We start from the raw sequence: 72,089 nt of genomic DNA, 5'->3' as shown, positions 1-72,089 counted from the left end.
CATCACACGCAACAAGTGTCAAGCGAGCCGTTACTACTTTTGGACACGTGTCGTATGCTATGTAATCCCTCCTCTCGATGCAATACTGTCTGCATGTACAGTAGAGCGGAGAGTAGCGACACGCTTTGGTCTCGCCGCAAAGCGGCCAAACATTGCTCCTATGGCTGTAGCCGCAATTTGCAACTCTAGATTTTTTTACAATGGGATGAATCTAGAGTTGCAATACCCTCCATTGACTCCCCACTCATCATTTTGCGTCTGCGATCTGCTGGTCTCAAACGACGTTAAACTCACCAACATTGCAGCTGTAGTCCAAGCTTGAATTTTTCTCTTTCGATCTGCAAAGCTTGTTTTTCATAAAAATCCCCCGTAGACATGTTATGAGCTACTTTCTGTCCAAAATATTCCACAAGCGATATTCCTTCCGTATTATTCAACCTGCCGTAAAACAAGACGTGTGGGAGAGCGCTTGTTTAATAGAATCTTACCTGCGCAGGTAAGACACCCAAAGAAGAGGCCGACGCAGCGCGACGTCCCGTCACGCATGGCCTTCTATTAAACAAGCGCTCTCCCACACGTCTTGTTTTACGGCAGGTTGAATAATACGGAAGGAATATCGCTTGTGGAATATTTTGGACAGAAAGTAGCTCATAACATGTCTACGGGGGATTTTTATGAAAAACAAGCTTTGCAGATCGAAAGAGAAAAATTCAAGCTTGGACTACAGCTGCAATGTTGGTGAGTTTAACGTCGTTTGAGACCAGCAGATCGCAGACGCAAAATGATGAGTGGGGAGTCAATGGAGGGTATTGCAACTCTAGATTCATCCCATTGTAAAAAAATCTAGAGTTGCAAATTGCGGCTACTATGGCTGGAACTATCCCATTGAGATAGAATGAGCACTTCCGCATTCCATTGTTAACGCTATATAATATAATATAATAGTGTCGCCAGACTCGCCACTCTCTTACTATATTACTCTGTGCAAGTAGGCTACTACCCAGAGTACTACCAAGAGGAAAATAGAGGGTCCAGCTAGAACTTTGCTTCCAGTATCGGGTGACGTGTTGTGATCTATGGTTGTGATGTCAGTCCAGGTATTTCACACAGACACAGATTAATGTCACTAAGCTGGTTTATTTGGCAGCCAACTAATAGAGCATTGATTGGCAGACAGCACTAGTATAATAAACAAGTGCAAGTGACGTCAGATCTTCTACACACAGCAAAACAAAAGGGAGCAGTGCACCACCCGGTGGCACCAACTGGCACTGCATACTGACTGTTACAGTGTGCACACGCCTTTTTAGGAGACTGGAAGCAGGTTGGAGTCTAATTAATTTCCAAATAATGTGAGAATGAACGTGAACTCAGCAGCTTAATATGAACCATTCCTTAGCTCCATGGTCACTGGACTAAATACTGGACAATATTTCCAAGATATTAATACTAAAATGGCTTCTTTTAGCGTCTTAGCGAGACAAATCAGGAGAAACTCTACTAACTTTGTTATCGCCCTTTCTTTATCCCAGCAACAAACTCTCGCGATATTTGAGAGGAGTAGGAAAGAGTCTCTCTGTCCATCTACAATTTAACGGACGACACATAGGGGGCTCTGGGCTCTGGGCCTCTGGCCCTAAGCTCTGGCCCCATATTTAAAATGAGAATATGTGATTATAACGGGAAATTAACGGACATATTAAAAGTGAAATAAAATGTGTGTTCCAATGCTTAATAATATAATTTTCCATAACTGTCTTAGACTCTTGGTTGATGGGGGCTGATTCGGGAAATGTGAATCATGACATTTAATTGCCATATAATGCTCTCAATGCTCATCCACATGACGTTTAGTTGTTGTCAGCCTGGGAGAGGGGACTCAGGGGAGGGGGAGGGTGGTGGGGAGGTCGGGGAGGAGGAAACCATTTGTAGGATTTGTAGTCCATTATTGCGCCTCTAGTGGCTCCAGTGAAGTTCCTGCATCTTCATATATAGACCAGAGACATAGAGTATAGGCAGAGTTATGCAAACTCTGTTCACTTCACGGGGCCAGTCCAATACATAGGCTTCTATTGGTTTGTCCCTATTTGAAGGCTTCAATTAGGGACAACCGGAAGTTTACGGAATGCATTGGAGTCTATGGGCTCGCGCCGCCGCACGAGTACATGAACCACGTGACCGGGCTGTTTTCTGCCCCCTCAATATCGCAACTTCTATTAGATGGATCTGATATAGACAATATTTGGTAGGCCTACTACCAATGAGGAGTTGAGGACCCCCCTGGCCGGTCATGATGTCAAAGAACCCCTCAGAAGTAGAGCCATAAAGTATAGACAGAGTTGCGACATTGAGGGGGCAGAAAACTGAAATTGTCGGCAGGTCACCACCTGCCGACATTTGTGACCATTTTGTGGACTTCACATAACTTACATATTTGGAGGTCTTTAAATACGTGGCCTAAATACAGCTAGGTTGAACTCTGCTAATAAAAAACTGCAACAATTTACATTCGGACACTGACATTATGTGATTGTCTACACGATTGTCACATATTTCAGCGTGACCAATTTCACCGTAACACCACCATGCTGGAGTGACCGAGTGTGAGTGAGCGAGTGGCCGAGGTAGCCAAGTTCCAATATAGACGAGTGCATATATGAAAAAAAGGCACCTTACCCTAAAAAAATTGCAACAGAAGGTTTCTCAACTGTTTTTTGTAGTAGTAGGTGTCCTTAATAACATACTAAAAGTTTACCAAAGTTTGACCATGCGAAAGGTGTTATTTTCAAGGTGGCGTCCAAGATGGCGTCCGGAATCATTAAAATAGCCTAACTCCTTCATTATTCACCCTAGACAAGTAATTTCCATTGAACTTGTCCAAATTGCAGAGATACATTTAGATAATTAGTGTTCTGTACCATACTGTACTGTACTATACCGTACTGTACTGTATTGTTCCATACTGTACTGTATTGTTCCATACAGTACTGTATTGTTCCATACTGTACTGTACTGTATTGTTCCATACTGTACTGTATTGTTCCATACTGTACTGTACTGTACTGTATTGTTCCATACTGTACTGTACTGTATTGTTCCATACTGTACTGTACTGTATTGTTCCATATTGTACTGTACTGTTGCAGACTGTACTGTTGCAGACTGTACTGTACTGTACTGTACTGTACTGTACTGTACCGTAATGTCCTGTCGCAGACTGTACTGTACTGTACTGTACTGTACTGTTCCATACTGTACTGTACTGTACCACTGTACCGTACTGTACCGTAATGTACTGTACTGCTGCAAACTGTACTGTACTGTACTGTACTGTACTGTACTGTACTGTACTGTACTGTACTGTACTGTACTGTTGCATACTGTACTGTACCGTAATGTCCTGTCAGACTACTGTACTGTACTGTACTGTACTGTACTGTACTGTACTGTACTGTACTGCAACACACTGTATTGGACCATACGGTACTGTACCGTGCAATACTGTACCTGTACTGTACCATACTGTGCTGTACTGTAGCAGACTGTACTGTACTGTACCATACTATACCGTTCTGTACTGTACCGTACAATACTATACCATACTGTACTGTGCAATACTATACTGCTGCGGTGTGTGTGTGTGTGTGTGTGTGCGCGCGCACAGTGGAATGTGATGTGATTTGCATCACTGTGAAATGTTGCGCAATAACATGGTTTTTCATGCAAATGCAAACTGTACAGTAATTATGACAGTTGCATGGATGCAAAGTAGTGCGTTATGTCTGGACACGCATGCCGGTGGTGTTATGCATGGTGAGATGTGGGCACACGGTGTGGTTTGGTAGGAGAAGGCGGACAAAGGCAGCCGGATAAACGGGGTGCGTGTGTTTTAATTAGGGTGGCAGGATTTTTTGGACAACTTTTTAATACATTAGGAAGGCAATCAGTAGGAGTGTGCAAAGAGGGTGATTATGGAGGTTGGTGCAGAGCTGTCAGAACCTAAGTCTCTCAATAACCACATTATCAAAACACTCCTTTGAAACAGGTTGATGACTATTATTTGGGTTCATATCTTCTTCCCAAAAGGACTTTCAAACTAAAATGGTAAATGGTGCATTTATATAGCGCCTTTATCCAAGGCGCTTTACATAGACCCATTCACATGTACATTCATACACCGATGGCGGCGGAAACCATGCAAGGCACCAACCAGCACATCAGGAGCAATTAGGGGTTCAGAGTCTTACTCAAGGACACTTTGACAGAAACTCTGGGGGAGCCCGGGTTCGAGCTGGTATCCTTGTGGTTACCAGTGAAATACATTTTGCACTTAAACCCCAAACTAGTACAGTTTCGGGAATAAGAAGATGCCTGTGACAAGTACATCTGAACCCTATCCTGCGCCTATACACCAACTACATACATTATGATAGCTCTGTACTGACTTGAACACCCTCTCTGGGCCCATAAGGGGGCTTTTCTCTCCACTGTATCCCCACTGAGGAGTCCCATCTTCCCCATAGACCAGACAAGTGGCCATTTGTTCCTACTAAGTGTGTTTGCTGCAAAGACTGAGCTTGTAGATCGCCTATTTTCACAATGTTTGTCCCGACCCCCAGTTTGGGAACAACTGCCCTAGGGGACTTGGATTATTATTATTTTGCCAGACACCTTTACAAACAATAGTGAAGACATTTCTTGTTAAGAAATTTCTTCCAAGATGTGTGTAATATTCCCAGTCTATCACTTGGCAGCCATGCTTTTACAAATGTCACAGTACCAACCATTAATAATGAATGCACTCCTTATTGGTATGGAATCAAATCAAAATAAATCTCCTGAAAGCTTCAACAGAATGTGTATAGGTCATGAATTCACCAATCCTGGGCATTACGGCATATAGAAAAGGGAGAAATGTCCTATTACACTGTTATAACCTTATAACCAATTGCTTTATTATATAATTGTACTTGTAATTGCTTGACTATAATTTAAATATACTAATTGGATTCCTAGATCACCAAAACATGGGGTTAGGCACCAAAATGACTTGTCTACCGTGAATAATGAAGGAGTAATGGCCTTTTATGGAACTGGGGGCGGCCATCTTGAAAATCTGACCTTTCGCATGGTCAAACTTTGGTAAACTTTTAGTATGTTATTAAGGACACCTAATACTACAAAAAACAGTTGAGAAACCTTCTGTTGCAATTGTTTTAGGGTCAAACCATAATTGCACCCGACTAATACCCCAAATCTCTGCAACTCACTCACTCACACTCGGTCACTTCAGCATGGTGGTGTTAGTTACGGTGAAATTGGTCACCTGCTGAAATGTGTGACAATTGTATAGACACCGGCATAGGGTGACACTATAGGGTGAGGGCGTGAGGGCGTGAGGGGGACACCGCCAGAAACATTTTAACAGAGTAGATATCATTTCATTTGTTCTGGTGAATTTTGGGAGTTTCAGTTTTTATCAGGCTTGCTAAGAATGCTAGCATTAGAAAATGATGGGTAGGCCTACAGTTTCAGCCATTAAAACGCAAAACGGTGGCTCTGGTACGGTCGCCCCTTTTCCATCTTGCCCCCAAACGCGAACAACGGTCGCCCCTACCGTCCGGTGCGGTTGCCCCAAAGCCCTGTGAAGTCGCCCAAAAAATCTCCAGCGAAGTCGCCCCAAATAATCTGGACAAGTCACCTGGTAAAACCATTGTATTTGCGAGGTAACAGAGAGAGAGAGCAGAGAGAGAGAGAGAGAGAGAGAGAGATTTTTTTTAGATATGATCTAGTGTTGCTATCTCCAACCAAAGGACTACAACAGCAACTTGATCTCCTACACACTTTCTCCCAGACATGGGCCTTGACCATTAACCTAAAGAAAACTAAAGTTATGATATTCCAAAATAGATCTAGTCCCCAACACCAACAATTTGTACTAAATACAACTAGGCCTACACTAGAACATGCAAAGAACTATGTACCTATCTCGGCCTAAACATCAGTAGCACAGGTAACCTCCCCCTCTCACCTGTATTCACCAACTTGGGTGTAAAAATGGACCCCCACCTGACCTTTGACCCCCACATCAAACACCTTTGCAAAACCTCATTATTTCACCTCCGAAACATAGCCAGACTCCGTCCCACACTCACCCTGCCAGATGCAGAAAAACTTGTTCACGCCTTTATCTCCTCAAGGCTTGACTACTGCAACGCACTTCTCACCGGGATCCCTAGCAAGAGCATCCAGAGGCTCCAGTACATCCAGAACAGTGCTGCTAGGATCCTGGTGAGAGTGCGGAAATACGATCATATCACACCCATACTCCATTCCCTTCACTGGCTTCCCGTCTCCTCCAGGATAGAATACAAGGTCTGCCTCCTCACCCATCAGTGCATCCACAGCAACGCCCCTTCCTATCTGAAGGAACTCATTGAACCCCCAGCCTCCACCCGCTCCCTCCGCACTCAAAACCACTCAAAACCACCAAAACAAAACTCTGCACCATGGGGGACCGGGCCTTCTGTTCAGCTGCTCCTCGGCTGTGGAATGCCCTCCCCGACCACCTGAGAGTACCACAATCCGTGGACGCTTTTAAAAGGGGACTTAAGACATTTCTTTTTAACAAGGCATTTGGCCAGTTGGACCATTAGATGCCCGGTTTACTTTTAATCCTTTTAGCAGTATACCACGAAATGCATGAATTGTGCTAATTTTAGTCCTTTTATTTACTCATGCATTATTTTATTTTTTCTTCTCTTGTTGTAGCACTTTGAGATTTGCTTCAAATGTAAAGTGCGTTATAAATAAAATGTATTATTAAAATGTATTATTAACTTCAAACAAGCTGTAAACGACCTGAGGGACAAGGCAAGAAGAGCTTTCTATGCCATCAAAAGAAACATTAAGTTAAACATCCCAATACAAATCTGTCTGGATACTAGACTCTGTTATAGAACCCATTTCCCTCTATGGTTGTGAAGTCTGGGGCCCACTTGCTGATCAATAACCGGAAAAATGGGATAAACACCAAATTGAGACTCCATTGAGAATCCATTCTCTGCATCCAACGGAAAACACCAAATAACGCATGCAGAGCAGAATTAGGACGATACCCACTAATTATCAAAACCCAAAAGAGAGCATTGAAATTCTATAACCACCTAAAGCAGGGTTAACCAACCAGGGGGTTCGAGAGCTACCAGTAGCTCGCACAAGCCATTCAAGTAGATCCCGGAGTGAGCGGGTGTCAGACTGACAGGCAGCCAGCCATCACTACCAATACACAGAATGTGGATTTTGAATAGCTCGCAGTGATGGCCCCAGACATGTGTATCAGTGATGGTAGGATTTGGATGGAGCCCGCACACCATGGGTATAAGAAAGACGTTCTTTATTGAAAAATCTGACAACGTTTCGATCTATCCGATCTTCATCAGGTCATGTGAACATACACAAAAGTTTGTACTTTTATATTCAGGGAGTGCCCCCATCAACCAATCAAAACACCACATTTTGGTGCCCCTCCCATCACTACAGGTGTGACTCGTCACCCCTGAGTGAGTGGGTGGGGACCCAGACAATGATGTGAAAATAAACTGTTGTGCAACAATTAAAAACAATTTAAAAACAATTTAAAAAACATACATATATATATATATATATATATTTATACTCATTTCACCAATACATCAAAATAAAGATCTCACAAATCCTACTAGGTCTGTGGGCTTTTACATTTACAATGTTTTTCCTTTTGTGTGAAACAAGAAAAAGATGAAGAACAATCATGAAAAACAACAAAGGAAACTACGGCTAAGAAATGCATGCACCAACATATGTACCAGGTTGGATTTGTTCAACGCAGGAGGCCACCTTTTAAAGCTTAGAAAAATATATTTTAGAAAAATATATTTTAGAACCATATTTTTACTTTTTAAATTTTTTAAATAAAGTCAGTTGGAGAAGTAGAGCTTCACTCCAAGCAAACCAAAAATAGTTTTCTACAGAAAATGTCTAATTTCATCTTCCTGGTTTAAGCCCCTCGGCATCATGGTTTGAAGAGTATGAATGTGGTAACTTTCTCTTCTTAGTAAGAGGTTATCAATGTTGCCTCCCCTTCTTGGAGTTTTAACATGTTCTATGCCAATGTATCTCAGGGAGGAGACACTATGTTGTGCTTCAGCAAAATGTAAGGCCACTGGACTGCGTTGATCCCTGGTACGTATGTTGCTCCGGTGTTCAGCAATCCTGGTTTTGAGAGCTCTGGTGGTCTTTCCTACATAGGCGAGACCACAGGGACATGATATTAGATACACAACATTGTTTTGATTTCAGGTAATGAGCCCTCTAATTTTTATTTTCTTCCCTGTGTGAGGATGGTTATAGGTGGTGCACTTAGTGGTGAAATTACACTGTGTGCAGGCTCCACATCTATAATTCCCATCTGGGACATCTAGAAAAGTACCTTTTCTTAGGGGAGGTAGATCTGATTTCACCAATACATTTCTCAAATTTGGAGGACGTTTGTATACCACCCTAGGGGAATCTTTAAACACCTTCCCTACTTGTGGGTCTGTGCTTACTATATGCCAATGTTTTTTAATTATGCTCTCAAGTTCCTTACCCACAGGAGAGTACTGCAGGAAACAACATGCACTAGTGTCAGTTGGTTTTGCCTGTCTTTTTGTGAGACACTCTTCCTGCGTGATATCCATATACTTGTCTCTGGCTGATTTTATCCACTGTTCTGGGTAACCCTTTTGCCTAAATCTCAAATCTAGTTCGTCTGCTTGTTTTTTGAAAACCGCCTCATCGCTGCAGATTCTGCGGATCCGACTATACTGGCTGATTGGTAGACTTCTCTTTAGATGAGTAGGGTGGAAGGAATCGGCCTGTAGATAGGAACACTTGTCTGTTTTCTTTCTGTAGAGGTCAGTGGCAAACCCATTACCCTTTCTCTTTATGAGTATATCCAGAAAATTGATTTCCTGCAGGTCATGACAGATAGTAAATTTTAGGTGTTCATGACAACTGTTCAAATAGGTAAAGAACTCCATAAGAGTGTTCTCAGGACCTTGCCATATCAAGAATACATCATCTACATAGCGTTTCCATAGTTTAATGTGTTTTTGAAAAGGATTTTCTGTGTTAGACACAAACTTTTCCTCAAACAGTGCAACATAGAGGGAACTGAATTGGGGGCTCATTTTGCTTCCCATGGAGGTCCCCTTACGCTGAACATAGTGAGTATCTTGAAACATGAAGACATTTTTCTTCAAAACTATTTCAGCCAGCTCCCTAATACACTTGGTACTGGGTAGAACATCAGGGTCTCTTTGACTAAGGAAATGTGTGAGGGCTTCTAACCCCCCCTGGTGGTCAACATTGGTAAACAAACTTTCTATGTCCATTGTTACAAGGATATAGTTGTTTTGATCTAGATCATGGATGGATTTCAAGATATTAATCATATCCATAGAGTCACGTACATATGACGGTAAAGCAGTGGCATATGGTTTTAGAAAATAATCAACAAAGCTCGAAATCTTTTCAGTAAGAGAATCTATGGCTGAGACTATAGGTCTCCCCGGTGGGTTATCCAATCTTTTATGGATTTTGGGCAGAGTATAGAAAACAGGCATAACAGGATGATCTACTTTCATGTACTCATACTCTTTCTTCGTGGTCTCCCCACTTTCAAATAAAGTTTTTAATGTTTCGTCAATTTCTTTTTTGAAGACAGGGGTGGGGTCTTTTTCATAAAAGATAGTATTAGCCAGTTGATTATGTATTTCCTTTTCATAATCAGTGCGATTTAGAATACATATCGCGCCCCCTTTGTCTGCTGGTTTAATCACTACTGTGGTATCACATTTAAGTTCTGATAAAGCTTCTCTCTGGGATTTTGGGAGGTTGTTGTACACCTTATATTCCCTGCTTTTACTCATAATGTTGGTGACATCTCTTTCTACAAGTCTGCAATACGTATCTAAAGACTGGTTTCTATATCTCGGAGGACAAAAAGTAGACTTAGGCCTAAAGGGCGTGAGATGTTCTCTTTCCTGTGTTGGGGCCCCTGCCGGTCTATCTGTCGTTATCTCTGGAGGTTTAAAATGCCCCCTGTCATTGGAACTAAAAAATTCTCTGAGTCTTAGGCTGCGAAAGAACTTTTCAAAATCAATTTTGGTTTCAAAGGAGTTACATTGGGTGGTGGGTACAAAATGTAGCCCTTTTGATAAAGCCAACTCACATTCTGTACTGATGGTACGTTGAGATAGGTTGATCACGCTCACGTCCGGTTGCGGGTGTAGTTGCGGGTCCAGTATTGTCTTGGCTCCTGATTTCTTCCCTCATTTCTTGCTCCTCTTCTCTGTGTGTTGTGTCTGTGAGGGGCGCCTCTGCCCCTTCCCCCTCTTTGTCCTAAAAAAGAGGAAGAGGATGCTGTCGCTGCTGAGGAAGACATGCTCCCCCCGGAATCCCGATCTGGGCCGTCACCTCCTTCGCTGTCCAACGATGACATACTGGAGGCTGTGGGAAGGTCGTTCTGTCTGGGATGTCCTCTGACGTCTTGGTACCGGTTCTGTGGGTTGGGAGGGTCTGTTTGCTGGTTCTCCTGCCTCCACGGGTAAACAATGGAGAGTTTATAGTCCTCCACGACTTTTTGAAACTTCTTGATTTTTATGGCTTTGGTTTCCTTCTCAAAGCTAGTTCTGAACTGCGTGAGCTTGTTCTCCAGGTCAACAAATACAGGGTTGTCTCGGCCCGGGTATTGCTTTTCCACTTCTGTCTGAATATTTGTAATTTCATCTCGAGTTGATTTCAATTGTTCAGATGCTTCTTGAATGACCAGGGCCATTAAGTCGAATGAACACTTGTTCAGAATCTGGCACCACTGGTCACAGAAGGCTGGGTTTTCTCTGCCAATTGTAGGCACTAGTTTTATTCTGAGGGATTTTGGAATGTATTTCTTCCGTAAATGATCACTGAGGGACACTGTGTGAAGATGTGATCGAATCTCTTTGTTGTATACTTTTTTCAGTTTTCTAAAGAGTTCGTCACTCACATCAGTCCCATTATCAAATAAAGAGTCTTTCAGTGATGGTCCCAGACATGTGTATCAGTGATATTAATTATATAGCCTACCGTATGCAGTCAATTATTATTATTTTCTCTCATGTGCGCTGTCATGTCACATGTCATCCTGACCGTGCCGTTTGCTTTCATGGACAGATCAACAGCCGAGACAGATGTAGGCCTACATCTTTATTTAATTTAATACAATGGTCGGATTAATGACAGATTAATATGGCACACACACACACACACACACACACACACACACACACACACACACACACACACACACACACACACACACACACACACACACACACACACACACACACACAGCATTATGTGCGCCTTTGCGTTGAATGGCGGTGTTTAAATTTCGGAGGGGGGGGGTTGATTGTGTAGCCTACGTTTCGGAGGGTGTCTGTGGGCCACTGTGGGGTGCTTGGTGGGGGCTGGGGGAGGCGGGGTTGTGTGTTGGGTCGGAATGGGGGTGCGTCGGAATGGGGATTGATTGATTGATTGAAAATTGTATTAACAGTTTGCAGAATTACAGTACATTTCAAGCACAAACTCAATACAAAGGCTGTTAACTGTGAGTGGACGACCCAATTAAGCATTACACTTGTTTACAACAGGGTCCACCATGTTCAATTCATCAAAACATTTAGAGACATACAAATAGACACTTCTATATAGACAAAGAACAGTACAGGAATTCATCATAATGGAGGTAAAAAGGGAAAAGAAACATATACAGTGAGGGGGAAAGGATTCAGATTTTACGGGGGCCAGTTTCGAATTGCAGCCATCCGTAGGTGCCCTTTGAGAGCGGTTTTTAAGGAGTCAAGGGATTCGCATGTCTTAATGACTGTTGGTAGGGCGTTACACATTTTGGTGGCATAGGAGCGAAAATAATTTAGTCCCTTGTTTGTGCCGAATCTGGGTTGTACATGGTTCGTTGCACTCCCTCTGGTGTTGTGGGTGTGGACGTTGTGGGTGTGGACTTCGTTAACATTAAGGAAGTATCTAGACAGGTACATGGGTATCTTGGTGGAGTATCGAATATTGTGGACCAGACCCATTGCAAGATGCTGTACTCTGTCGCCGACCCTAAGCCATGCCAGTCTGTCAAAGTGGGCAGGGGTGAGGTGGGTTCGGGGGGTGAGGCCAAGTAGTCTGAATGATTCGGAATGGGGGTGTGTAACCCTTAGAGTATGAGGTGTAACCCCTCACAGCCGCCGTCAGGAGCACTTCACACACTGTACAGAGGAATAGAATAGACAGTGAGTTAAGTAGAGTAATGTAAGAGTAATGTAGAGTAATGTGTGTGAGTATATTGTCATAGGCACAATTTAGCAGTCACTGAATTAATTCAGGAGAAAACGGGATATCCAGTATAATGCTTTTAAAGTTAGTTAACTATGCAAGTATGTATAAGCAAATATGCAAAACGAATGAATACCAAACTAAACTAACTTCTATCTGAAAATGCTACACCAAAGAAACAAATAGCTAGGCATATCACAATGATTATTTTTCTCTCTGCCAGGAATGTCTTGGCATTGGAAATCCCAACTTGGAAAGCCTTGTTGGCAAGCAACATGCATGCATGTGTGAGGCAGGGGGTACCTGACCAGCGTGGCCACCGTGTGCCCGTGTGCTCCTCGCAGAGAAACCTGTGGCAGGCCTGGGACTCCAACACACCCAGAGACGCAGTCACCTCCAGAAGGTAGGAGGGCCTCATATGAGCCAGGCGGATATGCTCCATCACCTTAAAGAACAAATAGAAGACAGTCTATAACTAGTCCAACTGCATATTGACTGAACAACAACAACGTCATCATCTAACATGGATTTCACCTGCTGAAAGACAAGGTTAGGAATAGGAACTTGTTCACGAATATGCAACATGCATTCATACCCAAAGCAAGGGTTAGTTTTAACCTGCCACAGGTTAGTTGTAACCTGCCACGCATGTCGGGAGCCACAGGTTGTTTTTTCTTTTAACCTGCCGTGCATGTCAGGAGCGAGCGGTGGTGTCGAACTAATGCCTGTCGGACTGTTAGTATGTCTAACACAATTTAAACGTATGTGCCCGAGTAAAAGCCCCCCCCTCTCTATTTTCTATACTGTACACGTTTTCAAAGCTCTGCCTGTTGGTAGGACACTGCTCTAGCCACAACATGGCAGCCTCAAACACCATCTCCTCATCAGTCACATTGATGTCGTCACTGGCAATAATCTCTGTCAGTTTGTCCACACCGAGAGAGAGGAATTCTTTCTAAGAATATAAAATAAAATAAAATACAGTAAGTAATAAAACACCTTTTAATGAGAGGAAAAAGCCAACAACTGACAAGTTAGAAACTCAATGTCTGACCTGCTGATAGACGAGGCTGAAGTGTTCCAGAATGTAATCCATGCTGTGTTTCTCCAACATTTTACAGGAGTGGGCCTCAGCAAAGCAGTGAATCCCTACACCAGGGTTCCCCAATAGGCGGCCCGCGGGCCATTTGCGGCCCGCGGAGCGCCCCCTGGCGGCCCGCGGAAGAATAAAAAAAAAAAAAAAGGGGGGGGGGTCCCAGATATAAATGGCATTAAATGGGGGTCAGTAGCCTATGCATGTCAAACTGGGCATCCTTTTCAAATGGGGTCCTGCCCTGAAAATGAATTTTCAGGGCAAGACCTCGACCTCACGCGTGCGGACTCGGCCCCCAGCCTGGTACCCTAGTCAAAATATGGCCCTCGAGGAAAATTAATTGGGGAACCCTGCCCTACACAGTTCTTTTCATCCATGTGATGCTCCAAGTATTTACAGCAGGCCTCTTGAACAACAGTGACCCCCAGCAGGTTTGCTGCTGCTAGAAGGGCCTATAGACCAAATAAACAAAATAGCACTATGGTTTAAAAGCCCCGATATAGGCCATACATGGACGCAATAAATGAAAAAAATAAAAATGATAATACGCTACCTGGACGTTTTCCGTGGAGATGACCACCTTTGAAGTGTAGGCAAAGCTCACCAACACGTCGAAGATCTGAGGTTCTACACCGAATATGTTGACCTTATCTTGCCTGGACTCCACCATGCCAGTTGTAAACATTGCCTGTGCGGGTTAAAAAGGTGCAAATTCAATTCTGGTCAAACAGAGTCAGGGTGCTGCTATTGTCAATGTTGGCTCACTGTAAACACCAATGGGTCTCAAAGTGTTCTTGAGTGATGACTCGGCACTGCTGGTCTCAGACAGGAACCAGCCGATTCGACCGTTATCTCTGCATTGGAACGGCGAAATCAGCACGTTTGAATGGTGCCAAAATGTTGATACTGGCATCCTCACCACATAGCCTGGTCAAGGTTTCCCCCTGGTGGACGTGTCATTTTGGTGCATGGAACTAGGAGCTACTAATATATACTATTCTCTGCCTATCAGGATGTAACTCGGACGGCGCTGAGTCGGGTCTGGTGGCCTTCAGGGCCACCAGACACGGCGCACCTCCGTCAGGACATCAGTGATAATGACAATGCTACAATCGCAGATAATGACATACTGAACAGTGAGGATGCCAGTATCAACATTTTGGCACCATTCAAACATGCTGATAACGGATGATTTCGCCGATTATATACATGATACCAGTCGAATGGGTGCCCAGCAACAAACTGCAGGTTGAAAAGGCCCTCAGCTCTAAACTCGGTAGAATCTGCACCTGGCTCGCTGATTATAACAAACTATCTTTACACCTGCCGTACCAACAGCCATTATAAGACATGTGAATCCCTTGACTCCTTCAAACTGGCCCCCGTAAAGTCTGAGTTCCCCCCCATCCCCTTTTACTGTTTTTCCCTATTTACTCCCTTTTATATGATGATTTCCTGTTGTTTTGTATAGAAATGCTACGGATTGAATGCCATCCCTTTAACAACACCAGGTCAATAAAAGTTCACATTGAAAGTTGAAGATCTGCATTTACCTCAAAGTAAGAGCTAAAGGATGCTAGCACAATACGATGACAGGGGAACGCCTCTCCTCCACAGCAGAGAATCACATCACAGAAAGTGTTGTTTAGCCGAAGCCTGTCCAGGCCCTCCAACAACCTGTTGGGGTGTTTCTTCTCCATGAACTCCCAGTTATCACCCTCCAATGAGGACGGCGGTACACTGGTGTCTTCCTGCTGATGTTCAGCATCAACATCCATAGGGCAGGAGGGGGGTACTCTAGCACCGACCTGAATCATTTCAGCCATGTCTCCTTTGCCAGACCAGCCCTATGGGGCAGTAGGAGAGGATGGAATATAAATTGTCAGTGATTGTTCGTGTTTGTTGTAAAGATAAATGACGATTACATTTCAAATTAAGATTTATAATTGGACAAATTAAACAATGATTAATCTGTGACTATATATGGTTGTTAAGTGCACAAAGTTTGAATTCTGAAAATACACAAAAACAGTTCACTCTTCCTTACCTGTAAACGTGGGATAGAGACTAGTGTTTTTCCAGAAGGTCACTTGGAAGAACTGAAGCTGGTGGTGTGAAAGCTAAACTGAATTAATAATAGTTGCTTGCTTGACTTGTTCTTGGTCAGACTGCAGGTCACTATGCTGTCCTTTGACTCCACCACTGTCTTCTGTCCTGATCAGTACCAACACCTCCCTTTGTCTTGCAGACTTGCAGTTGACAAACACAGAGTCCTCCCACCCCCTCACAGCTCTCTTTCAGTAAACTGCAGTCAGGGTCATTTCAATGTGAAAGGCTCATAACAAAAGCCAGCGTGGTGATGGGTAGTCTCTCGAGACAGAGTGTTGTGTTGACTCACATTTTTAACTGTTTTATTATATTTTTGACACTTGGTTTGGCAATGTAAACGTATGATTTCTCATGCCAATAAAGCTGCTTTGAATTGAATTGACTCACATCAAGGGCGCTGTTTTTCTTTTGTTTTGCCAATGGGTTCCCATATTGTCCTCAAAGAAACATTTTAGATTTTCTGTGTGTTCAGTGGCTGTGGTTTTTCTTTCCAAAGAAAGCAATCGGACACCTGGAGTCTGGAGTCTGGACCACCCCCTCACCAATACCACAGGGGGTCCTTGAGAAAGACAGTGCAACGCCTTTTTTGTGGATTAGAGTGAATTGTGCAAACAAGGATTTCTCCCGGGCCCAACTCCCAACAGACCCGTCCCTCACCCCCAACACTCACTTGTTTACTAATGAATGGCACAGTTTCAGTACTTTTTAAATGGTGATGTGTACATTTTTTGACATACCAAACAGAGATCCACCAAACAGGATTTTATTAACAAAAACAATATTCAGCTCCAGCTATAGTGTAACATGTGCAGTCAATGCAGATTATTGTTAATCTGCATACAATACTTCTGCCACTATATAATATATATACTAAAATATAGCATATGTGATATAGATCATGTATAGTATCTCCATATTTGGTGTCTGTCTTGTTCTTACAGACGGTGTCATATCGTATATTGGTGTATGTATTTCAGTGGTTCTCAAGGACCAGGGGTCGTTGATGTTGTTACATGGGGTCTCCAGAAAAAACATCTGAGAACACACAGGAATTTTAAATCAGGAGGTTTAAATCAGAATTTCACTTTTATTTCTATACCTATACACAGTACATAGACCACAGAATTCACATCCGACCATATCGGGCCGAATCATGCATGCAGCCTAATAATGGGCTATCAACAGGAGTTATGTGGCCTGATGCATAATTCTCAAATTGGGTGTCCTTGAAATTAAAGATTTTGAGAATCACTAGTAGCTCGACAGACCTAGGTAGGCTACTTCAATGTGCAAATGTGCTGTGCTGCTGCATTTAAAATGTAAATAAGACACTGGCAAGCCGGCTCCGACAGTCTCTCACCTGCTGCTCTCGCTCTCTCTCTCTCTGTGTGTGTGTGTGTGTGTGTGTGTGTGTGGGTGTGTGTGTGTGTGTGTGTGTGTGTGTGTGAGAGAGAGAGAGAGACTGATCTGTTGTTTTTATTTAAAATGTAAATAAGACACTGGCAAGCCGGCTCCGACAGTCTCTCACCTGCTGCTCTCGCTCTCTCTCTCTGTGTGTGTGTGTGTGTGTGTGTGTGTGTGTGTGTGTGGGTGTGTGTGTGTGTGTGTGTGTGAGAGAGAGAGAGAGACTGATCTGTTGTTTTTATTTAAAATGTAAATAAGACACTGGCAAGCCGGCTCCGACAGTCTCTCACCTGCTGCTCTCGCTCTCTCTCTCTCTGTGTGTGTGTGTGTGTGTGGGTGTGTGTGAGAGAGAGAGAGAGACTGATCTGTTGTTTTTATGGTTAAAAACGTTTTCAGATACCATCTGTCATTGTGTATGGTACACCAAATAGCCTCCACACATCAAGAATTATCATTGTGTTACCACAATGACAGATGTCACTGTGTTACCAGTTACCACAATGACAATTCTTGCTAGATTTGCCAAACAATCAGAGGCTTGGCCCCAGACATGTGTATCAGTGATGGCCCCAGACATGTGTATCGAGTCATCAACTGCAGAGTTTGTTTGTTCTCGCTATCCGTTGTGAACTTGTGATGCACAACTTGTGCATAATAGTCATGCATATCAGAACAGAACTACGGTATAAAAACCCACAGAGCTAAACAGCCTCTCACTCACTATACCTACACAGGCAAGCAGTCCCAAATCAGATTGGAAAGACATTCTGATTCTGTGCAACTATAGATTGTGCTGTCCAAGTTGATATGAATAACAATTTTGTTTTAGTGTACAGTACATATAGTTGATGTTGAGCTGCACAGGACCTAATCCATGATACAGAATACAGACAGTACAACTAGTTGTACCTGACAAATGGTTTGCATCATTTGCACGCGCACACACACACACACACACACCTGGACCCCACATCAAATCCCCTTAACACCTGGGTGCATGTAGTATACTGTATATTAGAATAATATACCTACAGCCCCATGTCTGCAACTGTTTGAAAATAATAAGCAAAGAGAAGCACAATGGAAAGAAACGAGTTAGGGAGACATGACACACTAGGGTGGGGTGGGGTTTGTAAATGTCTTTACAACACTGGACAGGCACCAGGACCACACAACACACAAAGACACATTCAATATTAGGGGAAATGGTTTAATTTGGAGACAGAGGCAAAGAAACACACCACACATGAACAAACATTGACCAAATAAACATTGAGTCTTTCTTCTACACACTCCGCTATGGGAAAACAGAAAACTCTACACAGGTAAAAGCAAAGCCCAAAGAAAAAAAGTTAACTTCTACCAAACTAAGACAATTATCCACACAAGTTGTCTAAATCCTGATGACCACACAGAACCATGTGGACAGCACAATACTAAACATGAAACTTACCACGTTTTAGAGGATCCCAATCCCCCCACCCCCACAAAGGAAACTGAGTAAGTGATCGAGAAACACTTAAGAGACCCAAGTAAATAAAATCAAGCATATTTTAGACAAAAACTAATGACCAAAATTGCTTGACACCACCAAGAGGCCAAACTCCAGACCCAGTCAAGGCCAGGCCACATTGAGAGGCCAGACAATTGTTTTCCAATATAGATTTCTTTCTTTAATTTCCAATATAAAAAGCTCCACTGGTACAAAATACATATGAACAACCAGTTGTAGAAATTGGAAAGCCTGTGTTTCGTCATGTATTTTTTTTAAATCCCACCCAGTTCAAAAAGTTGAACAGAAAACTAGCGTATGTTTACAGATCACATCAAGATGTACCACTTTGGCTTTTCTCAAGACAACACAAACATCAATCAAATGAATTGTAGAACATGAATTAATTCATAACTATTATCAGACAAGAAAATCATACAGGGCAAGATTATTTTTTTTCCTTTTTTTTCCTCTTTTCTTTTTGACCAAGACAATATCTATAGATGCAAAGCTACCACAGTCAAGATAGCACTTTAAAAGTAGGAAAGAACACAAGAAAGTGATCAGAAAGTGTCTAAGATTGAAGTGTTGGTGTGATGGAAGCCCCTGAAAGGAGTCTCAACCGCCCACGCTGACCAGTGTGTACTTTACATTGTGCTTTTACATTTACCATAACACTTTACTATACACCAGAGACCAGACACAGCTACAATAGTCTGTAGTCAGTAGAGTGTAAATCAATGGTCAATTTAATTTTTTGTTCATTAACCCATGTTTTAGAACCCCAACTACACGCTTGTCGGACCAAGGCATGTTGGGAGCAACGATGCGATTTGCTCAAGCCAGACTTTGTGTGTCGGATAAGTGTGTGCACCCCGACTAATATCACTGCGTAGATATTAGTCTGGATCTTCGGTTTGGAAGATTTATTTCCAAGGGGCTGAAAAAAACAGATTCCAACATCACAGCAAAAAAAAAGTCTCACTATGAATAGTGGGCTGATTGGTCACACACAACTCTGGGGTGAGCAGAATGTGAGTCAAACTGAGTGCCAGACCAATAGCTGACCAATAACTGACCAATAACTGCTCAGGGCATTTCTTTTCCCCCTGTGGTAGAAGTTCTTTGAAATATATATTTAAATAACTTTAGACAAATGATCAATTGCTTGCTTTGTCTGTGGTTTGTATCATAAAGTGTTATGGTAACTTCCAATATTTCCCACTCACTGACAAGAGGATTAACCATTAAAACGGTCTTGGGGAGTTGAATGTAGCTCTATATAAACTTGACTAATTCGTTCAAATCCAGTATATTACAACACATATTTAGCAATAACTGAACACACAAGTGGGGGACAGAGCATTCATGACACTGGAATAAATATACAAAAAGGCCAACTGCAGCAATCTCTAACCAAGGCCTAATATGTGTAGGCAGTTTCTAGACGTATATGGCACTTTGAATATTGTATTGCATTTGGATATAAAAACACTGAAAAAAGCACATGCCCATATTAAAAGTGAATTAGTGGTACCATGGTAATTTGGGTATATACAATCACCTATACAACAGTACACGAAAGTGACCATTCCCCATAATTGTGCTTAACTCTGGCATTGCTCTAACCAAGGAAAACTATACAACACCCTTGAGTGCCATTTGCAATTTGGTACCATTTTTGGAATTTTATTAAGTGGAGAAAAAAAATCCAAACCATGAAAGTATCAGATGAGAACTGTGCATCTTGTGTCTTAAATCCCTCGTGTGATAGAACACACAAAAATACCCTGAGTAGACAACTTTTTAGCGCCATCAGGTACGCAGTTTTTGGGAACCCTTTTTCTTTTTAGGGGAGGGGTGGGGGGGGTGTAATGTAATATAGTTAGTTATCAGGGTTACATCACCTTACAGAATAGCAGGCAGCGAGTTCCACCCCCATAAAGACAGTGTAAACCTTGTGTTGAAAAATGGAATGCATTTGTAAACCAACACCGTTTTGGTGGATTTGATAGTACAGGCTTAACATGTACTGTGCCAGGTGTATGCCCAATACATACCACTACTAAGTCAATCTATAAACTTATCCAGCAAAGAAAAAGTATGTATGTATGTCTATGTACTTGGTGTATATGTATTTATACAGTATACATTATGAAATGTATAGAGACCCAGATTGTGTCTTGTGTCCCAAGTGATCTCTTCTTCAGGGGCTCCCACATTTGGTGTCAAAAAAAAAAAAAGTTAGTCTTTGAGAGAAAAATTCGATACTATCACAAGAAAAATAATAGTTGTGAACTTAAGCGAGTTTGACACATGGGCACTTACAACATTGTAATTAATTATCTTCAATATGTGGCATCCATACTAAACCAAAGTGAAACATCCATTAATCAAGTTAACAAGAAATTCACCAAAATCTAACAAGACGTACCATAAGAATTAACACCAAATTGATCTTTTTTCTTAAAGGAAGAAAAAAAATAGCCTATATATACTCAAGATGTGATGCTTCAAAACAAAAAGGACATTTCTTTCCAGAAGTTAAAATCACAACTAACGCAGAGAGCAAGAATGCATTTATTTGACTATAAATTACACTTAAAGGCTGTGTTGATCAAGCAAACTTATTTTAGTCCTCTTTAAAAATGTGATAGGCTTAAGACCCCTCCCCTTCCCCTCAACATAGATGACATTACAACATAATCTACAAAAAACCCAAAGTTTGCCTGGGTTTCTGTTAGTTAAACCTCTATAGATTCAATGGTATAAAATATAGGTAATCTAAGTGTGCATTTTAAACCACAGATTGTCTATTTGTGAATCAGTTCTACAAAAGTTGACTCATGTAGGTAGTCATTTCTCTAGACAGAGCAAATGTACCTTTTATTGTGCCGTCAATATTTTCAAAAAGGAAAAAATAGGTAAATACACTTAATATTTTCATAATGACCAAAAAAAAACAACAACAAGGAAACAAAAACAAAACAGAATACACTTTTTCTTTTAATTTTTTTTTTCTTTTCTTTTTTATAACAGCCTTGGTGAAAAACTTTACACTGCCCGCAAAATGTAGAAACCATTACAGATCACTGAGGGGTTTTCTGGTCAGACTTTTAAAAGTGTTGGAAAGTGGTCTGTAGTATTTATTTTCGAAGCCAACATATTGCTAATGGCACCAAATAGCACAGCTGTGTGCGCCAATCCCTGTATTCAACTTTCAAGTGAACTTTTTACTGAGAGAGGTAAAAAGCAAAGCAACATAAAAAAACGAGCAAACTTAAAAATAAAAAAGAAATCCCACAGGCTTTAAAAATATTTTTGCTTTAAAAAAAAAATAGGGAAAAAAAAAAGTCTCAAATTAATTGAGCGTAGGTAAGTTTTCACATTGATTGGCTTGACCTCCCCTCCATCACATTTTGTATACAGGAAACCAAGACAAAGGAATATGCATGCAGAAATCAGGTTGAGCTAAGGTCAAGGGTCAGTGGATGGCCAGATATTGGTCAGGCGAGCTTAGAGAGACATCACAGACAATGGTGGGATGATGAGGCCAGGAGTTTGGCTTGGCTTTCAACACCATGAAGACATGCTAGGCTAATGATGAGCAAACAGGCATGGAGATTTGTTCTAAAAGGAAGAAAAACACAGAAGAAAGGGGGAGAGAGAAAATAGAGAGAGAGAGAGAGAGAGAGAGAGAGAGAGAGAGGAGAGAGAGAGTTAGGGCCACAGCACAAGAACCTTTCAAACATGAGGCAAGACCAACAAAAACAATGCCAATCACCACATAAGGACAGTGGTGATGCTTCACCCACATACACACAAAAACAATACAAAGATTTAAGGAAGTGACACCACCAGATGTATGGTAGAGACTCTCCAGCATGCACGAATAGTATACTTGGCACCTAAAAAAAGATCCATCTGGGACCAGTCCCTTGTGAGACTTGATGGATGGAATGATTGGAAGAAGACATTACTGGAGAAGCAGAGAAAGAGGTAGCCTAGCTTCAGGTGGCTTAGGGGAGGGGGGAGAAGATAAAGTTGGTAGTAAAGATTGAGGGTAGAGTGCAAAAGATTCACATATTAAGGATGACAAACAAATGATCAAGACAGACTAAGGCCAAAACAACAAGGACTGAAGCTCTGGTTTTGGACACCAATTGGACTGGCTTCAATCAAGTAAAATATATATATATAGAAAAACAGATCCTTAGTCAACCTGTATAGCATGACTGGAAGGCAATGAAATGGTATGGAAAATAAACCTGATGCTCACCCCTCAACACATTACACAAAACCTCCCATCAAACACTGGCTCCAGTGATAGTCATAAATAATTATAAATTAAAACATTTAACATGAACCAAATTACATGTTGAAACTGAAAAATGGGCTTACAGTTAAAAAAAAAAAAAAAGGGGGAAGGAACATCTTGTTTTTTCCTTAAAGAACAGATCAAGAGTCTCCCTCCAGTGGTTGGTGTGGGCTCAGACAAGACCCTGTATGCCACCCCCCCTCCCCCCAGGGAGTCTCTAACCTTGGCTGGAGGGCGAACTTACCCTAGCAGGGCTAACATGAGAGCTGGGGAGGGGGAAGAGGCCCTGAGGCCAGGATCAGTAGGGCTTGCTGTCATTCTTGGAGCGTTTGAGTTGCACTTTGAGCCTCTTCATGCCGATCTGGAAGCCGTTCATGGCCTGGATGGCAGCCTGCGCCGACACTGGATTGTCATAGCTGATAAACCCTGTGGGACAGAGAGGGACAGAAGAGGGGTAAAGATGTGTCCCTGGCCATAGCTGATAAACCCTGTTTGGCCATAGCTGATAAACCCTGTTTGGCCATAGCTGATAAACCCTGTTTGGCCATAGCTGATAAACCCTGTTTGGCCATAGCTGATAAACCCCGTTCGGTCATAGCTGATAAACCCTGTGGGACAGAGAGGGACAGAAGAGGGGTAAAGATGTGTCCCTGGCCAGATTGTACCGTGTACATAAATCATGACGATGACACACTGCAATTTGGCTTGCTAAGCTCCTCGGATCTCGGCTGCTCTGCTGGGAGCCCCTTTAAATCTAGTTAAGAGCCGGTACAAATAAAAGCACATATTGATCTTGAAATTCTATTAACCCATTTTGGGCGGGTAGTGGCGCGCTATGAGCTTGTAGGTCTGCTATTTTTGAAAAATCGAAGAAACAGCTTTTTCAGAAAACTGTCAGGATGTAGAAGACATTTTTAGAATCTGATCTCAGGTCAGAATGGGTTAAGGGAGTACATTATTTAAAAAAAACCAAGGACCAACTAAGGACCAATTAACCACTTAAACTTAACTAGTTGATGGGAATACCCTAGGGCTGTTTAATACTACATTCTCTAGTATTTCCCAAAGCAGTGTCACATTTGTACTTAGGGTGCGTTCGGAAATGCGCACCGGGAGCGCACTCGCCTATTAGTTTGCATTGCACAGTGCGCTATTTCCGAACTAGCCCTTAGAAGCCGTCTGGGCACCTAGGCTGGTAATCCTGTCTGACAGCATGTGGCAGGTTTGCATCTAGATGACCTTTGCTGTGTGTCAACTGTCAACCACCTCATCTCTATCCCCTTTTCCTGTTCGTCTACTGTAAATCTATCAATAAAGGCAGAAAAGGCCCACAAATATTGTAGGAAATATGTATGACTGTAAGCAATGCATCTACAAATTGTGCAATGAGCAATGTGATTGTGATGTCCATATCAAATAAACAAACAAACATAAATGGGACTGCAATGAATTCATGTGTAGTACTTTGAAATTAAATTAGATTGAAATTAATTAGATTGGACAAGTGCTTCTGTTAAGCTAATAATGTAGGCTACTTAAGTTCAGCCATGTACCATGTCAATATCCACATTACATACCAAAGCACTTGCTCAAATTGGTCTGTTTATCGATGAAGACTTTGGCAGAGACCACATTTCCAAAAGGCATGAACATCTGCAGGACGTCCTGGTCCCCAAATTCCTGGGGGAGGTGGTAGATGAACAGATTTGCCCCTTCTGGCCCTGAAATAATAAAGAAGATGGATACGTGAGTACTTTAGACATCATTTAGTTAAATTAATACCACATTTAAATTATCATACAAAATATACAATCCCAAAAGGTTAATCATACAAGTGTTTTAGATAATGGACAATAAAAATGAATACAGATTTTTAACCCATTTTGGGCGGGAACCCCTTTTGGTGTTTTAAACATTATGTTATAATTTAGCTATTGAAAAATAGCAGATCTACAAACTCATCAACTCACGAGCATGTAGGTCTGCTATTTTTGAAAAATCGTGAAAATATTTATTTCAGAAAACTGGAGGATTTAGAATCATTTTTTTTATTTTCGAGGTCAGGCCTAAATGGGTTAAGGCTGACCTTCTTTCTGGCTGCCAGCAGCAGCCTGCTGCAGCAGAGTCTGGCTGTAGAGGTTGGGCAGGGCGGAGGCTGTGTACTGCTGCATCCCTGAGTAGGCCTGGGTCAGGGCGTCCATGGAGCTGGCTCCTGAACCGTTGGCCATCGAGGCCCCAAGGCCGTTCATGCCCATACCTGCCCAAGAAAAGAAACCAGAAGAAAATGGACCCATTACATATGTGTAATGGATAATAACTAAGCAAGACATGTTAAAATGTCTATTTAAGCAATTATCAGATGCCATGCAAAGCATAGTTTTGTTAAAAAAAAAAAGAGGGGAGTTATGTTTATTTGTAGTAGTTAGTATTGTTAACAGCAATGTTTGGTTTTTTTAAACGCTAGCAGCTACTGGACGTGATCCTTTACCACTGAGACTGTTGAGGTTGTTGAGGCCCATAGACGTCCCTGTGAGACCCTGCAGGCTGCCAAGAGATGCAAGGGTATTCATGGCAGAACCCGCACTGGACATCGTACCAGCTGATGGGGACAGCACAGTACAGGTTACCACAGGGTATGTTCCCAACTCTCTGCAGTATTCCAAAATGTAGGCGCTTTACCATGAACAAGATTGAAGTCATTTTCAGCCAGTGACGCTATTGTATTAGGACGTATACATTTGGCTTTAAGGTTATGACTGGATGACATAGCAGCAGTCAGGCGAGGCAGAGACCAATCTGTCTCTTAATGAAGAGGGGGTCATTACCGCAGCAGCCAATATGCTGAACTCAGACAGAGGGAGCCAATGTGTATTTACGGACGAACCGGGAATTGGATCTCTCGTCAAAAAAATCTTTATGAGGGTGATTAACTCCCATAAAAATAAATGAGGGATGGCCAAGGGCTGTTAGGCAGCAGACACTGATAGGAGGGTTGGAGTGTGTTTGGGACTGAGTGTAATGAAAATGTTGTGAGAAGTAAATGCAGCTTTGAACAGTTCAGAGAGAGCAGTATTTATTTAGGTCTTAAGTTGTTTTATTTGCACATGCTTATTATGATACAAAGCAGAGAAGAGAAAGCACAAACCGGGAGAATGTTACCACAGTAGTAGTGAGGGAACAACAAGAAATACATGAGCACAGACAGTTGACAATAAAAGTAAAGGCATGAATGATTAAAAACGTCTGCTTTCCACTGTGGGTCACCAATAATAATTAAAAAAAAAAAATGTATAGCTCTATAAGGTGCTTTGGGTAAAAGTGCCTGCTAAATGACAAACACTTAAATTACCTGAACTAGTCAGAGCTCCCAGGCCATTGGCAGACATTGAGGAGCCACCAGAGGTCTGAGCTGCAGCCATGGTAGCAGCTATCGTGGCCAGGTTCTGCAGCTGCATAGTGTTCACACCTGATGGGGAAGGAATGAGAGGTCAGCCCACAATATCTATGGCGACTGTGGTTCAAGAGGTAGAGCAGGTCGTCCAATGATCCATGGGTCGGCGGTTCGAATCCCGGCTCCTCCTGTCTACATGTCAAAGTGTCCTTGGGCAAGACACTGAACCCCAAATTGCTCCCGATGTGCTGGTTGGTACCTTGCATGGCTTCCGCCGCAATCTGTGTGTATGACTTTGTGTGTGAATGGGTGAATGTAATGCACAATCTATGTAAAGCGCCTTGGATAAAGGCGCTATATAAATGCACCATTTACCATTTTTATTTATTTGATGATCAAACTTTATTCCAGCACATGTAGTCCAGTAGTTTCACACTAGTTAACCACTTTCAACCTGACTCCTATATTTTAAGCATGTCAAAATAGGTGAAGATTTTCAACATTTTAAAAAGAATAGAGAAAGCTTTTGCGATGCAACCCTGTGTGGTCTCGTGACATCATCAGGGATGGAGATGTGGAGACCCTGTTGTCCTAGTAAATGCGACCTGCTGTCGCAGTTAAGCCTATATATGGAGATCAATATTGGCCAACAACTCTACATCTGATCTCAAACCCTTATCTCCATATATGGATATATGTCAGAAGCTCAAAACCTGTTCTGACATTCCATATGTTGATCCTTCCCTATCCATCCTTCCTCTTCGATGTCTCCCTTTTGACTTGTATACCTGTCCATTCAAATTTCAAACTCTAGACGGGCCTGCCCCAAAGTTATTAGTGCAGCTGCGCCCGGCAGCCGGCGAAAGCTAGAGTTCTCAACAGGCCCGAAAATGAAGGCCCGGCCCTACCTGGGCCCTACCTGGGCACTCATGGCCCTACCTGGGCCCTCATCAAACCCTGTACACTCCCTACCTGGGCCTATCTTTTTGACGAAATGCTTATTAGTTTTTGTCACTTTTAGTCATTTGGACGAAACGCTTCATTAGTTTGACACATTTTAGTAATTTCCATCCTTGATAGTTTGTCTAGTTTTAGTCGAGGGAAACTGAAAAGGTCCGTCCGTATTACAATCACATCTTAAATTATATATTTTATGATGACTGTATTTTATGATGACTGAACAGTAGGCTATTATCAGTATATCTCAGTTTGAAGATTCAAATTATAGAAAATTGCATGCATGCACAGTTTGCACACACACAAGGACAGGATGCAGCCGTAATTCTGATATTTTTGCACGCACAATTGGCGGAACATTTCCATGCATTCTGAAACTGTTAGTCAAACCACTAAAATGTTCGTCTAGTCTCATCAACGAAAACTCACACGTCTTCGTCATATTTTAGTCAACCAAGAGAGCTGTTTAGCTCGTCAGCCTCGCCCTGAATCTTTTGTGTTTATTCCGTCAACATCAGATAAAGGGCGAGGTCGCTTCTCGCCCTCAGGTGTCTTACTGGTCATAGTATAGTATAAAGTATAAAATAGGCCTTAAGTGGTTAGGCAGTGATATGTTTGAACAAGTTACATTAAATTCAATACTCGTTAAATCGGTGTGCACTTAATTCAAACTCCATTACGTATAAGCCTAGGCAAATTGCCTCAATTCACCATGCTGAACATGCCTGCTAAATGTCAGTAATGTGATACAATCTTGTTGATGCATTGAGTGATTTGTTCTAAAGATACCAAAAAGACCTAGAACAATAACTAAAGGTGCACGATATAATCTGCGCCGATTTTTTATCGGCCGATATCTGCCTATTTATGCCGTATCGGTAGCAATCCGATCTCAAAATAACTCAAGATTATTTTCACTGATATTGTTGACGCAATAACATGGCCGTCAATAGCTTTGTACTCAGAGCGGCCAGCCTGCCTGTCTCGTTAAGAGCATCAGCTGTTAGTCGTTACTGGAGTGGAGTGCAACCGTAACAGGAACAGGATAGCCTGTCGCCTCTGTATTTAACCACAGAGATTGAGCACAGAATTAACCTCTCAGCTCTTAATGTTTCTGTTTTTAATGTCTGTCCTGGAATGTTCTGTTCTTCTGTAGTGTAGGAAGCCGTAACCTAGAGCCAGCTGTTGTTTCCATGCATACTGGCTTTGTTTCAGCCTCAACTCACTCACTGAATGTAAGACGGTGATAAACTAAACAATGTATTATTATGGTAAGCCTAGTTTTTATATCGCACAAAAGAAAACAATAAGCTAAAAAGAAATTATAAAAAACAAAACAATGAGCTTAACCCATTTTGGGCAGGAACCCCTTTTGGTGTTAAACATTGTTATAATTTAGCGATTGAAAAATAGCAGATCTACAAACTCATAGCGCGCCACCGAGTGGCGCGCTATGAGCTTGTAGGTCTGCTATTTTTGAAAAATCGTGAAAATATTTATTTCAGAAAACTGGAGGATTTAGAAGATTTTTTTTAAATGTTGAGGTCAGGCCTAAATGGTTTTAACAAAACACTTTTGTCTCTCTAATGTGAAGTTTGTGAACCCCTGTGCAAAACATGTGCAGTTGAGAAGGGGTCAGTCACTTATTAAAGTTTATATTTTATTTTGCATTTTTCTACATTTAATTTGTTTACTCATCTCGTTCAGTAGCCATTCAGTAGTGAAAATAGTATATTTATTGATTGAATACTTTTCTCAAATACATTTTTTGTACCCATGGGGCCTAGGCAAGGTCTGCTATTTTTGAAAAATCGAAGGACTGACACAGAAACATAGCTTTTTCAGAAAACTGTCAGGATGTAGAAGACATTTTTAGAATCTGATCTCAGGTCAAAATGGGATAATCGGAATCAGTATCGGCAGATATAAATAAATAAAAATGACCCACCTCCTAGCCTCTGCATGCCACTGAAACCAGACTGCTGGCTAGAAGATGTAGCCTGTTGGAGCAACTGTAAAGGCAAGAAAGAAGACCGTCAACACCGTGTTCAGGAATCAGAGAGAAAAAGGCACTTGGAGGAGGAGTGAGCATGTTCCACTTACCGCCAGGTACTGTGGAGTGAGAGAGCCCAAGCCTGCCAGGTTTCCCCAGGTGGAGGCGCTGTTGAGCTGCTGCATCTGCTGTGCTAGCTGCTGCTGCAGTCGCCTCTGTTCCTTATCCCTCTGTGTGTCTGCAAACTTCGCCACCATGGGGGAGGTGCAACCCTGTGCCAGGGATGAGGGAAGGAGGCATGGGAGAATAGTTTAGGTTAGGCCCGCTCAATAGAAATACATTTATGCTTTACTCTCATTATATATATAGCCAATTACAATACAAGAATGCATTCATTTTAGAGGTAAAAAATAAATAGATAGAGGTATGATCCTAAGCCTTATGATTAGGTTTATGTTTTAACGTTTGTATTGCATTCCTATCCAAGCCAACACATGCAGGACAACTGCCATGCATCGCCAAGCCACATCACATTCCAAAAGAGGAGCATGGGACAATGCTGCAGAACTTTACGCATTGGGAGGATCTGAATCCAGTCCCCACACACGCACACGCACACACACGCACACACAGACACACACACACACACACACACACACACACACACACAAACACACACACACAGGAGATGGAGACATGACTTTAAACAGACAATTAAACAAAGACATGTCAAATCAGCAGACATAAAGAAAGACATTTGTAAGGGAAAAATACAACAAATTGCACCATAACTCACAAACACATTGATCAGACAGACTCACGGAACGGACGAACATGCGGTGTAGTCTCTTGTGAGTTGAGTGCTAGACAGGGGGGGGACAGGCTTGACAGGGAAAATGGCGTTTTGCAACACTAGCACCTCCCATGGCATCAGGGATCTAATGGTATAGGGACAGGAAAGGTGCCAGCACCGCTGGGGCCCCTTTTAATCTAGGAAGCTCCATGTTATGTTTGGTTGGGCTCCTAATTAGACTTGGTCCAATGCTTCACTGGGGAGCCTCTGACCCGCTAGCAGTCAAGTTACTCATGCTCCACTTGCTGAAAGACTACCGAATAACTTGAGGACGCGGACCCAGTTTCAGGAGGAATCAAATAGGACAGTTGTTGCTGTCTCGGGTAATGTCTTTGTTAACCTATATTCAATGGGAGCGGTCTCTTTTCCCTGTGGTCCTAAATATGGATTTAATATGGGAGGGAGGCTAAGATGGCTATAAAGCCCCAGAGGTGTTTTCTCTGAATCAATACACAGCTCAAAATAAAGGAATGAAGGCAATTCTTGCCCCGTCTTGTTAGCACTGAATTCACTGCTATGCAAATGGGCGATTTCTCTAGTTTTGTACACTCATTGTCCATAAACCATGTGATTTTATAATCGTCAAGCTAGCTTTTGGAAATGAGTCATGCTCTATGAGAATGAATGTCTTCTGTGTTGAGTGTCATCTTTCCAACACAGGGGGGGGGGGCAGCAGCATGTTCAGGAGAAGAGGGGGGAGGGGGTGAGAAGTAGGTGCTAAGGGGTACAGTACCTCCATAGTCTGAGAGTGATGCATGGTTTTCATTGCATTCTGTGCCATTGCCCTGGTAGCAAAAGTGACAAACGCACAGCCTGTAGGGGAGGGGGGGGAACAATAGGAGAGGGGAGGGGGAGGGGGGGGACAAGAAGAAACAAAAACAAGACAAAAAGGTTTGGACAACTCGTTATGAACCCCAAAAAACAACACAATTGTACAAAGAATGGCAACAACTCCCAAGACAAGCACACAGACCGCCCTCACTGGTTAGCACACGGAGAAAGAACACAGAGAATAACAGTAACGACAGTCACATGAGCACAGTAACAGTGATCGACGGATAAAAAACACCAACCCAGAAAGAGAGCTTTGTACATAATGGTGACACGATGAGACAATAAATGTGATTATGTACACATGAAACACACACACACAAATACACACCGAACGGCTTCAGGTGACAGCATATATATATATATATATATATATATATATATATATATAGATTAAGTATATAGATACTTAACATATTAATGTCAAAGGGTGTCTGATAAAGTTCAAATTACAGCTTCATCACATGGTCGTTAACCAGAATATAGGGGGCTCATTATTGAAGCTGTAACAGACTCTCTGGAGGAGGATTATATTATATCGTTTGTGCACATCCCAAAAAACGAGCTCGCAGCACTCTGGCGCTTTCATGGCGTCTTATGCGGCACCGTTAGCTAGCTCATGGGATGCTGCAGCAGGCAGGCTAATTCCAGGTTTTGTGTGGAGTGTGATGGAGGGGGCAGAGAATGAGGAGCTGCCAGCTGAGCCCACGGAACACCAGCAACCAGGGGTTGCCAAGGTGACGGCTCATTGTTCGGGGCATGGAGTGCCGCGGCCCTCGCCCCAGTACCGCTGGAGGTAAAGCACTAGGACTATGAGAGTGGAATGGTAAAGTGGTGGCTGCCAGGCGAGGTGAATAGCACTCCAATAGAATATGGGTGATAGGTGGGGAGGAAGCAGGGTGAGGAATAAAATAGGGGAATGAAGGCAGGCCCTGTATTATTAAAGCTGCTATAAGCAATAATGTCTTTTTTGTATTTATTTTATTACATTATATACAGCCAGCAATGGGTAGAAACGCTCCCAAAAAAAAGGTAGTCTCTCCCCCTTTTTGAAACTAGCTCCTCGCCACTCGCCCTACACACTTCCACTTGGTTTGAGCATAGATATATAAATAATAGAGACGGCACCGGAATCCCCCTCCCATCCACTTGCATTGCATTGCGTCTCGGTTATTTATATATCTATGCTCAAACCGAGTGGAAGTGTGTAGGGCGAGTGGCGAGGAGCTAGTTTCAAAAATGGCCTCTGTGACACATCTAGAGGCCGCAATCTGCATTCAAACATTTTCCTAGAAGCTTTGTCATTTGTCGATTTGCCTATCTTACTTCCTGATTGGTTAGTCATTGCCACCGGGTTCTCTTTTTCGACCAATGACAAAGCTTCTAGGAACATATTTGAATGCAGATTGCGGCCCCTAGATGTGTCACAGAGACTACTATTTTTGAGTGGTGTAAACCACTCCTACAACTGGCTTTGTTAGTTTTTTTACGTGTCTGTCCGTACCAAAAAAAAATGAGCATGGTTGCCATGGTCACCCAGTTCACACGGGTGTGATTTCATTACGTCAGACATTACGTCAAACCACAGCTGATCAGTCTATATAAGACCTTACACCACTCAGTTCACACGGGTGTGATTTTTTTAGAGCGTTCTACCCATTGCTGGCTGCTTTAACCCAGTCTGAGCGGGAACCCCTTTTAGTGTTTTAAACATGTTATAATTTAGCTATTGAAAAATAGCAGATCTACAAGCTCATAGCGCGCCACCGAGTGGCGTGCCGAGTGGCCACCGAGTGGCGCGCTACGAGCTTGTAGGTCTGCTATTTTTGAAAAATTGTGAAAATATTTATTTCAGAAAACTGGAGGATTTAGAAGATTTTTTTTTTTTTTTTTCGAGGTCAGGCCTAAATGGCTAATGAAATGTGCGACTGGTGCGCTACGCAGATGGCGGTGCTGGTCAGGTGCTCTGAGCACCCCGGCAACGTTTAAGGGAGCACGTACCTCTGCTCAGTCCGTCTGGTCCCCGTAGGATTCGGCACTCCTCGATCTGTCCGAAAGATCCGAACATCATTCGGACCTCGTTCTCGCCATATTTCTTCGACACCATTCCGATGAAGAGTTTTCTGTCTTCCACCGCTGGAAGAAAAGACACGTTTATAGTGCTATATGAAAATGCTAACTATATAGGATGCTAAACAAATTTGTAACCCCTCGTCACAATGTCACATGTTCTACTTAGAAAATGCCAGCTTGTTGTACATGCCATTCCCTTTGGTACATTGGAGTGGAAACTGGCTAGATGGGACAACCATTTGAACACATTGAGTGCCACCTGGTGGACAAAAGTGGTGGTGCTTGGGTGCCACCGGATCAGAATCTGTTTTAGTATGACACGCGTCCGGTTTTGGGTTCCATCTTGGATGCTAAATTATTAGCGTTAATGCCAGCAAGCTAAAATAGGTCAATCCTTGCTCTAGAAAACTCCAATGTTCCAATCGCGATCACCGGATAATCACAAAGAACCTCCAAACATCGGCGATTTGTTCACAATCATGGACAGCACAGTAGTTTCCGAGAAAAGAGTGTGCAAAGGCAGCGGCTAATACAGAAGTTAATGGCTATGGAAAAACAGAAACAGTGCAGGGCCCTAGCAACCGTGCATAGCAACCGGAGCGGTTCCAAAAATGAAACACAGCAAGGCTTTCTTATAGCGATATCACACCTTAAAACGAGCCTGCTCGTCATGAGCGCCCCGCGTAATTAATTTATAGGACGAGTATACCCGTACTTAGGATCGGCTAGTGCCATTCCTTGATTCCGATTGGCTGATTTCCGTTTAGTAGACATGATTAAGAGACTAATCTACTCCTTAGATCAGTTTATATCAATTACAGGTGCGTTGTTTGCTTATAAAGTGATCCAGCATATCTGACAGCGAAGGGGATCGCATGTTTTCCTTACAAGGCCCGGCCGTGCGGGGCTTCGAAGCACCTCCCGTGTGGGACATCAAGAGACCAAGGGGTTTCGATCGGGGCTTGTAAAGAAAACAAGCGCTCCCCAACCCTGCAAACCATCTGTGCTGAAAGGCTACATAGCTAGGCTAGCAGCTCAGAGTATTAGCTAAATCCGGAATATTTTGTCATTTTTCTATTGAACATCTTAGATACAATGCGATTGAGCTAACAATTACGTTCTATTTCTCTATGTGTTTGTTTGGGAAATGTTGAAGTCTAATACAGCCCGTCTTGACTGGCTGAGTAAACGAACACTCGTCTCTGAGACGGGAACTACTTTCTTGTAGAAGCTGTGCGTGTAGTGAATTATTAATTGGGACGTATCTAATCTATTATTTTCATGTTGCCATAATGTGTAAGCGTTTTAGTAAAGCAATAAGCCATGGGAGGTCTCAGTTTACCTCCATTGTATAATGGGTGAGAATATTGGAGACACTCTGTTAGTGCCTTGTGTCTACCTATGCCTCTCAGCCATTACAAAATAATGCAACTGCAACCTCTAGTGGCTTATTGAGTAGGGGTAATGATTGAGTAGCATCCTTTTAAGGAGAGGGAGAGAGAGAGAGAGAGAGAGAGAGAGAGCGAGAGAGAGAGAGAGATTTTATTTATTAAGTGATTGAGTACAAGGTACAACATAGTTCTTGACAGTTCAAAACCATACACACACACATAGTCAAACAAACAAAAATCAATCGAGGCATTGGTTTCTCAATACATTACACATGCAGAGACATCGTAACTACTCCCACGCAAAGTTTAATCATTTTTCCATCACACCATCCTCATACATGCATTTGTGCTCAGACTCTCTCCTTCACTCATACACCTACACACACCCACAGTAGCTACCATAAAGATAGAACGAGGGCAACCCCCCCCCTGACACACACACACACACACACACACACACACACACACACACACACACACACACACACACACACACACACACACACACACACACACACACACACACACACACACACACACACACACACACACACACACACACACACACACACACACACACACACACACACACACACACACACACACACACACACACACACACACACACACACACACACACACACACACACAAGGTTTGAAGTGCCGGGTGACACTGCAGCTCCAATCCACCTACAGCGCCTCAACAGTTCATTAAATAGTTTTTTTGTACTGTCCTCTGCCATTGTTCTCTCAATATTTCATAGGTGATTTCCAATTTTGAAGGGAAGGTGCTTCTTTATATTTCAGTTTTGCAACAGTTTACTTTACTATACTAAAGATGAAAAAAAGAATGTTCCTACCTGTTGGATGTCTTTCCTCTATATTTTGAAAAAGACAAATCATAGGTGTTGTAAACAAAACTGTGCATTTACAATTTATATGTTAAAAATAAATCAATCAATATTCTTATTCTCTTAAAGGGGAAAACCACCCATTTTCAACATTTTACAATGTCATTAATATACCTTAGAGCTGTTGTGTGGAGATAATAAAAAGTCCCCCCATTCTGTGTTTCCTAGAACTTTTAAGTATGAAAAAATCATTAATTAATGTTAATGATTTTTTCAGACCTCTTGGAAACACAGAATGGGGGGACTTTTTTTTATTATTTCCACACAACAGCAGTTTAATATTAATGACGTTGAAAATGAGTGGAATGCCCTTTTAAGTCTAACTTTCTCACAATACCAGAAGACATGTATGTGTGCAACATTTTAAACATCTGTCAGAGTTCATGAAATCAAATTTATTAAGCTTATCTCTAAGACTAATCAAGTATAAACTGATGACTATAATGTATTACACCAGATTTTCATTAGCGGTCAATATGCGTTGTAAATATAGTTTAGCATTATTCCATTCATTATACATGTTTTGAATGAATTGTTCATTAGCATTGATATGGATATTATATACAACACCTATAAGTGGTCTCTTTTTATCCCCTCCTTTTTTTTAACCATGTCACATAATTTAGTTGAAACCCCCCCCCCCCCCACCCCCCCCTCCAATATCCAAATTGAAGATGGGTTTGTCTTGTGGTTTATGCAATTTTAAAGGGGGGAATCCTGCTCAGTATACCTCTAAGCTAAAATGGAAAAACTAAAAACCACATCACAAAACCACAATGTTACTGAAAAATACTCATGATGAAGTGGCATCGGCACCTTCCTTCCGTCTTCATCCACTTCCTTCCCCTCAAGTCTCTAGTCTATGACAAATGACTGCTTTATCATCCACTTACTCTCTCCGTTAGCTCCTCTGTCTGTACCTGCTCTCCTCTGTTCCCTCCCAACCGCATGTGCAAAGCCCTTAATCCCATCTACACCATACAGAAACTGTGTACTGCAGGCGGAGCATTCCCCAACCTTAGTGTTGCTATCTTGTTTCGAATAGTGACTCATCACAACAGCATTATCTCCCTTTGAAAAGACGCCCTTTCGTCGCAAAATTTAATCTCGCTGAGGAAGTTCACGTTGGACATTAGCCCAAGCCCCCCAGCACCCACCCACCCACCCACCTCCACTCTGACACCCATTGGCTGGGTGTCACAATACGTCTCCAATGATGTCACTCACCGGTTGTTTTCTCGCTGTCGGCAGGTTTCATCTGGATGGGATGATGCATCTGGTGGACAAGGAGGCAAAGGAATGAATGGTCAATAAAAAAAAAATCAATCAATGAGTGCAATATAAATCAAAAGTGTCCTAGTACCTCTGACCCATTTTGACCTGAGATCAGATTCTAAAAATGTCTTCTACATCCTGACAGTTTTCTGAAAAAGCTATGTTTCTATGTCAGTCGTTCTTCGATTTTTCAAAAATAGCAGAGATACAAGCTCGTAGCGCGCCACTCGGTGGCGCGCTATGAGCTTGTCGTCAAATTGCAGACTGACAGAAAGTTCCTGACTCCTCAAATATCGCGAGAGTTTGTTGCTGGGATAAAGAAAGGTCGATAAAGCAGATTTTCTCCTGATTTGTCTCGCTAAAAGAAGCCATTTTAGTATGAATATCTTGTAAATATTGTAATTTTCCTCTTGGTCTATAATCAAGGCTCCCCTTCCCATTGCCTTTAAAAGAAAATGTGCAAAAATAGCAAATCTACAAGCTCGCATCACAGAAATATTTGAAATTATATATTTTTGAGGGCCCCCTCCTATATACAGCTTTCGTCCTAACAAAATGTCCACAACAAACATTAAATGCTATTGACAATGAAGGGAAAATGTACGTCATCTTGTCCCCACACGTCTCATATTTACCATCGACAATGAAAGGAGAAATTAGGTCAAATGTTCTGCAAATATGACGTAGATTTGTGGCAACAGGCATTCTGATTGGCCAGTATGACATGATGCATGATGACGTACGATGATAAAAGCTCCCCTCACGTCACATGGGTATGATTTTTTTGAGTGGTGTAAACCACTCCTACAACTGGCTTTGTTAGTTTACGTGTCTGTTCGTACCAAACTATAAACCACTCCTACAACTGGCTTTGTTAGTTTACGTGTCAAAAAATTAGCATGGTTGCTATGGTCACCCAGGTGTGATTTCATTACATCAGACATTACGTCAGACCACAGCTGATCAGTCTATATAAGACCTTACACCACTCAGTTCACATGGGTATGATTTTTTTATATGGATATATTTTGTTTAAGTCTGTGGTTTTCACAGAATCCCAATACAAGGCACATCTGGAATTATCTTGGGAACCAGTGGGTCAATAATATCATGTTCGTCAGTGCTGGCTAGTCCAGACACTACACGGTGCAATCAACACTCAGGGTTTTACAGTACCAACATCACCACAGATGCAGAGCTCTTTTATCTTAAGTTCTTAACCCATTCAGACCTGAGGACGATTCTACAAAAGTCTTCTAAATCATTGACAGTTTTCAGAAAAAAATCTGTTTCTGTCAGTGATTCTCAAACTATTTCATGTCAAACACCCCAAAAATTATATGTAAACGGCCACAGACACCCATCTGAAAATATGTTGTTCCAGAGACCCCCCCCAGAAGCAAAGATTTGAGTTAAAAACGTTCTCTGTAAAAGCATGTAGTCAAAACTTTATGCCACATTTTCATGATTTTTCAAAAATAGCAGATCTACAAGCTCGGTGCCGCGCTATGACCTTGTAGATCTGCTATTTATCAATAGCTAAAGCATAACATAATGCTCAAAACACCAAAAAGGGGTTCCCGTCCAAAATGCTATAAAGTATTTTGTTGCGCCCTCCCCACCACCGCTAGACACACACCTCCACATCTCCCCCCTGAACGTTTATCCTCTCCTCAGACTATCCCTGCTCATTTTTAAGCCACCTTTGACCGAGGCCGTCTACTAGGGGATGAATTAAATCCTATAGTATCCAGTTTCACTTCTTTCTGTAGTGTAGGCTGGGCTTGTGACTGCATGTATCGATTAGCCCTACTCCTGTCAACATCCCTCATGCACATGCGATCCCTTTAACAGAAACAGTTTGCACACAAGCTGCCTTCATCCCTCTTCTAAAAGTATTACGCAGATACTCACTGTTGGGACTGGGAGTTTGTTGGCAGTGTACAATGTCCTTACACACCAGGGGATCATTAAATCACGCTAAACAATTGTTTGTGTGAATGCATCCATCCACACAGAATGTGAATTTTATGCACAATGAAGCGACAATGTTTGGAGTAAGGTATCCACAAATAGAGGCATCAACTATATAAATAGATTTTATGATAAATTACTCGCTACAGATTTAGGCTTCATTTATTCGTCATATTGACTGCAGTCACATCATCTGCTTTGGTTACCAACAACAATCCGACATTGCAGATAGGACCGTGTGTAGCCATTCTCTACCATACCATCCTCATAAACGGCCTTGTTTCTGTACATTTCGAGAAGTTTAGTTTGTATGGAGGCATCCCCCAAAGTGACAGGAGCACCAAAGTCTGACGTAATTTCGTTTGCATTTAAACCCTCCCCCTTTCTAAATTCCAATAACTTTTTCATTCAATTATTAACATTTTCACTAGAAACATACTATCAAATATGAATGACTGACTGTTCTAACAATACAGAGAATCCTCCCTGACAATACCGCTGTCAGAGTTTGTTTATTTTTGGACCACAATTCTTATATGAGACGATTTAAGATGAAACTTCTGCGACCCTGGACCAGGGGATGAGCAAGTGACGTCAGGACTTGGTACAGATTTCACTGTCTGTCCGGCGTCCACTGTAGTGCGGACATAATGAAGTGACATTATTCCTATAAAACAAACATATGTTGCACTAATGTTCTCTCTTTTGTCCTCTCTCTTGTTTACTTAAATGAAAATACTCCTCACTCTCTGTAATGACATCACGTCAGTAGCGCTCGGGTCGCGCTACAAGTGACGTTTTGGATAGGTGCATATGTGACTTGGGTCACTTCATCTGGTCGTCGCAATCAGACTGAGACAGATCTCCTCATATCGGATTTGAAACCACCTCTGAATGTGACTCAAGTCAAATTTGAAAGAAATTGGATTCCATGTGACCTATCTGCATTTAGACTTATTTAACCCCTTTGTGTTTTAAGCATTGTTATACTTTAGCTATTGAAAAATAGCAGATCTACAAACTCATAGCGCAGCACCGAGTGCCGCGCTACGAGCTTGTAGGTCTGCTATTTTTTTTTAAATCGTGAAAATGTGGCGCAAATTTGGAATATATATTTTTTCAGAGCGAACGTTTTTAACTCAAATCTTTGCTTCTGAGGGGTCCCTGGAACAACATATTTTCAGATGGGGGTCAGAGACGAATTACATATAATTTCTGGGGTCCTTGATAAGAAATATCTTGAAGTGACAGATTCGGCTAGATTTGGCTGCCAGTGTAAATCAGGCCTTAGATTTATTGACAGACTTTACATTCAAACTGCTATAAGCAATAATATGTCAAGTTTTTTTGTTTTCAGACAGCCAGCAATGGGTAGAACTCTCCCAAAAAAATGTAGTCTCTCTGTTCAAAGATGTTCCTAGAAGCTCTGTCATTGGTCGAAAAAAACCTGGTCGCAATGACTAACCAATCAGGAAGTAGACAGGCAAATCGACCAATGACAAAGCTTCTAGGAAGATCTTTGAATGCAGATTGCTGCCCCTAGATATGTCAGAGACTAACATTTTGGGAGCATTCTACCCATTGCTGGCAGTCTGAAAAAGGGAAAAAAAGTCAGTAAAATATTGACATATTGCATATAGCAAGTTAATCCTTTCATTCAGAGACCCAGTGCAGATGTCTTGTCAGAACCTAAGGATAGCTATTTTATTTGCCATTGGCTCTTTAGCCATTCCTGTGTTTCACACTTGCTGCTATGAAACCTGAATTTCCCCCCGGAAGATCATTAAATGTTTATATCTTATAATAAAAGGGAGACAAGGATAATTTTATTTCACCCCATCTAAACCCACCCCACACAACCAGACAGAAGGAGGCGGGGCTAATATGCGCTATAGCCTGGAAAACCACAACATCTTCCAGCCTAAAGATATATTCTCCCTGATTGCATACATGGAACTGAATCTAACAGCTTTTGCATCAGCTGTGCTCACCAGCCGTGGGAGAAGAAAAAAAAAATACATGACAGAAAGCAAAAAGGAGAAATATATCTAAGCGCTGTGAAGTGAAGAGGCTTGGGAGACAGTTAGGAAATGTGGGTTGCTGGGTCTTTTGATTCACCTTCCTCTTTTCCCCCCCATGTTTTTGACAAAGACTAAGAGAAAAAGACAGATGGCTTGCTCGGTATGGGTACTTTTGAGCATCACTGGCCAAGGAGAGAGCGAGAGAGAGAGGGAGGGAAAGAGAGAGAAACACCAACGAGGAGCGAGAGGGAGCGACAGAGACAAGCTTTTCCACTGACGTGCAGGCCGAACCCACTCAACTGCAGTCAATGCCAGTAACAGCATGACTAGGGACCGGGGGGGGCATCAAGCTAGACTTTATTTGAAATGCCTGGCTGATTGATGCTGCTCCAGTGAGAAGTGGTTCTGCATGTGCAGCCCGCTGAACTCATTTATCAACCTGGTTGAACATGTTGGTACATGTTGTTACTGATGCTGGTGGTACCTCATTGACAGTGGCTCTTTTTCCCAATAGACTTGGATATTGATTTCATTGAGAGCTGGGGTTGTTTGGTATTTATTTAACCGGTTGGGAGTAGAGTAATTTTCAATCAGCAACAGGCAGGACAGACTTGTAGAGGTTTAACAAGCAATTGCACCTATTCCAGTCGACTGGGCTTTAAGAAATTGAGGCCTCAATGCTCTTTTTTTGCCATACTCCAGTCTCCATTGTTAGCTGACCTAAATTCTCGTTCAGTTAACAGGGAATAAAAATGTAGTTGTGCATATATGATTCATAAGGACAGGCATTCAGAATTTGTTCCCATTTTGTGGCATCGGAATCTTGGAGCAGCTGCAGTAACCTGCATTTTGGCCCAACACACTGACATGGGTTTGTGTTAGGTCTGCTGGCTCATCACTGTCCTTGTGCTGAGCCTCACGTTAAGCCTAATTTACTGTACGATGGCGCTGCGTGCCGAAAACACATTTCAGTTTGGGAAAAAAAAACGGACAGGGGCTCACAAGTAGAGTTAACCCATTTTGGGCGGGAACCCCTTTTGGTGTTAGCATTATGTTATGCTATGTTATGCATTATGTTTTTGATGAATTGAACATGGTGGACCCTCTTGTAAACAATTGTAATGCTTAATTGGGTCGTCCACTCACAGTTAACAGTCTTTGTATTGAGTTTGTGCTTGAAATGTACTGTAATTCTGCAAACTGTTAATAAATATTTCAATCAATCAATCAATGCTTTAGCTATTGAAAAATATCAGATCTACAAGCTCATAGCGCGCCACCGAGTGGCGCGCTACGAGCTTGTAGGTCTGCTATTTTTGAAAAATCGAAGAACGACTGACAGAAACATAACGTAGAAACATAGCTTTTTCAATTCAGGATGTAGAAGACATTTTTAGAATCTGATCTCAGGTCAAAATGGGTTAATTCTTGGCCAGCAAACAGCTCTGGATGTGAGGGGGACTCAAACAGCTCTGGGTGTGAGGGGGACTCAAACAGCTCTGGGTGTGAGGGGGACTCAAACAGCTCTGGATGTGAGGGGGACTCAAACAGCTCTGGATGTGAGGGGGACTCAAACAGCTCTGGATGTGAGGGGGACTCAAGCAGCTCTGGATGTGAGGGGGACTCAAGCAGCTCTGGATGTGAGGGGGACTCAAGCAGCTCTTACTCACCCCAGTTAAGGTCTTTATGTTGTGCAGGGCATTCTGGGCGTCCAGTGCAGCTTTTCTTGTATAAAATGTAACAAAACAGCATCCTGCAGACAGACAAAGACACATTGACAAAACAGGGGAGAAGGAAAAACAGCATTGAAATAAAATTGCATATCTTCCATATAAGGCATTTACAATTTAGGCATTTAGCAGACGCTCTTAATCCAGAGCGACTTACATTAAGCAATAACAAAAGCATGGCATACATCACATATATAAAAAGTAGTTATCATGAATCATGCGTAAACTAAGAACATAACAGTGGAGTATCTATGTAAACTATACATACTATATTATACATGTGTACTATAAAGTGCTATGACTACATAAAATGCAATTCTAGAGCTGTCTACGTAACAAGCTATAAGTCCGTTTAAAATACTATCTAAGTCTACATAATGTGCCATCTAAGGGGCTAGGCTAGGGCTAAGGAGAAATGAACAGTCAAAGTTAACACTGCTCAAGAAAAGGAGAAGAATGTATAAATGGCTAAAAGCATGTTGCTGTTGTCACATGATAGGAGCATGTGACACGGTATTCTTAGCACCAACTGTTAGACGGTGGTTGTGTGCAACACATGCAGGAAGCCTGCAGAGAGCGTAGGGGAAGATAACGAGACGGGTGAGGGTCTACTCTGCGGTGACCAGAAGCTTAGATGGCTGTCCATGGGACTACTGAGGCGTGCTGGACAGGTCAGCATGGCGCGGGGGAAAGTCAGGGCACGAGGATCCACAGACACAGAGTGAGAGTTGCTACCATTACATAATAAAATGTCCGTCTATCTCCTCCCTTCGTTCACCCCATACTCCAATAGCTCTCACTCTCTCTCTCCCTACTCTCGAGAGCACGCACGCGCACACAGAACATGGAAGTAGTACAATGAGATATAGGAGACAAGCGGGTGGGAGCGATGGGAGGAGGAGGGGAGGGAGGATTGTGGGGTGCACAGGGAGAAGGGAAGGGGGAAGAAGGGGGGAGATTGGGGTGCACAGGGAGAAGGAGGGGGAGGGAGATTGGGGGGTGCACAGGGAGAAGGAGGAGGGAGATTGGGTGGTGCACAGGGAGAAGGGAAGGAGGAGGGGGAGGGAGATTGGGGGGTGCACAGGGAGAAGGAGAGGAGGGGGAGGGAGATTGGGGGGTGCACAGGGAGAAGGAGGGGGAGGGAGATTGGGGTGCACAGGGAGAAGGGAGGAAGGAGGGGGAGGGAGATTGGGGGGTGCACAGGGAGAAGGAGGGAGATTGGGGGGTGCACAGGGAGAAGGAGGGAGATTGGGGGGGTGCACAGGGAGAAGGAGAGAGGGAGATTGGGGGGGTGCACAGGGAGAAGGAGAGAGGGAGATTGGGGGGGTGCACAGGGAGAAGGAGAGAGGGAGAGGGAGAGAGGGAGGAGGAGGGGGAGGGAGATTGGGGGGTGCACAGGGAGAGGGAGAGAGGGAGAGGGAGAGTGGGAGGAGGAGGGGGGAGAGAGATTGGGGGTGCACAGGGAGAAGGAGAGAGGGAGAGGGAGAGAGGGAGGAGGGGGGGGGGAGATTGGGGGGTGCACAGGGAGAAGGAGAGAGGGAGAGGGAGAGAGGGAGGAGGGGGAGATTGGGGGGTGCACAGGGAGAAGGAGAGAGGGAGAGGGAGAGAGGGAGGGGGGAGATTGGGGGGTGCACAGGGAGAATAAAAAAATAAAAAGCAGCCTCTCATCCTTCCGTCCCAGTAGACCGCCAGTGGCGTTCCAGCCTGTCAGTTTCCACTGGGCTGAGGGGGAAGTAGAGCACTGCAGCGTCTCTGACCTACATAGTGTGTATTATGCTGTTGTACTGGAGCTTGCAGGCCGTGGGGGGGGGAGGGGGGGGGGGGGGCACTCTAATATGCATCGAGCTCTTCTCTCTCCGAGCCACAGCTGAGCTCTGCGCTCTTTCCCTGTGACTTAGTCCTGCCTCTGCTTTTTGCGTGAGCTAAATAAACCATTCCAGAGAGGCACACAATGGTTAGTAGATGGGTTTTTTTTTTCATAGCCTGCAGTAGATGTGACCTAAAACATAAAAACAACACGCAAATCACAAGGCTCTCCGCAATAGATTTGCGGCAAAACAAACCCACCGACATGGAAACGGGGATTAGTGGATCCAACGGATGAGTCAAACAAAAGCAAGATGGATGATATAAGAGGGTGTGGAGGGGGGGTATTATCGGGTGTACAAACAACGTGTCAGCCAGGGGCGCTAGCCCTGACTCCTCAGTAAGCAGTCCCCAGTGGGGGCATGGCTACTGGTCAATGGCCCATGCCATGGCAGGGAGAAGGAAAGCAAGTGGATAAAAGGGGAAAGCAAGGCCTGCTCAAACAAATTCACCTCACATGGGCCAGGGTGAGGCCAAAAGGGCTGCTGTGATCAGGCCAGATTATCTATTAGAATACATTAACATGGCATTAACATGTCAATGGACCATCACAGCTGACACTCCGCCTAGGAACAGGGGAGGGCTCTCTACTAAGACGAGCAGACTTTGAACCATTCAGCCTCCCAATGAACCACACAATGCCGGCAGTATATACCACCTAATCAGCATCCAAGATAATTCAGATGGGTCTACCTTTCAAAGCACACACACATGCAGCCCTTTCCCCCTGGTGATGTTAAATTAGTGCAAGACCTTCACGTGTAGGAAGCACAGAATGCCAGTCCTCTGGTGGCGGGCTGTTGCTTAAAACAGGACTAGGTTATGTTATCAGAGTACAGAGGTATGACACGCATTGCTGCATACCTGACCAAATCCCAGTGACAAATTTCATGCCTGCAACTCAAAGATTAGGCTTGCTTGGCTCTGTTTTTTTTTTTTAACTTCTTCCAGCCCTGTGCACTGGAGATAGACACTAAGTCCTTAACTTCAAAGAGGGTTTCACATCAAAAAACCCAGAGTGGATTATTGCTTGAAATGCCGTAGAGAGGCATCCAACCATCGAGGGAATTGAAATTTGGGAGACGCCGTAAAATTTGGCTGTACCACATCAGTAGGGCTGGTATTGCTTTTTAGTCACCAGTAGATAGTTCCATGAGGCTGGTCACTTTCAGCGATACCATTTGTAGAATCTAGGGCCCTTTTTGAAACTAGCTCCTCGCCACTCGCCCTACACACTTCCACTCGGTTTGAGCATAGATATATAAATAACCGAGACGCAATGCAATGCAAGTGGATGGGAGGGGGATTCCGGTGCCGTCTCTATTATTTATATATCTATGCTCAAACCGAGTGGAAGTGTGTAGGGCGAGTGGCGAGGAGCTAGTTTCAAAAAGGGGGCAAGGCTTCTCCTCTAATTGCAACCTGAACCAAATTGCTCGACTTGAGCACTCATTCCAAGGTGAGTGCATTGATGGATGACTCATTGAAAAATTGCAGATGAGTAACACTCATCACCACAGCTCTCCTTTCTGCAGCACTGCTTTTAAAACCAGCATGAAAGGTATTTTTTGGGGTAATAATGGGTAATAAATGTAACCCTGAAATTCAACAGATAATTGTATCATCTCAGTGGTAGTATTATGGCCAAAGACAGCCATACAAAAGTATTCTAATGCCTTTCCTGGGTGTCATTCTGAAGTGTGACCATGGGTGATGGAGTATACGTGTTAGCTCTTACACCTGTACCATGGGGGGGAGAGAACACCAGGTGCCAGCCAAATACTGGTTAACCCATTTTGGGCGGGAACCTCTTTTGGTGTAAAAAAAGAAAAATAGCAGATCTACAAGCTCATAGCGCGGCACCGAGTGCCGCACTACGAGCTTGTAGGTCTGCTATTTGTGAAAAATCGAAGAACAACTGACATAGAAACATTGCTTTTTCAGAAAACTGTCAGGATGTAGAAGACATTTTTAGAATCTGATCTCAGGTAAAAATGGGTTAAAATACCACAGTGTAGCTTGTAAATTACACTACTAGCTATTTAGAAGAGTAAGCAACCATGCTTTGTAAGTAATGACAAAGGAGGAGAGAGAGAAAAAGAAAGAAAGTCAGTAAGTGTCTGGTATACTCTGGACTATACCAAATACTGTAGTGTATAGAGATTAAAGCATGAATATGATTATACCTTTGCTCTGAGGGGGATTCTGGGTGCGATCACGGAGAATGTTGATCTGGTGCACGGCTCCAAAGGGCTCAAACAACTCCTTCAACTCCGTTTCTGTCCAGGAACGTGGGACCTGGCCCACAAACATCTTGATGGTGTCATGGTCTGGCTGGTCCAAGTGCTCCATCGACCCGTTCATGGTGTTGCCATTGCCGTTACCATTGCTGAGAGAAGTGAGAGAGAGCAAAGGAATGTGTGAAAATGACTGACAGGAAATGTTTTTTTTGTTTTTTTAAAGATATTTTGGTTTTTTTTTGGTTGCCTATATTGACAGTAGACTGACAGGAAATGGGGAGAGACATGGGGAATGACATGCAGCAAAGGTCATCGAGATTGGCAGTCGAAACTCGAAACCAGAAACACGAGGTGCCCGGACCTTAGTTAGATTTTGTTTCGTCACCACATCAATTAAATGGCAATAGAATGACACATCAATCATAATGTGATTGATTCTTGGACTGTAATGACAAATCATGATGACAAAATGGGCCTATACTATACTTGTCTGCCAGATGTATTTTAGTACATGATGCTGGACACCCAAAGCAAATAATACACATGAACACACACCTTGGCTTTAAGTGTAAAGTACATGTACAATAAAGTTACACAGAAAGAAACCAACTTCATCTTTGGTAGATTTTACTGTAAATCCAAAAATCTGTGTATCATGTAAGATAATTATGCAAGATCTTAAAGTGGCTGGTTATCATTTGAAAGATGTATTATTCAAGGAAACTCCTTGACATGTACATGAATGGTTCAGACAGTTACAGTAAGAGTGCAGCATGCTCCAGTATAGATTCTTGATCACATCTCAATTTTGTTAATATAATAGATAACCATTGGTTGCCATGGCACCATCTAACGGGGATCCTTAATTAAAAAAAATAATCAAATACATACATAAATATTGTTGTGGCTATAACTGGGAGGGAAGTCGCTCCAATCATATACTAGAAGTAGGGTATAAGCAAATTATAATATATATATATATATATATATATATATATATATATATATATATATATATAAAATCTAATATAATAATAATCATGAACTGTGCATCATACCATATTGGCCTGAATATAAGAATATGTTTTTTTTCCCCAATGGAAATATCCTAAAAAAACAGGGTCATATTATAATCTGGGACTAGGCTATTTGACATTCATTGTTAAATATGTGTGACTCTAATAGTAAATTCTTATATTCGGGACAATGTATCAATTGCATCGATAGACAATTCATGTTGACACAAAGCCAACACAAAAATATATTATACATTTGTTTTACAGGAGCACATAGTGAAAAGCTACCCTCTCGTTAAAGCCATTTCGCCCAGGAAACAAACATTAAACAAGCCCATCATTTAGAACATGTCAAAATAAGGTTCTCAAACAGTTTGTTTTACAATAACCTAACCATAAACTTGTAAACCTAAATATTTGATGCCACTAGTAGTGGAATTAGCCCAGGCCAATGATCCCAGGAAAGGCATACAGAAGCCAGTGACTCATGGTACTCAAGCTGAGAGAACATTCTGGCACAATACACACCATTACTTCCATTATACAGTAACCGTAAGCAGAAAGACAGACAGAAAGACATTGATGAGAAAACTAATAAACCAATGGGAATTTTGCATACAAACCTCTGGACCCGAGCCATCCATCTCTTACAAATTGTGCCAGCAGACATGCCAAACTCCCTGAAGGACTTAAACGACATAACTACGTTCCAGCTCGACCTCTATCCTTAAAGAAAAGTCACACTTCCCACCCGTTTACAAATAGTTATTTACCAGTGCTATTGAACCCAGCCCCTGCCAATACAGGCCATCATTTCATCCAAACAATGATGGTGATAGAGGCGATGAATAAGGACCAGCAAAACTAGTTTCTTTTCCAAAATAAATAATGGGGAAAACTGCCCCCACCACAATCACTGCCAACGAGAGAAAACAACCACCACAGAGCTCTAAACATCCAAGTTTTTCAGGTTAGCAGACAGGGTATCGTGGCGCATCTCCTCCTCAGGCGTTCAGGCGATGGTACAGGCAGTAACCTACAGCTTCTCCACCACAGCATGGGGAACAATCACATATTGTTCCCCCAAGCTGGAGAGCACTATTCACCGTTGACTCTGCAGCACAATAGGCCGAGTCAGAGAGACGCTTTGGAATACATTGAAGCCTTCGTCCACTAAGGCCACGGTGCTGTGGTGTGTGACACCATTTATCCAGTTTTTTCCTGTGGCGCTATGACGCCATTTGCTGAGGACCTTTTGATGCAACCTCACACTGGGAGTGTCAACACTCGATTGAAGAAATGCATCAGCTGTATCCTGTTAAAAACCTTAACTACCTTGGAGGGCTGGCCCAGAAGCCATTTATTAGGGTTTGGACGTTCGGTGAGGATTTTTAATGAACCATAATTTTACTTATTTATTTGGGGGCAACGGGGGTTGGGTACGGTGCCAGCACAGTACCTACTCGACAAGGTGTATATTTTGTTTTTGTACTGGTATTGGAGGAGGAGGACCCACAGGGAATTATTGTTCATCCTTATTCGTGTGGAGTTACATCAAAGTTTAAGCAGGGCCAAGACGAGCCACGGTGGTGAATTGTAACACTGCTGACTACAGATTATTCCAAGACATCACAAGGCACACATTACGAGGCGACCCGTTCTCTCTCTCTCTCACACACACGCACCCTTTTTTTTTTTTTTACATAAGCTTGAGGGTTGTCTAACCCGTTAGCTTGGAGTTCTGTTATTTTTGACGAAGAACACAAATTAAGGTACAGAACTGGAACTCAAAGAATGTGCACTCACTTTATCACGATCCCTCACTGCATCACAATCTATGTGATCTCTGCAGATCATGGGGATCCCCCTTATGGCTATTGACGTAATGAATCAAAAAAGCCATCTTAACCGTTGACGTAAATGTTTTATTCACTATAATCGGGAGATTAATGTAGCAAAATGTAGCAACCCACGGAAAAATAGCTTCCAATAGCTTGTTATTTTGCGTCAAGTAGCGCTGTGTGCAGGCTACATACGTACATGATTGATTCGGCCAAACAAAAGACATCACCCACGTGAAACCTGGTATATTCTGCGTCATACGACGTGTTGAATGCTGAAAATAGCAGATTTACAAGCTCACAACGTGTCGCGTCCACCACACGTTGTGAGCTTGTAGATCAGCTATTTTCAGCACTTGGAAATATGCAGAGTTCAGAAACTTTTCCCTTCACAATAAAAGCACATCAGCTTTCACATTTTGGGGCTTTAAGGTAGGCCTAACTACCCATCTTGCACACTGAAAAGCACATCTGCAACAATCATATAGACAATGCAAGACATAGCTCTGCTTAGTGGGTAAAGTATACCCCTCACAGTTGACCCCAACAGGTCGGAATGGCCAAGGAGAGATTATGTTTTTGCGTCTGTCCGTCTCTCGGCCACCACTGGGCCAATCGCGTGAAAACTTTGCACACATACTCCCAGGAGGGCAAGGAATATTCTCCACCCCTAATTAGGGGCACAAATTAGGGGCAATCAGGCACTCGGGTGGCGTAGTGGTAAAGTGCCTGCTAATTACCAGAGGTTGTGGGTTCTAATCCACCGTGGTGCATCCGGCTTTGTCGAGCATCTACAATTTGAGACACTGTACTCTTACTGTCTGGGCAGCACCTGTCAGCAGGGGGTGTTTGGTGGGAGGAGTAGGCCGAGGCTCTACATCCTCCAAGTGGGGACTCCTCACTGGCAGTAAGGAGTAGGACGAAGGCTCTACATCCTCCAAGTGGGGACTCCTCACTGGCAGTAAGGAGTAGGACGAAGGCTCTACATCCTCCAAGTGGGGACTCCTCACTGGCAGTAAGGAGTAGGACGAAGGCTCTACATCCTCCAAGTGGGGACTCCTCACTGGCAGTAAGGAGTAGGACGAAGGCTCTACATCCTCCAAGTGGGGACTCCTCACTGGCAGTAAGGAGTAGGACGAAGGCTCTACATCCTCCAAGTGGGGACTCCTCACTGGCAGTAAGGAGTAGGACGAAGGCTCTACATCCTCCAAGTGGGGACTCCTCACTGGCAGTAAGGAGTAGGACGAAGGCTCTACATCCTCCAAGTGGGGACTCCTCACTGGCAGTAAGGAGTAGGACGAAGGCTCTACATCCTCCAAGTGGGGACTCCTCACTGGCAGTAAGGAGTAGGACGAAGGCTCTACATCCTCCAAGTGGGGACTCCTCACTGGCAGTAAGGAGTAGGACGAAGGCTCTACATCCTCCAAGTGGGGACTCCTCACTGGCAGTAAGGAGTAGGACGAAGGCTCTACATCCTCCAAGTGGGGACTCCTCACTGGCCGTAAGGAGCAAGTAGGAGACAAAAGCAGTGACATGGGAGGGGGAAATGGGGTAAAAAGACGGTTCGGCCTCTGTGGCCTTCGTCAGGTATATCAATATACCTGACGAAGGCCACGGTTGCCGAAACGTATTCTCTCTTTTACTTTGTGCGTGCACGCGCCAGGGAGGAGAGCTTGTGCAGTATAGTAAGTACAGCACCGCTCAGTTCAGACTTCAGACGGGTCTGATTTTTACTAACTTCAGACGGGTCTGATTTTTACTAACTCACTCAAAAATAATTTGGCACACTTTGTAGACATGTGATCAAGACTCATCTGTCAAATTGAGCAGATATCATTCAGATTGGCCAAGATTGGTTTCCAAAGTTCGCAGGAGGAGTTTTGCACAAACTGCCACAAATCAACGCAGTGTCTGCATGCACTCTCTCAGTAAGTTATGGAAGATTTGACAGCCCTAATGTTTCAAACCGGTTTATGGTGAAGCTATAACAGGTCGCAACACAGCCCTGGGTAGGCAACCCGCCGAGCAAACTTTTCTAGTTAGCCATGCTGACATTTCTACTTTCTAGGTGTCCTCTTTAAGTTATGCGATTATTACATAGTAATAGTACACACAAATTCAACAGGTAAATAGAGACCAGTACCACTTAAATATGGTAATACTGTGATATATCCAGCCTTTTCCTGGTTTGAAAGGCTGCATTACGGTAATGTGAAAACATTTCTTTGCTTCAGTTTGAGACCGACAGGAGTTCGGACAGACAATTTGTGCCAATTAGTCGGTTTTCCACCCGTTGAGAACTCTTAAGAGATGCAATTTTCTGAGCTTTAAATATTTGGTCAAAAATATCTTGATATTTGATATTGCCTATCCCTACTGGTAGTAAGTTGGCTGCACCCAACAAGTACCTATTGGAATGTTCGTAGACGATCAGTAATCAAGTCTTTTGCTGAGTCTCCAGAAGCAGCCTTGTGATGTGGCAGATGATCCCACTCCAAGACGCCTCAGAGCAGCTGACGAGTCACTCTACACAGCGACAGTTGCATACCTGCTGTTCGACTTCCCATAAAAAGTGTGATTTATCTGGACCATGTGTCTTGCTCCACCAGAGCGCCGGGCTGACCGCATTAGCATGCCAGCTACACCTTTGCTGCTCTTGTTTTAGAACGTTGCCAGTGTTGCCTGTCGAGCACTAGATTCAAGTCAGGCAACGTTTCAAAGGTCCAGTGAGAAACACATGTACAGCAGAGCAGACACCCTCGACTCTGGGTTGGATTTAAAGCCAGAGGCACACTGCTCATGCTTCATGGGGCAGGGCGGGGGGGGGGGGTTAAATGGTTAAGTGGAACAGCTGTTTTGTAGTGATACCCTGAATAAAATGACTTTTTTCTGACAGCCAATGGCCTTAAAAAAAGCTGTGTCAATCAGACAGCAGAAATTGGCATGCCTCTAATTGTTTGATAATAATATCTGTCAAGTAAAGGCTCTCTCACTTGCTTTCAACCTACTCTACTCCTCTCCAACTAGTATGAAGCCCAAAGCAAGGACAGAATATTTGGTTGGATGACTGGTCACAAACTCACAATCATTGAATAGCCAGTCTGACTGGCCTGAAGAAAGTAGACCACAATCTGGCCTCTAGGACTCAAACACGTCCACCCACCCCCTAGTGTTGCCCTTTTGAGGGATCCAAAACAGCAAGGAGACCACAAGCGCCTCAGAGCACCTCCGATATGTGCCCCTGTAAACTTGGATATTAAAAGACAAAATGACCAATAATGGTCGCTTCTTCAACCAGGAAAGCACACGTGATTGAATTAAAATCCAGGTGTCCTAGCAGCAGCAGAGAGAATAAAACACAGGAGTGGTACAGGGAAGAGGGAAGAGTCGAGAACCAAACCAATCTAAATAATAGAGAATACAAATGGTGGCCCTAGATAGCTAGACTGCCCTCGATTGTCATACAAAAATGTTGGGCTGTAATCAGGACATCAGAATCTTGATTGACTCTTCATTAAGACATTTACTCTTTGTATTAACCTCAATTGGGCTCAATGTGGCCTGATTTCATCATTACAATTCCCCTGATGAAGACAGACATGTGCAATCAGCCTCTGAAAAGGCTTCATGTTAACAGGCAGCCAGCATTTGATGACAAGGCCCGCCCCATTAGCTCTGTTAATTACAACAAGCATCCCTAGTGGATATGGATGAGGTTTCCCCAAGTAAAGAGTGTGTGGACAAATAGTCAAATCTCTAGAATCAGAACGCAAACAAAACAACGCTGGTCACACTTCTCAAAGATGGATCATGAATGCAAATCCTCAGGCGGAACTCACTGGCGGCGGCAGCAGCAGCAGCAGCCATAGCTGGGCACCTCCAAGGGAGATACAAGCAGCCTACTAAAGAGACCAAATAGAGCTGCTTACATAGAGAGTGGGCTCATTGTGCCATCATCCATTACATGAACAGACCTAAATATGTTAATGTGTTAAGATTCTTCAATTAAAATAGCACATCGCCCACTAAAAGTTCCGCTATTTTTGTTCTCGGCCTACATTCGCAAACTGCATCTATCCAGCGAGTCTCATAAATGTAAATTATGGACCGGTTTCTGTTCCACTTTGACCTCAGGCCAAAACAAAACTTTAGCCAGAGGACACGCTCCAGTGCCACCATATCCTGTGCAGCTATTCAGACTGGACACCTGAGTTCTGCTCACATTAACACAGCCATTCGATTTAATTTCACAACGGACATTGTCAACTCTTGTCATGTTGACTTATCTCCAACCAATAGTGGGCAATACTAAAAAAATCTAACTCATGTTGATTAGATGTAAAACAAATGGTGCAAACAAACATTAAAAGCCATTAACAATGAAGAGACAATATGACATAAATGACACATTTTCCCTATATTGTCAATGCGTTTACAAAACAAACATTGAACTAAAGACAAACATTAAACCTGTGTATAGGAGGGGCTAGCGCCCATCAAAGATATTTAAAATATTGCTTTGATGTTCATATTAACCTTAGAATGCATATGCATTCTATAGGGCTAGACCCCACATGGACATATGACATCATCAACTTGCGACAGGAGCAGTCCATATTGAGTGAAAGATTCTCTATTTATGAAATAAAATGTTGATGGTGTTTTACTTTTGTAATTTTAGTTATGGGTATAATGTTTTAAGGCATATTTGTCTTATTAGCCAGGGATCATTTTAAGAAACTTCCCCAGTTGGTTACTTGCATGAAGAGTAGACAATGATTTATTGAATTGCAAGTTTTCTGAAATCGTACATTTAAATATGCAAATTAGGCATTATATAGGAAAATATGCCTGAATTTGCACAACTTTCCAAATCAAAAGTCAAAGTCAACCATCTTATTTTGTTTACATGTTAAGAGTCAAAGGTTTTCAATTAGGGCGCTTAATGAGATTTCTCCCACGTTTCCGTTGTCTCCTATAGCCGCTTTATGCATCTTTGAAACATCTCACCAGCTCAGTGGCCTTGTGGTTAGAGTGTCCGCCCTGAGACTGGGAGGTCGGGGTTCAATCCCTGGCCGGGTCATACCAAAGACTCTAAAAAAAAAATGGGACCCAGTGCCTCCTTGCTTGACACTCAGCATCAAGGGTTGGATTGGGGGTAAGTCCCTGCGACATACTAGCGTCATGTCCAGGGGGTGTACTTGTACATCAAGCTGCCTCACGCTACAGAAACAGGAGATAGGCTCCTGCCCTATGGGCAAGGCTACTTACTTTACCAACACTCAAGCGGAGCGCAGTACGGCGTGAACGGAGGGTATGTACATCTGTCTCCCATGGAGAGTGGAATAAGTACTGAGGGACCCTGGGGTAACGACGTCCAAAATTCATTAACGGTAACCGAGGGTCCCAAAAGGGGCTAGGCCGCTAGGGTGTGCCATACTCTCAGCAGGGGCAGTGAAAGAGGTCACAGGACAGATCAGAGACCTCCTGCCACTGGCCTTCAACATCTGTCTGTGTGGCAATCTCTCACAACCAGTGTCACTGGGAGGAGAGGGGACAGCTAGCACAGCTGGCCTGTGTAGACCCCGGACCTGGTGCCAAGAGGCCACAATTTGGACAGATCAACAGCTTCATGTCCACAACAAAGGGATCACTATGATGTTAAGCTTGCATAGCGCTGTGTCAGTGTTTGCTGCCAAGGGATCACACTTAAGTCCAGACAGCCACTCTTACTGTCCACAATCGGGATTATCAATCAATCAAAAGAAGCTTAGTAAAGCTTGATCTAATGACCACCATACTGTCTCCATAGCTACAAGTCAAGATTTCCCAATACCGTAAGAGTATAATAAGAATAAGAGCAGCCAAATTTTGTCCCTTCAGACTCCAAAAGAGACACCGTTTTTAAGTACTTGCAAATCAAATGTATGACATGTCATCAATATTTGTGTTGTGTGGAATAAGTTCACCCCCGAAGAAGGCATTTGTTGTCAAACGTTGGTAATCTAATAAAAAAAGTTTTTTTGCATCGTGATCACGAGCTGTGCGACCCCTCCTTCCTATTTTCGAGATTTTGATAGTTACAAGTTAACTAGCTCTGGTCCAGACAAGTTAACATAACATGCAACTATCAAAAACTAAAATGATATAAAAATAGATTAAGAGACATATTGAGCCTACAGGGGAAATGTTTCTGCCGCGAATGCATGTACTAATATTTTTTGAACAACAAGTTTCGCTCTGTCTGGCACAGTTCCTGTTTGCAGAGTTTCGTTGTTTACAACAACTGTCACAAGATTTCCATCAACTCTCTCCATAATGTACCAGAAAGCAACCACGTGTTTTCTGACGCCAAGTAAGCTCTCTCTCCGCACAGCTTACTAGATCATGGGTGTAGACCACTAGAGGAAATCTATAAGCTGTTAGCCAACGACGTGCTGCTCGATGCTAAGCTAACCTCCCTGCTAACAGCCAGGGGGAGGGAGGGTCCACGTTATACTCCACCGTACCTAGGTGTAGTCGCCTGCCGAGAAGAACAGATCTCCAGGCCAACAACGTGTCTCGCTTGTCTAGCATCTGTTCTTTTTAACAAGCGGACGTTCTACAGACTATAAATTAGGCTTTACAGAGAGGGTCTCGTAATTGAGCTCTTGTATGAGGCTACACAAATATAACAACATGTGGTAATAAACCACTGAGATGACATACATAAGCAAGGCCTACATGAGCTAATAAGGCGAAGCGAATTGACGTTAAACATGGCGATTTTCTAGTCTGAAGCCATGCAACGCCAACGATTGCGTTATGAATGTACCATGTTCTGGTTGTTAACGCTACTTGAGCTCCAAGACAAACACCATTGGCATTTTTGTTTCGCAGTTTCATCTGAAACTTGTGATGTCCGGAAGCACGTGTCACTTGGCTCGCGCATTATAAAATAATTTATACTTCTTCGTCGCGCGTCTGTCAGACGGTCGCTCCCTCGACAATAATGACGTATTTTCACCTGAAAATGCGGCTCAATTTGGAGTCTTTCCGTTTACCAAAGGGTTGTTTTGTGTTATTTTTCTGGATGAAAATACGTCAGTTGAAAGTGACGCCCGTCATTTTCTTCTCGTCGAGCGACATCGCCGTGGTTCGCGCGACTAAAGTAAACATCTGAAGCAGTACGTTGGTTTGAGAAAGGCGTTTCCGCCCAATAAAACATAGATGGCGTTCGAATTTGATGGCTGTTGTTTTATATATCGATGCATGTGTTGGTAGGGTCCAACTCGACGTGGGCGTAGCGCCGGTTGATCGACTGCTAGCTTCTTAGGCTACACGGTTAGCATCTGGTTTTAGCCACCACCAGTGTCTGCCGTTTCGAACAATAATGATAATACTAATAGCAATGCTCGTCGTCTATCTTCGGGAGGGGTGGGGAAAACAGAACCATTTCCAAATTCCAATCGACTTACATTGTATCGCTGGAGCTCATTAGCCGACTTTCGGCCAAGGGAGGCAGAAAATCCAGATTGTTGTACGCCGAAGTCATGTTTGTTGTTCAGTTAACACAACGAACACTCGTTCGTTCGTATGTTCGTTCTGTCAGTTTCAACGATGCTGTGTGTATCGTGTAAAAAAAAAATCCACACAATGAGGAGTGGTAGAGCTTCTTCAACAACTCCTCCTTCGAGCAAAAGACCCAGAGAGAGAGAGAGAGAGAAGACGGAACCGAACAGGTGCTGCAGCCTGGGGAAGGGTGGAGAGGTGTTTCTTCTTCAAAAAAACGGCATGGAGGAGACGTTTAGAGGGAATCCGGTGCGTTTTCCAAGCCTCTATTCTACTACCCCTCTGTCTATATACCTCCTCCGGGTGTTTTATCTCCAAAATAATCGAAGTAGAGAGACGTTTTCTCTGGTGAACAACAGTCTGGTCGGCGCTTACACACAACAGCACACACACTCACTGGAGCCGAGCTGCAGCACACAGAGAGTAGAGGCGTGGCCTCAATTTATGCTCCGTAGTACGACGGTGTCGCTCCTGACGAAAGGACAGATATACAAGCTATCGCCGCGCCACGAGGCGACGCGGCGATGGCTTGTAGATCTGTTTTTTCTTTGGCGAGCGACACCCTCGCACGATGGAGTATATAACCTGTGCCTTTTGCTTGTACCCCTCTCAGTGCCTCAGACAAAGCCTGCTCACATGCAAGCATTATTATCCAACTATATTTATAATATTTAAGGGACCTTATAGACAGTATATATAATATATACTATGCTAGATGAGTCCGTCTGCGTATGATGCAAGGGTATTATGTGGGAATTGATGAGTTTGGTATTGCTATTGACTACTACTGTTTCACATGGTTTGCATAGTTTTATATTACAGAAAAAGGGTGTTATCAATTGTTTTACAACTTATCTAGACTTTACACTTTGCAATGGAACTATGTACTAATACTATACCCTTCAATGATTTTGCCAGGCGGTAATAATGAGGGTATGGTTTGAGAGCAAAGAATAATGAAATAATAATAATGATGACAATGTTCATGAACTTTTATGCAGATACATTTTGCTTTATTGGTCCCAGCAGGTTTATGGATGAATATAATACAATTCAAGCTCTGTAAAGTAGGCCTATATCATGTTCTGGTTAATGCAACGGATGTTTTACAACCGTTGAATTAACAAAAATGTGCGAGATGATTAAAATGCAGTTTCTCTGCCATCTTGAATCTTGCCAGGGTCACAGGTCACGGTTCCCTTTTGTGTTTTGGCTGTTGAGTCCCGGGGGGAGGGGGAGCCTATCTTCTTTTGTTGAGTTCGAGTTGGACTTAGAGGGCGAGGCCCTCTAACCAAGCTTGCTGAACCCCGGTTATCACGTACTGTTTGCCATAGCAGAGAGGATGGGGGATCCTAATTATCAAACCATTCATTACTTTGCCAGCAGCTGCACGATCCAAAAATATTAGTCATAAGTCACAAGTGTTCAAAAATATCCCTTTTATGAAATCCCCCTTAATCCTCGTATCCATAACAATTCCAAAGCAGGCTGACACCAGTGTGTGTGGTGCATGCTATACTAAACTGAGTGTCAAAGAGGTTTGTATGCATAATGTGATATGTGACCTATTTTACCATACATTCTTCAGACAAGCGGGCCTCTGCATATAACATTCATGACCATTACTCTTGAGGGGCTGCTATAAAAAGAGTCTAATATCTCTGGAGAATTAATTATCATTAAATCGGAGGAAAGAAAACTACAATAATGTCACCCCATTGCATGCACCCACAGCTTTCCTTTGATTCAATTATATCGCAGGATGTTATTGAATACATTTGTTATAAAAGGAACGACTTCTTGTACTAGTCTCTTAGTATTTTCATTAGGTGGGAATACAGTTATTTTATTTATAGAATGTGTTGGTTATTCTTATACAGTAGAAGATGTTATGAAAGATATTTGTATAAATCAAATGCACTGTGTAGTTCTAGGCACAGTTGTTGGCACCTGCCGCCGGCAACACCAGCAATACATAATCTCAGATTATTGCTATTGCAATCCTGTCATAATCCTCCACATGTACCATGCTTCTGTTGTTTACAATTTACATTATAGTCCGTCAAATCAATTTATTCAGCATTTGATTTGCAACAACTGTGGAACAGGTTGTGTAAACAAAAATGGGCCAACTATAACCCAAAGAGGTTATGTCACTTATGTTTGAGCTCTGGCTTTCATGATAGCATTTGCGGAATGGCCGACCAAGTTAAGTACTTTCAAAATAAAGAGGGGGAACTTCAGCTCATCCTGTATTATAGAGGAAGTCCACGGTGTCAAGCTTATCATGCCATGCCACAGTTGGTTCATGCAAATTTCGCAATTGATGTAAATGTCTTTGTGAGGGAAAACATTTTGTCTTGGGACATTGGGTTCAGGGGGCTTCTCATCTCTTTCATGTCATTCAGAGAGACATGTTTAACTCTCTTTATCCATACTTGCAAGTGCATAGTCTGTCCCTGTGGAACTTTGAGGGAAGTAAAGAGGTATACAGTACAGTATTTAGTTAAATAACTAACTTGATCTAAACTTGATCAAAAACATATAGGCAATCAATAGGCATATGTTGGTTTTGCGTCTAAACTCTATGAAAAACTCCTATATCAAGAGACTGTGGACAGATACGTTAATTTGAATTATAAAATATAGCAAGCCAGATGAAAGCACATACAGACACCTCTACCCTACCCATACTCAACAGCATGGGAGAGTGCCTCAAGTGGAGGCTATACATTCTATAACAATATCCACCCCAGACAAAGAGGTATTACAAACACGGGTTGGTTCACAAAGCACCAGCTCTAGATATGAATGAGGGGCCAACCCCAACGTACCTCATAGGCAGGTCCTCATTCCTGACAGAGACCCCAGCTGCAGAGGGGGGGCAGCGCATGCTGTTGACATACAAGCTCTGCACCAGGGCTAGCTCAGAGGAGTGTTCCAACATTGGTGCTATATGGAGAAAAAAATCCACCTTGTGTAATGGCCACTTTCTTCTCCTTTGCTCTATCCTCTGTGTATTTCTCTCGCTTTCTCTGTCTCCCTACCGTCCCCTATTTATCCACGGTTTAGTGCAGCAGAGCGGCGCCCACCCCCTTCACTGACTGGCGTGGCTGAAATAATCCTCTCTGACAGCACATCGTGCACTAATGCATTGTGCTGCCTGCGGCAGCCCAGTTTACAGGCTGGAAGGCTGTGGCCACACTAGCACTCTTACTCTAATTGACACTCGTTTTTGAAAACGTCAGGGAACGGGACAATGGTTGACATTACTGTCAGATTGGGCCAAATTAGGAGAAACATCGTCATGGCTGTCATTATATCTAGGTCCTCCATAGCACACTGTTGTACCTGTGCATGTATTTAACTCATTTAACTTCCCCAAATGAAAGCTAAATAAGTGCTCCCTTGTGGGAGGGTCTTACTCTATCAAGTCACAAGTGTGGTGAAATATATGGAAGCATGAAAAAACAACCTTGTTATTACAATAATAAGCATATTGACAATTTTTTGCATGCACATTTAGTCCTCTCTATGGGTTCAGGTTGCTGCCTGCAACAAGCTTTACCAACGGGAGACATCCTTTGGTTAGACATAGCATTGGTTAGACATAAGGTTGGTGAGGGGTGCGTTAAAACGACCGGATTAAGGTTGGTGAGGGGTGCGTTAAGGCTCATACATAGTCTGGATTTTCGGTGGTTAGGTGACCACCGAACTACAACATGATGTCACGAGCCGCGGTGAAGAGCAAACCACCGCTCCAGCCCTTCTCTCTGTTTTTACTCACCACCGCTCAATGTTATTTCAGCTCCGGTGGGGAGCGGTGGTCACCTCACCACAGAAAATCCAGACTATGAATAGGCCTTTAAGGGTTGGAAAAGGGTTAAGGTTAGGTTTAGGTGTGCTGCCCCATGGGAGGTTAAGGTTAGGGTGAGGGTTTGAGATAGGTTGTAGGACTAATGATAATTATTTCGTCCTGCTTGGACTATTGAAACTCATTGTTTACTACCATGAGTCGCTCCTGCAGAGGCTCCTCTATACACAGAATGCGGCTTTTTAAAAATGTTATCCCACAATTTTGCAACCAATTTTCTCACCCAGTGTCAATTATCTAATGCAATCCTGGGCGCTACACTTCCTCTGCCAACCTGGGGGGGGCAGCGGACTGACCTCATGCTGCCTTCTATGCATGAGGAGTCCAAGCTGCTTCTTTTCACCTGACAGGGGAGAGTTTCCCCGGACGTACCGCGTGGAAGGAACACGTTATTCCGACCATTTCCTTTCCCATCCATCAGGCTGGCCAGGGAGAGGTAGTTTAGAGACCAGGATTACTACAGGTTTTTTGTGAGGGTATCTATCCTAGGGGACACGGGGAGAACATGCAAACTCCACACAGAAAGGCCCTTTCCCAACCCCGCCTCGGGTATGGGCACTGATGACGCGGAGGAGAGAACACACCCCAGGTGCCCACAGGCCACAGCGTCCCCAGCGGGAATCAAACCCGGGACCTTCTAGCTGTGAGGCGACAGCACTACCGACTGTGCCACCGTGCCCCCTATTAATTACTTTTAAATCTCTTCATGGGCTGGGCCCAATTTATTTAACTGAATTGGTGCTGACGAATGCCTTCTCACTATCCCTGCTACCAAGCTGAGAACTACAGGGGATCAAGCTTTTGCATTTGTAGCACCTACACTTTGGAATGACTTACCACCTTACTTAAAACATGCGGAGTCAGTCGATATCTTCAAAAAGCTGCTAAAACTAATTTGTATTGTGTTTATGCTGCTGAACACACTGCCTATATCCATTTTTGTGTACTGTTTTTGTTTCTTATTTCTTTGCCGCTTTATTTCTGAATGTGTTGTTCTTGTTTTATTCTATAATATTGTTGTACAGCACCTTGTAACAATTGTTTTGGAAGGCTTTTTTTTTCTTGACCCCAAATAAAATAGTTATGTAGGTAGTTGTTTAGACATACTACGTTCATTGTTTTACCTGGTATCCTATAGTTTAGTTATGTAGGTAGTTGTTTAGACATACTACGTTCATTGTTTTACCTGGTATCCTATAGTTTAGTTATGTAGGTAGTTGTTTAGACATACTACGTTCATTGTTTTACCTGGTATCCTATAGTTTAGTTATGTAGGTAGTTGTTTAGACATACTACGTTCATTGTTTTACCTGGTATCCTATAGTTTAGTTATGTAGGTAGTTGTTTAGACATACTACGTTCATTGTTTTACCTGGTATCCTATAGTTTAGTTATGTAGGTAGTTGTTTAGACATACTACGTTCATTGTTTTACCTGGTATCCTATAGTTTAGTTATGTAGGTAGTTGTTTAGACATACTACGTTCATTGTTTTACCTGGTATCCTATAGTTTCTTTGAGGCACTATTTATCTCTGCACTCATACTTATTTCACTGTTTACCTTGTTGTTTATTGATTAGAGTTTCTTACTCTGCTTATTCTTATCTTACACATGTACGTCGCTCTGTATAAGATAAGAGCATGTGCTCAATGCCTAAATTGTAATTGTAAATTGTCCTCACTCTTGCACAAACCACTTTCTGCTTTCATACCACCACTTCCTGTAAAACCCTCCATTTCACGAGTTGCTAGATGATAAACCAGTTCATGAGAGAGAGAGAGAGAGAGAGAGAGAAAGAGGGAGAGAGAGAGAGACAGAGAGAGAGAGAGAGAGAGAGAGAGAGCAGAGAACTGTCCTACATATCATTACGACACTGAAGCAGACAAAGTAAGATAGTGTGCCTTTCAAGCCATATGCAAACATTCACGTCAGCACGAGTACATTTAAATAAAGGGGAATTTCAGTGTTGTCTCAACTGTGTGGCCTTTTGTTTGCCATACAGACTGCACTCAATCCTGAGATTAAATACATACATGTTATTTGACTGAAGTTATTGGACTAATGCAAAAGCAATCTCCTTTACATACAGCATTCACGCTTAGTCGCTTACAGCATTATGTATTAGTATACTCATGTAATGATTATTTTAAACATGTTCCTGGGTGATTTTTCTATATCCATCCAGGAAATTGTAAAACTATTAATTGATGGGAAGATTCAAAGCATTGGACAGAGACAGTCCTGTTTTATCAGAGGACATTTTTAATTCTATAGGCAGATCTGCAGAATGAACATGATTTGTGTAGAGCATGTCTTGTAAATGCTCGGCTTTATGCGGCAGGGCACATAACTACTTCATGCAACATTGCTTATGTTTTCCCATAACAACATCGGCCAACAAGTTTGAATGTTTTACTGAAACATCCTTCGCTGAAAACCCGGGGGAAATTAATTCTAGGCCTCAGTGTCCCCAAAGGTGTCTTGTCTCCCTAGAGCGACATGACGTTTAGTGGGAAAGTCATCTGGAACCGGGTCATGTTAGCTTAGCACATAATGGCCATTGAATATCACAGGGGATGAGGCTAACTCGAAGGGGCTGCACTGACTCTGATCTAGCACATATCCCCTTCATTTCAGCCCTGCTACTAGACTCTTTGGGATAACATGAATATTTTAAATGCTGATGTTGTATTCCCACTCATGATATGCTGTTGCTTAGTATGACTGCCAGCACTTTGTAGAGAACAGGACAACTTTACTGGAGGCAAGGTCATGCCTAGCAAATTGTAAGTACCAAAAACAGAACAGACGTGTATCGGACCGTTATCCAAAATATAGAAAAAACACCTTCGCTTTACACAGCTTAAAAGTGAGTCACAACCCTGTATGAAAGCTATCTGAAAAGTCAATAGAGAACTGCCATATCCTCCTGTGCACATCCGTTGCCATGCAGGGTGAAAGTGATTATGACTGAGACCAGAACCAGCTTCAGCGTGCCTCATCTGAAAAAAAACGCACCCATGCCTGACATGGTCCACCTGCACATCACTGCAGGTGGCCGGTTGTTGACGATGACCAAAAACAAGCAACAAACTCTTTTTATGGCTCCTGTCCCCTCATGGGACTGTGAGTACACCGACAGTCAGATAGTCTGTCTGTGACTGTGAACTAAGTAGGTTAAAACTGAAACCAACATGGCTAAAACAGATATTGCACAAGGGGTGTATTGTGTACCTTGAGACAAATTGTTTCCCAATAATATAAAATCACACCCGTGTGAAGTGAGTGGTGCAACTCCGTGTGGGGGTCCCCGGGGGGTCCCCGGAAGTTCCAGACCCACAGGATCATGGCCAAGGTGCCGGCCCGGTTCCGGCGAGCCGCCCCACGTCCGAAACGGTAGGGAAATGACAGAGTTACCATGTACCCTATACTGTATTGTACTCACTGTACTGTCACTGTACTGCACTGGCACACCCGAAATCATCATATATACAGTTAATATGTGTGTGTGTGTTTGTGTGTGTGTTAGGTTGCGCACAGGTGGTGAAAAACAACCATGCTATTTTCGTGCTCATACCCAGCCACCCAGCCACACACATAGCTCCGTAAGGGAGTGGTTGCACCACTCAAAAAGAAGGGGGAAAATGCCTCTCCCCTCTCTCCTTGTCTCTCAAAGCCTAAGGAGAATTAGGTAATATATCCTCATAGGAACACATTTTATGTATGATCTCTAACATATGTTGGCAACAAGCTGTGACCGTGTGAGATGTGACACCAGCACGTGAGACTCAAATGAGAGGGAGTGGGGGACAGAGAGACAGCATGAGCACCGACCGGATCACTTATTTTGTCATCTCAACATATACTTCATCTATCAATCAACTAATGCTCTAGTTATATCTAATATCTGCATTCTAAGAAATCCAGTTGTGCTGTATTGAAGATCTAAATGCATTTGACAGATTGCAAGCAACCTAAGATAATGCTCACAAAAATTAAATGTATTGCTGCCGCATGGTTTTATAATTCATTCCGCATGAGCAAGAGAAGTCATTCCACTTCCCCTTTTAAGGGTTGCTTATAATGTCTCACTTCCTTATAATTCTCACTCATTTGATATCATGTTCAAGCGTTACATTTCCGTTCTGTTTATGTGACACGCACAAAGAAGAGAGAACATCAAGGCTAATTTACACTTTGTCACATGACATTTTCAACAAGAGAGCCTCTCTCTTTTACCACTATGCTATTTATAAGTCCCACCTACACTATACTACTCCCAGCCCAGTATCTCAGCACAAGCTCAGGCTGTACCAGCTGAATAGATCGGTTCTGCTGTCTTGAAGCAATACTTAACATGAAGATTTCCATGGTTAACAACTTAGCATCCATATCTGAATGAATATAAGACAAAATCATCAACAGTTTGCAAAAGGCTATGCTAAAAGGATAAAAAAATCACACCCGTGTGAAGTGAGTGGTGCAACTCCGTGTGGGGGTCCCGGGGGGTCCCCAGAACTTCCAGACCCACAGGAACGCGCCCAGGAGGGCGGGCCGATTCCGGCGAGCCATCCCATGTCCGAAAAGGTTGAGAAATGACAGTTACTGTGTGTGGTGGGGGTCCCTCTACTGTACCCTCTACTGTACTGTCACTGTACTGTACTGGCACACCCGAAATAATCATATATACAGTTAATATGTGCGTGTGTGTTTGTGTGTGTGTCAGGTTGCGCACAGGTGGTGAAAAACAACCATGCTATTTTCGTGCTCAGACCCAGGCACCCACCCAGCCAGCCAGGCAGCCACACACATAGCTCCGTAAGGGAGTACTCAAAAACTAATAAAATAAAATAAAAACCTTGGGGGCTTGTTTCCATTGTGGTGCTATGTATTCAATCCATCAAGACATACAACACTATACCAAACAATTGTGTGTTGGGGAAGGGCCTCTGTAGCCTGGCTAATAAGCCAGACTAATATCACACAACACTGTCGCCGGCAGGCAATTTCTTTTTTGCCAACGGCTGATTCGGTCTGGCTTATTAGCCAGGCTAGGGCCTCTGCACATGCAAAAGCACTTTCACTTCTGTCCATATAGGGGGCACCACAAATATGAAAAGTTGCACCATATGTCATAGAAATGCAATTTCCCCTGCAGCTTCCTTATGTCCTGACAGCTGCAACCGTCCTACGACACAGCCCTGACTAGGCAACCCCACCCGGCGGAAAGATGCATGCTGTGGCCGGAGCACCCCTTTCTAGTTGACACATGCTCTCAATGTAAAGACTTGCCAAGCGACCATCAGCACAATACACAAAATATCAAGTTAAGTTTAGGAACCAGTATATTGAATGATCCTGTTGCAGTGGAGGAGACAATATACAGACTAGAGTTCACTTTAAAATAAAGATTCTTGCAATAGCAATCATTCACCTTAACCCATTTTGGGTGGGAATCCCTTTTGGTGTTAGCTATTGAAAAATAGCAGATCTACAAGCTCATAGCGCGAGTGGCGCGCTACGAGCTTGTAGGTCTGCTATTTTTGAAAAGTCAAAGAACGACTGACATAGAAACAGCTTTTTCAGAAAACTGTCAGGATTAGAAGACATTTTTAGAATCTGATCTCAGGTCAAAATGGGTTAAGGACCTTGTAACTATACTGATACTTAGTATTACTTGCCTGCATGCCTAGACCTGTCAAGTAAAGACTTGACAGGTCTAGGCATGCAGGCAAGTAATACTAAGTCCTGTTCTAGGGGAACATAAAAGGTTTTGGATGAGCTGAACATGAATGCTGTCTGCTCCCTCCCTCACATCCATGAGAAGCTTGTTAAAGCTCCTCCCCGTGCACAAATACAGTAATGACACCCTGTGGGCATTCAGAGCAATGCACAAATAGAGTGCAGAAGGCCAGGTAGAACATATTTTTAAACTTCATAGTACTCACCTTCAACTTGATCAAAAATAACCAAGCTATATATGCACTGTGAGGTTGTAACTCTGTGAGGTTGTAACTCTGTGAGGTTGTAACTCTGTGAGCTTGTAACTCTGTGAGCTTGTAACTCTGTGAGCTTGTAACTCTGTGAGCTTGTAACTCTGTGATCTTGTACATCTCTGCACAGTTGTACACAGTACACACCAGGCTTATACTGTATGTGTTAAAGGGGCATTCCGCTCATTTTCAACATTTTACTATGTCATTAATATATAACTTAGAGCTGTTGTGTGGACATAATAAAAAAATTCCCCCCATTCTGTGTTTCCTAGAACTGGAGGTATGAAAAAAATCACACCCGTGTGAACTGAGTGGTGTAAGGTATTATATAGCCTGATCAGCTGTGGTCTGACGTAATGTCGGACGTAATGAAATCACACCCGGTTGAACTGGGTGACCGTAGCAACCATGCTCATTTTTTGAGCACAGACAGACAGACAGACAGACAGACTAACAAAGCCAGTTGTAGGAGTCTTTTACACCACTCAAAAATCACACCCGTGTGAACTGAGTGGTGTAAGGTATTATATAGCCTGATCAGCTGTGGTCTGACGTAATGTCTGACGTAATGAAATCACACCCGTATGAACTGAGTGACCATAGCAACCATGCTCATTTTTTTGGTACGAACAAACACGTGGACACGTAAACTAACAAAGCCAGTTGTTGGAGTGGTTTACACCACTCAAAAATCATTAACATGGTGAATCACATCTTGATGACATCATCAAGATGTAAGCACATACTGTGATTTATCTGTCCACAAAGACACAAATTCAAAATCTGTTAAATTACCATCACTGTCTTATGCAAATAAAGTAAGCAAATTCAATGCATCCCAACAAGCATCTACAGAAAAAAGCGACAAGTGGAAAAGCTACACATGATTTTAAGATGTAACCATGCAGTCATCTTTATAAATGATATTCACACCCACGTAATGATATAATGCTGAAAATGTAGAAGAGGTTTAAACAGGAGTATAATTATGTAATGTTTGTACTGTGTTCTTTATCTTTATCATGTGATAAAAAAAAATACTGAACTGTGATCTTTCAGAACCAAGATGAAGAAAGATTCGGATTCCAGAAACAAAAAAGCCTTTGGGAAACCATTGAAGGGAGAGATATGTGCTGGCTGAAGTTTTGTTTATGAATTCAGTGAAATCATCAAAGGTGACTACTGACTATCAGCCAAAAGTTCAACATCTTTTTTTTCTTCTTTTTCCCCAACAGGGCCAGCAGTGTTCCCAAGATCTCTTGAATAAGCTCCCCCCCAAAACAAGAAATGTCTGAAATGTGTGTTAATTTGCATAGTCTCAATGCACTTTGTGTTTTCTAGGTCCTTCTTGTCCTCACATTTTAACACAGAACCACTGTTGGTTCTCCAGCGGGGCTGTAAGAATCCCAACACAAGCCTGAACACAAGACACTTACACAGTGAAAAGATGTCCTAAAACAAGAGTATTACAAAACAGACACAAAACACCAATGAGTTACTAAGTGCATCAAAGCTGTAAATACTAATATACTAAACTCAATATAGATTTTCTTAGCCCACTGTACCTTCGACAGGCAGCCTCTGTAGACATTTTTAAAGCGCAGCTCAAGACCCACTTCTACACTCTTGCTTTTAATTGATCTTTTAATTTGTTGTTATTCATGTCCTCACTGAGCGTTACTGCTCTTGTTTTTTAATGTTTATGCCTTGCTTTTCTTTTCTTTTTTTTCTCCATTGCTCTGTAAAGCACTTTGAGCTGCATTTCATGTCATGAAAGGTGCTATACAAATAATGTTCGGTTATTTGGCGATGTTGGCCGAGGCTCCGACCAGCCCTTGCACTAGGCAGAGTTAAAGGACTAACACGCACAGTTGAACCAAATGCTCCCAATGATAGCTTATATTCGATGAACTCAAACGTGCATTTTATAGGGTTTTTATTAATTCATATTAATTAAACACTTACAGTCATACATTCACACGTTCTGTTCACACTTCCCCTAACTTCCCCCAACACAAGATGAATTCAGTATCCCGGATTCTGGGTTACAGTCCTATTGGTACAGTTCTATCCTGACTCTGTCGGTAGGAATTCTAGCTATCATTTGAACACTCTAAGACTCCCAGATCATGGTAAGCTTAGCTTGTCATGGATGGCTCTCAGACTTGGTTACACATTAAGTGATTAAGTGTAATTATGTGGTTTTAATTCTACCTTATCGTTAATCAGATGGTAATTGATCAACGATGGGGAGACAAGAACACAGATGACATTTGGTTACCATCTAAACATCATATTACATCAATTATTAATAATGTACAATTATATATCGCATAATACATTATAGATATAATATATAGCAAATAATTACCGCTGGTCTCTGCCTAGACATGTATCACGTTCGATGGTATTTGGTGAATCTAATTTACACTTTGTGCCATACAGAATAGTCAATGCAGCCCTCTGACTGATCCCACCTCCATACTGACACTTTCAGCCAATCAGATCCCACAGACCATCCAGCTTGCACCTCTGGCTACAGCAGCTCCTATTACAGTCCCTGTAATGTCTAACTACTTTAAACTGCTTAGATTATTACAGGTATTTATCATTTAGGCTTTTTACCAACCCAATATAACATAGGTTATTAGAACACATTTAAACAATTGAAGAGGAATTAGGTTACTTCATTACTGTATGTTCTAAATGGGTTGACTTTCCCTGTGGAGAGGAGTCAATAATGGCCTGTCTTCCAACAGGAGAAGGGCTGTAAAACCCCCAATGGAATGTGGAATGGAATGTGGGGACTGGCTCTCTCACCCTAGAGGAGCTTCTTAATCTCCAATCAATCTGACCCAATATATAATTTCTCATTATGAGTACAAATCTCGCACACCCATAATAAACCAAACACCCCTCACGTTTCAGTTATGAAAATTGATATGGTTATTCATTTTCCATAAACTGAAAGATTATTTTTGATATTAATTTTTTTCGGAAGATTATTTTTTGATATTTGGGCGTATGCCATTTTTAGTAATTTCGGAACCTGTTAAATAATACTGGATCCACATACTGAAGTTATAACATTATACAACTTTGAAAAACACATTAAAATAAAACACAACCCATTAACTGCATAAATCAATAAACAATGAAAATAATAAAAGGTTTACATGCGTCGATATTGTGGAAATTTTTTGTAATTATCCCAACGCACCCTTAAGTATTAAATTCAGTTACAGCTAATCAAACTTATGTATACTTGTAGTATTAATGTGATACAGTGCATCTCCTCTTTGTAGGAGAGTTGCTGTTTCTGTCATGTCAGTTAGGGGTTACCTAACTGACATGAACTTTTGGTCACCTCTGTCCGTTTAACCTTATGGCTGTTTGCCCGGACAAAGCTTCAGACCTATCTAAACAACCCCCTTGTTTGAGGAAGAAGACAGTTATTTTCCACACAAGACTGGTTCCTTATCTTTAAGAAAACATTCTTCCTGCGCTCCCCCCACCTGAAACGACTCTTTTGGTTGCAGAATGGGGCCCAGTTGGTAAACACATGTTCAAGCAGTTTATTACCCCTGGTTGTGTTAGGAACCTCAAATTGTGATTTTAACAAAATAACCGATTTTGCATCTCAACAACTTGGTATCATTTGACTTTTTGGATTTTTTACTTTGACTTTTACCAAAAGCAACCCAATTGAAAATTGCAAACCCTTGCAACATTTTAACCACATTATGTGTCTTTCACACATGCAGTCTTTGTGCCTGTGTGTGTGATAGTTTGTGCGCGCGCGCCCACGCGTTCACGCACAAAACCCACTTGCACTTTGATAGACAGTGTTCCCCCCTCCCAATCGAAGGAAACTTAATCATTTTACCAGCATTCTTTTTTACCTTTGTCCATTTTCCATAAGGACTTAATTGGCACAAATTAAATCCACTTATCTGCCAACTTGTTGTCTAGTACAGATATAATGAACCCACATACATCATCACATTTATATGCACTGGTAGACACACATCTCGTGTGTGAGCGTGTGTGTGCGTGCGCGTGCGTGTGTGTGTGTGTGTGTGCTGTTTGTGACATCTTGTTGTCACTGACCCCAATTGTTCCCTGCTGTAGGAACAAAATGGGTGGAGAAGCATTTCACATGCTACTCTCCTGTCCCAGTTCTGATCTCGCTGGCATGAAAGCGTTCTTCCATGGTCTCGTTCCTTTTTCAGGATCAATCAGAAAAGGCGTTATTGTGGCCTTGTTTTCAGCCGCTTTACAAACTCGACACAACAAATGTGTCGACACTGCGGTTTTCCGTACCAGACTGGACTTTGCCATTCCCGGTTTGCCACCCTTCACGGGGGCAATCTTCGGGTGACCCCTCACGAAAGTCACCCCAGGGTGCTTCTTTGGCACGCCTGGACCCCTCACGAAAGTCACCCCAGGGTGCTTGGCGTGTGTGTCATGCACCTCCCCCACCGCCTCTTGAACACGTGGACTGGCACCAGTAATGCCACAAATCACGCTCGGCGTTTCTGTGGTGAGAAGGTTTGATGACTCGTCGGCCTTGCCCACGCCGTTTGTGGGCATGGCTCTGATGATGAACGGTGAGGCGTAGGCAGCCTCCAGCTCCGGAAGGCCGCTCGCCTGTTCCGCTCCCGTTGACAGCTCTGCTGCTGCTGTCGGTCCCACTTCGATGTTCGGCCATTCCTCCTCTGTCGAAGGCTGCGGAACTGCGTGGTTCACAGGTGCGACGTCTGCCGCCCGTTGGTTTCCCTCAGCTCTGCCCGTAGCTGCTCTTGGCCTGCTACGGTGCTGACTGAGGGCTTGTCCTGTCGTGGGTTCGTTGCCCACGGTAGAGGGCTCTGGCTTCCCTGCATGGATACTGCAGGCACCAGGCTCTTCCGTTGTGACAGGCTCCATCTGCTCCCAGCCCGGATGACTGGTAGCCCTGTCTCTTCGCCCCTCTGGGGCGGTCCCGGTCCCCGCTGGCACCGTCTCCGCTCCGCCCGTCTCTGCGCTGGCGAAAGGGTCCGTGATGTCACATTTCGTGACGTCTGGTGCTGCGTCTGCGGGCTGGATGCCCCTCTCCTCCGGGGCTCCTATGTTCCTGCTCTCTGCAGGACACTCACAGAGGCCTGCTGTGACGACACCTCTGGCTACCCTGTCATTCTCCTGACAGATAGCAGCCCTGATTAAACGGTATCTTTCACTGTTGTACTGTTTAACATATAAATTCAGTAATTCATTTTCTATGTGTGCGAGTCTATCTTCGTTTTGTTCCTGAAGGATCATCTCGTAATCTACCGACGCGTCTATCACAGCGTCCATCGCCCTGTCCAGCTCAGCAAAACTTTCAGTTATCTCGCTGGATGAACCCCTGTCCATACAAAGATCCACCCTATAGGTTGTGCTATCAAACATAGCTTGAGCCTGTGAGCTCTGTATCTTTAAAGAAGCCATTTTTCCACCCCCTCTGT

General features: G+C 42.9%; 1 protein-coding gene across 2 annotated transcripts; it reads right to left on the bottom strand.

Moving 5' to 3' along the window:
* Positions 1-18,205: 18,205 nt before the first annotated feature.
* Positions 18,206-57,162, bottom strand: LOC306923042 (CUGBP Elav-like family member 2). Of its 2 annotated transcripts, XM_079501025.1 has the most exons (15): positions 56,642-57,162; positions 46,274-46,476; positions 42,162-42,244; positions 36,449-36,497; positions 35,171-35,188; positions 32,848-32,982; positions 30,749-30,828; positions 29,273-29,434; positions 29,118-29,181; positions 26,171-26,287; positions 25,310-25,420; positions 24,908-25,078; positions 24,399-24,542; positions 23,066-23,247; positions 18,206-22,133 (listed from the first exon to the last, which is right to left on the bottom strand). In XM_079501025.1, the coding sequence occupies exons 1-14, from the start codon at positions 56,716-56,718 to the stop codon at positions 23,120-23,122; spliced, it is 1,542 nt and encodes a 513-aa protein (XP_079357151.1). In that variant the 5' UTR covers positions 56,719-57,162; the 3' UTR covers positions 18,206-22,133; positions 23,066-23,119. The 2 variants fall into 2 exon arrangements, with proteins under 2 accessions (XP_079357151.1, XP_079357152.1); XM_079501026.1 differs by lacking the exon at positions 35,171-35,188.
* Positions 57,163-72,089: the final 14,927 nt, after the last annotated feature.

This window comes from Electrona antarctica, assembly GCF_951216825.1.
Source record: "Electrona antarctica genome assembly, chromosome: 5".
In the NCBI taxonomy this organism is placed as follows: Eukaryota; Metazoa; Chordata; class Actinopteri; order Myctophiformes; family Myctophidae; genus Electrona; species Electrona antarctica.
The sequence above is the reverse complement of the archived record's forward strand: the minus strand, read 5'-3'. Positions and strand labels throughout refer to the sequence as shown.

Coding starts and splice junctions, on each gene's coding strand:
- LOC306923042 (XM_079501025.1), bottom strand. CDS start 56,718: ATGACTTCGGCGTACAACAATCTGGATTTTCTGCCTCCCTTGGCCGAA. Junction 42,245..46,273: donor GAATCCCCCTCAGAGCAAAG/GTATAATCATAT, acceptor GTCTGTCTGCAG/GATGCTGTTTTGTTACATTT. Junction 36,498..42,161: donor ACATAAAGACCTTAACTGGG/GTGAGTAAGAGC, acceptor CTTGTCCACCAG/ATGCATCATCCCATCCAGAT.